We start from the raw sequence: 72089 nt of genomic DNA, 5'->3' as shown, positions 1-72089 counted from the left end.
ATTGCGTATCTCCTGTTTCTTCTAAGTGCTGGCGTGCTTCGGGAGGCCTAGAGTCCCACTTAGACACAGCAGGCGATGCACTGACTATGGCGTCGGCGACTTCGGTGTTCCCTGCGATAAAGATGTTGTTGATGTTAAGTGCAGGTGGTGGGCTCAATGATAACTTTCCTGCAATTTTGTGTACCCTCTTCCACAGGCATTTGCGTCTGTGAGTTAATTGATGATACATAACTGGCAAACGAGGACCGCCGTGCTTCTTTTAGTGTCCGCCATTCTTTTGCTCGTGCTTTCGTACTATCTTGTAGGCGATGTGGTTGAACTATGTCTTATGCCTCTTGTAACGGTTGAAGGCCCGGCGCCGGCAAGTCACTGCCTGCTTGCACTCGTCCGACCTCCACGGCACAGGCAGACGTGATGCATTTCCCGTTAACTGTGGGATTGTGAGTTCTCCCGCCCTGTGAATGTGGGCCGTAAAATAAGTTAACTGCATCCTCGGTTGTCTCAAATCCATCAGTTGATGTCTCGGTGTGAGTCATGGTCCGGAAGAGCTCCCAGTCCGTTCAATCTAATTTCCAACGCGGTAATCAAGGTGACGGTTGGAAAGTGGAATGGGAGATGGAGATGGGGTAGTGGTCGCTGTCAAGTAGATCCTCTGATATTTCCCACCTGAAATCCAGGGAACTGAGGGAGAGGTCATTAATTGACCGTGTGTCGGTTTGCATATGATAGTGTGTTGGATGACCGGTGTTAAATATGCAGATGTCTAGATCTTCAATTACAGATGCCACAGTGGCTCTTCTTGGGTTGCTGGTGGTATCTTCCCATAGTGTATGGCGACTGTTGAAGTCGTTAAGTAGTAAGAAGGGTGAGGGCAGTTGGCTTACTAGTGTCAGGAGACCTTTTTTTTTTTTTTTTTTTACAGCAAAGGAGACAGTTCAAGGGCACACAAAAATCAAACATTAATAAAAAAAAAGCCCGCTACTCACTGCTCCTAAAAAGAATCCAAAGAGGTGGCCGAAAGATAGGTCAGTTTCGGGAGGAGAGGTGTCCTGATACCCTCCTCTTGAAAGAGTTTAAGTCGTAGGCAGGAGGAAATACAGATGAAGGAAGAGTGTTCCAGAGTTTACCAGCGTGAGGGATGAAAGAGTGAAGATGCTGGTTAACTCTTGCATAAGGGGTTTGGACAGTATAGGGATGAGCATGAGTAGAAAGTCGAGTGCAGCGGGGCCGCGGGAGGGGGGGAGGCATGCATTTAGCAAGTTCAGAAGAGCAGTCAGCGTGGAAATATCGATAGAAGATAGAAAGAGAGGCAACATTGCGGCGGAATTTAAGAGGTAGAAGACTATCAGTATGAGGAGAAGAGCTGATGAGACGAAGAGCCTTAGCCTCCACTCTGTCCAGAAGAGCTGTGTGAGTGGAGCCCCCCCACACATGAGATGCATACTCCATACGAGGGCGGACAAGGCCCCTGTATATGGACAGCAACTGTGCAGGGGAGAAGAACTGGCGGAGACGGTACAGAACGCCCAGCCTCGAGGAAGCTGATTTAGTAAGAGATGAGATATGAAGTTTCCAGTTGAGATTTTGAGTTAAGGATAGACCGAGAATGTTTAGTGTTGAGGAAGGTGATAGCTGGGTGTTGTCAAAGAATAGGGGATAGTTGTTTGGAAGATTGTGTCGAGTGGATAGGTGGAGAAACTGTGTTTTTGAGGCGTTGAAGGACACCAGGTTCTTCTTGCCCCAATCGGAAATATTAGTAAGGGCTGAGGCTAAGCGTTCTGCAGTCTCCAGCCTTGAGTCGTTAAGTTCCTGAAGGGTGGGTCTTCTATTAAAAGAAGTTGAGTAATGCAGAGTGGAATCATCGGCATAGGAATGGATAGGACAGTTCGTTTTGGAAAGAATGAACAACGGAAAAAGAGTGGGAGATAGGACAGAACCCTGTGGGACACCACTGTTAATAGATTTAGGAGAAGAACAGTGACCGTCTACCACGGCAGAAATAGAACGGTCAGAAAGGAAACTGGAGATAAAGGTACAGAGAGAAGGATATAAACCGTAGGAGGGTACTTTAGAAAGCAAAGATTTGTGCCAGACCCTATCAAAAGCTTTTGATATGTCCAGCGCAATAGCAAAAGTTTCACCGAAACGGCTAAGAGAGGATGACCAAGAGTCAGTTAAGAAGGCTAGGAGATCACCAGTAAACACCCCTTGCGGAACCCATACTGGCGATCAGATAGAAGGTCAGAAGTGGAAAGGTGCTTTTGAATCTTCCGGTTAAGGATTGATTCAAAAGCTTTAGATAGACAAGAAAGTAAAGCAATAGGACGGTAGTTTGAGGGATTGGAGCGGTCACCCTTCTTAGGTACAGGCTGTATGAAGGCATACTTCCAGCAAGAAGGAAAGGTAGATGTTGACAGGCAGAGGCGAAAGAGTTTGACCAGGCAGGGTGACAGCACGGAGGCACAGTTTTTAAGGACAATAGGAGGCACTCCATCAGGTCCATAAGCCATCTGAGGATTGAGGCCAGAGGGCATAGAAAACATCATTTTGAAGAATCTTTATAACAGGCATAAAGGAGTCAGAGGGGGGATGAGTAGGAGGAATATGCCCATAATCGTCCAGAGTGGAGTTTTTAGAAAAAGTTTGAGAGAAGAGTTCAGCCTTAGAGATAGATGAGACGGCAGTGTTGCCTTGATGGTTGAATGGTGTTCTGGGTGAAAGATAAGAACATAAGAACATAAGAACGTAGGAGTCTTCAAGAGGCCGGTAGGTCTGCACAAGGCAGCTCCTTTGAACCTAAGCTCCCGTGTATCGAACCCCACCTAATATCGCTGTCCATGAATTTATCTAATCTATTTTTGAATGTGACAGTTGTATTGGCACTCACCACATGACTGCTAAGCCTATTCCACTCATCCACCACCCTGTTAGTAAACCAATTTTTGCCTATGTCCCTGTTGAATCTGAATTTATCCTGTTTAAACCCGTTACTTCGTGTCCTACCCGGTCTCGTACCAACATAACCTTACGAATATCCCCCTTATTAAAGCCCTTCATCCATTTATAAATCTCGATCATGTCTCCACGCACCCTTCGCCTTTCTAGAGAATGCAAGTTTAACTGTTTGAGTCTTTCCTCGTATGGCAAGTTTCTCAACCCCTGAATCATCTTAGTCATCCAGGGAGCATATAGTGTAGGTACGTGTTATGTAGATATGAGCAGCAGCAGCTGCAATAGAGTGTTAAAGTAAGAGCGGACTGTGTGCTATGTCGTTGGATATGAAGAGACACGTACCTCCCAAAGGAGCTTGTGTGGGATCATCTGGCGCAAATATGGCACTGTAATTGCGCGGGGGAGGATGAACGTATGATCCTAACAGTGTCTCCTGTAGGCATATACACTGTGGCTGGGAGTCTTTGATTAGGACCTGGAGTTTTTCCAAGCTTCCTCTCAACCCACGGCAGTTCCACTGTATTAGAGTGAATTTTATTTTTGTTTCTTCAGGACGCCACCGGAGTGGGACATTCATGGTTTCACACCGGGCTTTCGCTGGAGGGTTAGCCCCAGCGCCAGTGTGCTCCCTTTCGGCCCAGTGGCCGATGAGACAGACCGGGGAAGATCCAATTTTCCCCGGCCTCCCGTGCCTACCGGTGACTTACTCACCTTGCCCCCCCCAACCTTCCGCCACTCAGAGGAAGCAGCAGGGGATGATGGCACGGGTGGAGCCTCCTGCACAGACTGTGTGAAGGCGGGGGTCACGGGTGCCGGCAGGGCCGCACCGTTGCCTTGAGCAGCAACAGTCACCGGCTGACGGTCACCCGGAGCCACTGGTGCAGGAGTGGCGTCCGCAGCCGACACCAGGGATTATCCAAGCGACCCAGTGGCGGGATTCACAAGCTGTTTCCTTTGCTGTAAAAAAAAAAAAAAAAAAACATTCAATTCCCACTCTATATGGACATATAAAATCTACAGCCTCACTTCTCACAAACCATCACTTTACTTTTGTTGACATTTACTTTCAGCTTTCTCCTGTTACAGACATTATCAAAAACACTGACCAAATTTTGTAGGTCACTTTCATTTTCTGCAATAAGCACTGTGCCATCAGCAAACAGTATCGAATTCAGTACCCAATTCCTTCCCTCAATAAGTCAGCCTGTGAAATGATGAAGGCTGAGCACCAGGCAGGGAAGAGAACATTCCAGCAAACTATAATGTAAAAAATGTAAAGCCAATAAAATATTCCTGTGGAATGATGAACAACTCATGATTGTATAGAGCCTGTGGCAGCCAGCAACATAACAAACATTTTCTTGTCATGAAAATGAGCATAAATACTCACTTTAAGGCAGTTCACACAGCTACAAAGAACAAAATACAAAATGAACAACATACATCACAAGACAAAGCCCCTGTTTAGAGTGTTGGCCACACAGTGTTAGGCCTTGGCACAAGTATGAGCGAGTATTAACATGCACAAGGTGTCTTTACCATCCTCTTCCTGTGAGGAGAGAAACCAAGCATGAGTCTTGGCAGGGAATTATTCAGTGCTATTTGTCATGCCATACATTCCTCATGGGAATATTTACAAGTTCATCACATGCAGCAAAACCATTCTTTCTTGCAAGGCAAACAGCTGAGGTTTTGCTTTATTGTAATGCCTTGAAAACTAAGGACACCTTCCCTGTACAAGATACTACGGAGATACTTAGTAGCATAACTGCTTTTTAATGTATATGAAACTAGTCCAGAATTCTCCATTTCCTGCCTCTTGAGCCACGAGGCTGGGGGAGTAAGGCTCAGCACTGCCCACAGACTGGCTGACCAACTCCAGGGCTCTCTCCAGGGCCGAGTCCTGGCCAGAGAGGGGACCATGGGCAGCCTCCTCTAACCTGAGTCACCTCTACACCCACCACTGAATGGGTATCAGGTATTAACAGGGGCTGTGCCCTTCCTCCCCAGGGGGCGGGGGTCTAAACTGTATGCGGAGATCCGTCACTCATGAGTTTCATGCCCTCTCAGGGAAGATAGTGACGGACAATCTTGAGTCTATTGTGTGATGAGACCATGGTGAATTACACACACACACACACACACACACACACACACACACACACACACACACACACACACACACACGCACACATACACACACGGCCCGGTCACTCAGTGGATAGAGCGTCTGCCTCACAACCAGAAGGACCGGGGCTCGATTCCCTGGCCGGGTGAAGATAAGTTGGGTTTATCTTCTTTCACGTGTAGCCCCTGTTCACCCAGCAGTGAGTAGGTACGCGACGTCAGGCAAGGAGTTGTGACCTCGTTGTGGCGGTGTGTTGTGTGTGAGTTGTCTCAGTCCTGCCCAAAGATCAGTACTACGAGCTCTGTGCTCTTCCGCAGGGGAACGGCTGGCTGTCTCGAGAGAAACGCGCAGCAGTATGGAGTATGCATCTCATGTGTGGGGGGGCTCCACTCACACAGCTCTTCTGGACAGAGTGGAGGCTAAGGCTCTTCGTCTCATCAGCTCTCCTCCTCATACTGATAGTCTTCTACCTCTTAAACTCCGCCGCAATGTTGCCTCTCTTTCTATCTTCTATCGATATTTCCACGCTGACTGTTCTTCTGAACTTGCTAACTGCATGCCTCCCCCCCTCCCGCGGCCCCGCTGCACTCGACTTTCTACTCATGCTCATCCCTATACTGTCCAAACCCCTTATGCAAGAGTTAACCAGCATCTTCACTCTTTCTTCCCTCACGCTGGTAAACTCTGGAACACTCTTCCTTCATCTGTATTTCCTCCTGCCTACGACTTGAACTCTTTCAAGAGGAGGGTATCAGGACACCTCTCCTCCTGAATTTGATCTTCTTTTCGGCCACCTCTTTTGTTTTACTTTAGGAGCAGCGAGTAGCGGGCTTTTTTTTTATTATTGTTTTCTTTTTGTGTGTGCCCTTGAGCTGCCTCCTTTGTTGTAAAAAAAAAAAAAAAAAGACCAAGAGGTGAATTACACACACACACACACACACACACACACACACACACACACACACACACACACACACGCACACACGCACACACACACACCCCAGTAGGTAGGTAATATTTTGTTAGTGTGTTCATGTCACAGCTGCAGACCTTCCCAGGAATCAGGACAAGGTGGAAGGAGGTGGTTTTCTCTCCTTGCTCTACAGAGTATGAACCAACATGTGCATCCTCAGAAAGTCACTGAGCCAAAGACAGTCTTACCAAATCCTACACAAGACTGCCTGACTACTGCCCGTCAAGAGGCACTGCGAGGGATGACAGCCGTGGCACTCACCAACAATGCTGAGCCTGGCGCGGGTGGTGATGAAGGTGCCCACACCCAGGGAGGTACTGGTGGATGCCCTCGTCAGTCTGCTCCGGGCATTGACCCAGGTGAGGTGCAGCGCCCCGTTGGGCACCATGCACCTGCAGGGAGGGACGAGGTGCAGGCCAAGGTGTGCTGTAAGTGCAGGGAGAGGTGAGCTGTGGAGGTTCTGTGGTAATAATAAAAGGAACAGAGGAAGGATGCAAAAATAAATAGGCAAGAAAGAAACCAAAGAGAGAATGACAAGACAGAATAATAATAAAACACAAGGCAAGAGAGTGAGGGAGGCAGGAGAGGAGGAGGCTCTGGGTTCATTCTTTGATGTTCTTGGCCAACACACTAAGACAAGGTGGCTGAGCTGCATGAAGGTGGACAAGATGGGTGACCACACGTCCTCTGTGTGTACTTGAGGCCACTTCCAACACAATAACATTGAATTTAATTCAGTTTAAATACTTATTGTTGATTAAAAGATAATACAGTAAAATTCTAAGGACATATAAACATGTTTCATTTTGCTTGAGGATCAAAATAGGTTTAGAAAATATTATAGGAAAATGTCTTCAGTACATTATACTGACATTGGTACCCATATAAATGAAGACTGTGCAACCTTATACATTAGGATATTAAATAAAGATAGATTTATAGCCCAACCTAGAGGAGTTTCTCGCTGAAGACTATCACATGACCAAATAGTAACCTATCACCGCTGAAATAGTAATATTTCCCAGCATTTTAAAATTTCAGAAATGAGTAATAATAATGAAGAGTTATCAGAGTGATGCTTAGCAAATACAATTAAAAAAAATAGTGTTAGTCATTAGAGTGGGTTGGGTGTGATTCTAGAGTTTTACCAATGCAGGTAAGGCACACCCAAAGTTACCTTCTGTTCATCTAAAATTTTGTAACACGTCCAGCCAATGAGACTGAAGTATCCATTGTGAGTGTTATAACAGCTAGAGCCCTGAGGGGGAGATCAAATCCAATAATTTTGGTCATAAGGGCGACGTACAGCTCCTCTCATCAGCTTGGATGTCTGGGCCTGAGGCGAAGGGTTGCTCCAGTCCTTGTAGCTGTGTCTCTCTCACAATGAATTCCATATCAGGACAACAGGAGGGCATTTATGACAGCAAGACACACACACTGCATGTCTGGCACAAACCTGACCAACGAGAGGGTTTCCTCCTAAGACGAAAAAAAAAGGTAGCACAACTCTATCTTCTCAGCGGGCTTGCAGGAAATTCATAAATTTTGTATCCCCTCTGTGGCCTGTTGCTACAGCCAAAGGCAAGGCTGCAAGGAGTTGCCACATTAAAAAGCAGCCAAATCCGCTTCCAAAATAGGTAAAATTATGTTTTTAATACCTCGCAGTGTTCGATGGGCCACTAAAAGCGACCAGCAGCTTTATACACAGGGCCGCCAATGTTGGTTCTCTCTCTATCAAGGGACTCTACCCTGGCCTGGCACTCCTCCAGGGCTTTAAGGTCATCACAGGTGCCAGCTGGTCCATGCCACGCCGCCGTCACCTCACCGCTGCCAGCCTTATCCCCACAGGCCATTACTCCTTCCTCCACCCTGACGGCCAGACACACCCACACCCACCCCAGGCCATTACTCCTTCCTTCACCGTAACAGGCCTCTATGTACCGTTGGCTGCTATGTACCACCAGCTGCTATGTACCATCCATGGCTGCTATGTACCATCCATGGCTGCTATGTACCATGATTATAGCTATGTAACATTATTATTAATATAATTAATAATAATGTTTATTTGTTTGCCACGCAAATAGAGAATAGAGCAAATAGAGCTCTGCTCATTATTTGCTTCGAAAAGGGCAACTTAGGAACTCCAGTGGATCTGCTCACTATTTGCTTCGAAACTCCAGTGAACTTGCTAAGTATTTACTTCCTAACTCCAGTTACCCTTTTTATACTACCATGGCATCAGCACTGTTCCTTTGCTCAGGATGTGGATTGTGTGTTCGCCCTAGACAGGAAGCCCCTATCTGTGACGGATGCAACAAGTGGCGCCACTGCTTATGTGGTACAGCACTATCACAATCTGAGTACCGGAATATAGACAGACGATTGAAAGCTTGTCAAGTTTTCATGTGGTGGTGCCCAGACTGTCCTGACTGGATGGAAGTTTCAGGTACAATTATCTTTCTGTTTGTTAGGGGCCTTAGCTTTCTATTGCATGAGCATTTAGATAAGGATGGGTGGGAGAGGAGGGGTACTAATTTATCCCCATAGACTCTCTCTCTCTCTCTTCTACACAAACAGCCGTAGTGAGGACTCATAGGTCTGTTGTTGTTTGCCTTCCTTTGTATCTCTCTCTCTCTCTCTCTCTCTCTCTCTCTCTCTCTCTCTCTCTCTCTCTCTCTCTCTCTCTCTCTCTCTCTCTCTCTCTCTCTCTCCTCTGTATTCCTTTATGTATTTTGAAGTCATTTGTAGTCATTTAGGTTTAGTTGTAGCCCTTTGCATTACTATGTATGTACCTTGTTACTTACTTTCCTGTCCCACTCATGTTTTCCCTTATCCCTCTTATTTTCATTTTCCCCACTCACTGTACATTTGCTCATATTTTTTTACCCTGGTTTCAGGTGATGCCGATGATCCTTTTAATGCCTTCCCAGTCGAAGAGCAGCCTGCAACAATCAACAACACACCCAATGGCTTCAGCATCACACTTCCTATTGATGACATCACGCCAGCTGCAGAAACATCATTAGATGATGAAGCGTTACCAACAACGATCCTTGCAGACACTCCTGTGACCTACAAAATTGTTTCCGGTGGAACAAGAAAAGGCAGCTCTCTCCTCGCTGATTCTTTGGGTTTTACGTACACCAGGAAGCGAGAGTCATCTGTCTCAGTCACATGGATATGCAGCTACCGTGGTAAAAAGTGCTATGCAGCAATTTCACAGCAAATAGGAACAATGAACTTCAAACGTGGACACCACCAACACACACATCCTGAGGATCCTGGTGCTGAGCTCAAAGCATCGACACGAGCTTTCCTTAAAAAGTCTGCTTTGGAATTTCCATTTGCATCATCTGGGGAAATAGTAAAAAAAACACTCTCAAGCTGGGAAAATTCAGATGTTCCCTTACCAAATATAAACACTCTAGTCAGATGCACCAATCGCGCCAGGGAAGGACAACGTCCAAAATACCCTGAAGATATTAGTTTTGAATTAAACACAGATCATGTTCCACAGGACTTTCTTCAAGCTGATCTATTTGGAAATGGACAACAGCATCTCATATTTGCAAAACCAATTCAGTTGCAACACCTGTCCAAATCTAAAGTTTGGTACATGGACGGAACTTTTAAAATTGTTCGTACCCCTTTTGTTCAATTTTTAGTGTGCACAGTTTTATAAAGAAGGATGGAATTATGAAACAGGTTTCACTGTGCTTTGTCCTAATGTCAAGAAGAAAGAAAAAGGACTATGTAGCTGTCATAAGAAAAATTACTGATTTAACGTCAACATCTGTTTGTGAAGTTGTTTTGGATTTTGAAAGAGCACTATGGTCAGCAGTGCGAGTGTGCATTCCCGAGGCTTCCCTTCATGGCTGCTGGTTTCACTGGGCCCAAGCAGTGTACCGCAGAGTGAAGAGACTAGGTCTAGGCATTCTCCTTCACCCTGACGGCCAGACTCACCCACCCACCCCAGGCCATTACTCCTTCCTTCACCCTGACGGCCAGACACACCCACCCCAGGCCATTACTCCTTCCTTCACCCTGACGGCCAGAGACACACACACACCCCAGGCCATTACTCCTTCCTTCACCCTGACGGCCAGACACACCCACCCACCCCAGGTCATTACTCCTTCCTTCACCCTGACGGCCAGAGACACACACACCCCAGGCCATTACTCCTTCCTTCACCCTGACGGCCAGACACACCCACCCACCCCAGCCCATTTCTCCTTCCTTCACCCTGATGGCCAGACACACACACACACCCCAGGCCATTACTCCTTCCTTCACCCTGACGGCCAGACACACCCACCCACCCCAGGTCATTACTCCTTCCTTCACCCTGACGGCCAGAGACACACACACCCCAGGCCATTACTCCTTCCTTCACCCTGACGGCCAGAGACACACACACACCCCAGGCCATTACTCCTTCCTTCACCCTGACGGCCAGACACACCCACACCCCAGGCCATTACTCCTTCCTTCACCCTGACGGCCACACACACACACCCACCCCAGGCCATTACTCCTTCCTTCACCCTGACGGCCAGACACAGCCTCCCAGCCAAGGCCCTTACTCCTTCCTTCACCCTGACGGCCAGACACACCCACACACCCCAGGCCATTACTCCTTCCTTCACCCTGACGGCCAGACACACCCACCCACCCCAGGCCATTACTCCTTCCTTCACCCTGATGGCCAGACACACCCACCCACCCCAGGCCATTACTCCTTCCTTCACCCTGACGGCCAGACACACCCACCCACCCCAGGCCATTACTCCTTCCTTCACCCTGACGGCCAGACACACCCACCCACCCCAGGCCATTACTCCTTCCTTCCCCCTGACGGCCAGACACACCCACCCACCCCAGGCCATTACTCCTTCCTTCACCCTGATGGCCAGACACACCCACCCACCCCAGGCCATTACTCCTTCCTTCACCCTGATGGCCAGACACACACACCCCAGGCCAGTTCTCCTTCCTTCACCCTGACGGCCAGACACACTCGTCACACACCCCTCACAGTGCATCCTCCTCTCTGCCTGCACAGCCCCGTGTTGGCAGCAGCAGCAGGTCATCATCGGCACTGAGGAAGATGTGAGGGTCAGGAGGGCAGGAGAAGGTCGAGGGAAGAGGCTTTACAGGGGCGGGTAGCCACACACACACACACACACACACACACACACACACACACATGTTCTGTTGTTGTTGTTGTTGTTGTTGTTGTTGTTTAGGGCCGCGGTGATCTAGTCGCTCACATGAGCCCTGGTGTCGTCCTGTGAGGTCTTCACAGGCGCGTCAGCTGCCCCGTCTTCCTGAGGAAGGCGCAGGTGAGGCGGATGACAGCTTCCTGTCGTGATGGGTGGACGCCTGCCGCCGGCAGCAGCGTGGGCAGGTCAAAGGTGGTCACGTCCAGGGCGCGGAGTTGGTGTCTGAACACCACTCGCTGGGAGTGGTGGCGGGGGCAGTGCAGCAGAAGGTGCTGAATGGTGTCCTCGACGGTCCTGCACCACGGGCAGTGAGGGTCGGGGACGAGGCGCAGGCGGTGGAGGTGAGCGCCGAGGCGTGTGTAGCCCAGGCGGAGGCGTGTCAAGGCCACGTCTGGGACGCGGGACGTTTTTCTCACCCACGGCTGTGGGGAGGAGTCAGTGCGGTATTGGCCCATGGAGGTGATGCAGAGGGTGTCATGGGTGTGTCGTCCCATGTAGAGTGGCAGGTGCGGAAGATGAGGCGTTTGGCCGTGGAGAGTGGCAAGGGGAGCGGCGTGATGTTTACTTCCGCCAGGGCCATCTTGGCGGCGGCGTCTGCTATGACATTGCCCCTTATGCTTGAGTGTGAGGGCACCCACTGCAGGGTGATCTCCCACCCCTCAGATGTTAGGATGAGAAGAGCTCGCTGGATGGTGTGGGCTAGGGCCGTTGAGGATGTTGGGTGGCGGGAGAGGATGAGGTGGAGTGATGAGAGGGAGTCTGTGAAAACGACAGCCTTGCCCCTGCTGTGGGTGGTGTGGAGGTGTGTGAGGGCCTGGTGCAGGGCGTACAGCTCAGCCGTCAGTACATCCGTCTCGGGGGGGAGTCGCCACGTCCTGCAGATGGTAGTACCGGGGTCATAAATAGCTGATGCCGTGAAGGGTGGCGATGGGGAGTGGGAGCCATCCGTGTAGATCTTGAGGTGGTGGTGATAGAGGGACTTATCCATTTGGAGAAAATGTGAGGCTGCCACAATGCTGGAGGATGGTTTAGGGGGGAGGCCAGGCATGTGTAGGGACACCATGTGGGAGATGTCCACACACAAATCCTAAGTTAGTCGAGCTGACTAACTTTCCCTACTAGAGCCGAGGTGCCTAGAATGAGTGGCAAAGTTAGTCAGGCTGAGTAATATACTTAAGTCAAATTCTGACAAACCAACTAGTAAAGCTGAGTACGTCATTAGTAAAAAAAATCTGACTAACTAATTCATAATATTCACTGTTTTGACTAACTGCATTGATCAAGCTAAACATGTCCTTCATCAATATTATGACTAATTACTTCATACTAACCACACTGATCAGGCCTAGTATGACCTTTGTCAGTAATATGACTAATTAGTTCATAATATTCACTGTATTGACTAACCACATTGGTCAAGCTAAGTATGGCTTCCGTCAATAGTTTGACTAATTACTTCATTATTTTCACTGCTTTGAGTAACCCCTCTAATCAAGCCAAGTATGGCTTTCGTCAAAAGAATTTGACTAACTAGTTCATAATGTTCACTATATTGGCTAACCACATCATTCACACTGAGTATGGCCGTCATCAAAACAGCATGTTTGACCAGTTCCAAATGTGTTGTGAATATTGTTGATATGCAGAGCTGATCACCTTTGAGGAATACGTACCTGAATGTCTGGTCAAATACAGTACATGGTCCACTAACGATTGAACAAAAACAGTGTACCTATATGCAAGTCGTAAATCATAGAATACTGTATGGCCTTCAGCTAAAGGTCACAAAAAGAATGTACTAAGAAACCCGATATATTAAAGTGAAAAAATAAATTGTACATCTATTTTTGTACAATTAGAAAATAACATATACAGTACACATTTTCTAGAACTACATTTCATCAATATTAGAAATAGAATGACTAAAAGTAGTCAATAAACTAAATCCGTATTCATTTCACCACAATGTATATAAACTTCATACACATAGTACCACTCCATTATAACACTACACTTCATAAATATGTAATATGACAGTAGAAAAATACATACATGTAGCCATCTAGCTACACAAGTAGTGACCCAGATTTATATACACATCTGGACACCAGTCCACACTATGCAACTTTTTCTGTCAACTCGATTTTCGTGTTGCCGCAAAAATTTGCAGGCGACAGTGGCCATTAAAACAATTCATATAAAGTACAAACTAATTAGAACCTAAGTAATCATTATATTAAGAAATTTAAGCATAATAATGATAATAATAATAATAATAATAATAATAATAATAATAATAATAATAATAATAATAATAATAATATGAAAATGAAAGATAATCCTGATCGGTGATGATGTGAAGAAAAATAAGGTAAACATGGTTAGAAAAAATAAATATTGGTGTAAAAGCGAAAAAACAAAACCGAAAAATAATAATAAAATCAGCATGAACAACAAAACCAGAGCAGGGACAATCATGGTTTAATTCAGATCCAGACTTTTCAAAGTCATGCTGACATCATCCTCTGTGGCTACACAAAGTAATAAAACATTAAAATAAAATAAAACAATAAAACTTTAAAAACATTTAACAAACCATAAATTGACTAAGCAATATATAAGGGTCTTGATGACTCGAGATTATTTAGCATAGATTTGTTGTATTTAATGTATAGTGACTCTAGGATTCTAAAATCTGTCCTGCTGCAGGAACGTAAAATCTTGATATGTGAAAACTTTAAAGACGTATCACAAGACTTGGAGTTTTCCCTCACGGCAGAGGAAGGAGGGTTGAGATTGAGACTGTGAGTTGTGCTGGACTGACCTATACGTGCTCATCTACCTAGATCTTTGAACGCTCGTAAAGTGCTTCCAATATACCCTGCTTGGCAATCGGGACAAGTGTATTTATAAACGAGAGACGAGCACAGGGGAATCGGCAGGTCTCTTGCTCATAAATACACTTGTCCCGACTGTCAAGCAGGGTATGTTGGAAGCACTTAACGAGCTTTCAAGATCCAGGTAGATGAGCACGTAGTTCAGTCCAGCACAACTCACAGTCCCAACATCAACCCTCCTTCCTCTGTCGTGAGGGAACATTCTAAGGGCCGATTACACAGTCGCTGTTATGGTTTAGGATCAATCCGAGCCAAGGCTACACACGACTTGTCGGGGTCTTTTCGGCCATTTTTGGTAAGGGTTGTCCCCACTGAATTGGGACATTAGCTGAAAAGACGTCTGTGAAACCCGACAAGTTGTGTGTAGCCTTGGTTCAGATTGATCCTAAACCATAACAGTTACAGTGAAATCAGCCCTAAGTCTTGTGGTATATCTTCAAGGAAAGTTTTTTTTTTAACTTTGTGTAGCCAGTGAGGATGATGTCGGCATGACCTTGAAATGTCTGGATCTGAATTAAACCATGATTGTCCCTACGCTGGTTTTGTTGTTCATGTTGAGGCTGAGGTTTCCCCGCGACCAACCTTTCTCTATAAGAAAATTAATAACGGAAAAATATACAAAATAAAAGTAGGGAAAACAAAAAACAAATATGGTGTCCCATCCAGTCAGTTGCTCAACACATCAGGGTGTAGTGTAGACAGTCGACCGTTGCCAACTAAAGTTGCATAGTGTGGACGAGCCTTTAAAATCATTAACAGTTAATAATGCATGAAACCTTATCAAGACTAGAAAAAAAACATACAATTTATTATTTACCAAACAAAACTATAGAAAGTGAGAAATAATTTTTGTAAGTTACATAAAAAAAATCATGGAAAATTGGCTGAAAACAACAAACAAAATTCTTCTGATGCATCCATACATACTTCTAATACTGCTGTGTGTGTGTGTGTATTTACCTAGTTGTGATATACGGGAAAGGAGCTATGCTCGTGTTGTCCCATCTCCATATTGACTTTTGTCCAACTTACACTAGCTTTAAATTCATGAATCGGATTTGCACGAACCACTTCGTGCTCCAGATCATTCCAAAAGTCTACTAGTTGCTTGGATTGATCTGGAGCTCGAAGTGGTAGATGCAAAGACGATTCATGAATTTAAAGAGTGTGTGTGTGTGTGTGTGTGTGTGTGTGTGTGTGTGTGTGTGTGTGTGTGTAATTGACCAAATTCATGCACTCTTGTACCCCATTGCCATTTTTACTTCATTTAATTTGACCATTAGGGATTTAGATTTCTGAGTTTCTCCTTTTTCATACTTGATACCTAAAACATATGAGGATATAAAACTGGGGAAGTGTTTACAGTCTTTAGGATGTTCAATATTGTATACATACAATCCTGCTACTAATCCAGCTACAGCCATAGTAATGGATGTAGTTTCAGCTATGGGTGTACCATCTAGTAAAACACACTATTGAGTTGATGCATTAATGTCACCAACATGTTGAATGACGATGCTACGCTGCCCTGTTTGCAAATCTTCTTCTGGTACCTAAAGAAGGAAATAGCACGAGTTAGGGACATTTTGATATTTATTAACCCCTGCATTACTGGTGCCACATTACATTTGTTCCTGCGCATATCTAAAACAAAGAAATATAAACAAACAAACAATGTAAAGGGATTATTAAAATCAATCAAATTTCAAGCTCTAGAACGATATGTCAAATTAGATTATGTTAAGCAAAACTGAGGCGTGTGTTCAGAGAATGCTGTATGCGCCACATTGGGTGAAATTGAGTTAGGGATAGCCCCCACATCTCTGAGTTGTGAGGAATCCAGCAGTGTATATATATATGACTTAATCTGATAGCGATGTAGAAACATTAAATGCGATTTTCTCAAAATTAGCCAAGTAGCACATACGACCTTCTCTGAAAACACGCCTCAATCATGTTAAGATTAAATAGTTAGATGGTTTGTTTAGTTTGGATATAATATCGCAGATTTCCGGCCATGCGCAGTAACCAATGTAATATGACACTAAAGACTGATTATTTTGCATGCCCATAAACCAAATAATATGACACCAGGAGGGGCGTTAATCTTGATAACGCTAGGACTGGTGACTAGTGCTTCAACATTAAACTATGAAAATAGCCTGTATATATTGTTATAACAACCGCAGGTCATCGTCCCACAAAATGGTTATAGCCGCTCCCAGTCCCTTACGGGTTACAGGGTTAGTAATCTACTATACATTATGACAACGTTAAAAAAAAAAAAATATTAATATATTTGCCACAAAACTAAAAATATTAAAATTTAACCTGAGTAAAGAGAGAATCTTTCCTTTCGCCAAGCAGATGAACAATTCCCAGCAGGACTAAGCAAGCATCTGGTGATAAAGAAGTACATAGGGTGCATAATAATAACCAAACCCAATATTAATAAAATTAAAGAAATGAAGATATTAACAAGACAAAGTATATTCATGTAGTCCATCCACTTTAATGATCAATATACAATTTGAAATTACATAACTTCTCATATTCATGCAATAAACACTTTACACTTTCTTCCCTTAGTCAATAGTGAGATGAGCTACACGAAGACGAGATTAACATTCGGTGGGAGTGCAGGTACAAGGTGTGTGTGTGTGTGTGTGTGTGTGTTTGTGTATATATATATATATATATATATATATATATATATATATATATATATATATATATATATATATATATATATATATATATATATATATATATATATATATATAAACATGCAACTCAGAACTTAAAAACAAAAATAACCCAAATAAATTATAACCTTTTCATTGGAGAGCATATTGAGTTTTATTATGCGTACTGTAAAAAAAAAAAACATATGAATAAAAAAATAATAATAATGCAGATGCCAATTTGCTTTTATAGTATGCAGTGCTGGGCATCTCTAACGAAGCTCAATTGTTTGTGCCTACGTGATTAATTTTAAGAGTGTAAATTTTTGTGGGAAATGCAAAGGACATTTGTTTTTACTCAGCTATTATTTGTAAGAGCTATCCAGGTGAAGTCTGCATCGTCTGGATTAACACCATTGAAAAATTTAAATGTCGTACATATTTGTTAAACAGAGTGATCACAATACTAGATATCCCAGGCTTAGTGTGATATGTCGGGACGTACAGTTAATATAAAGGAACTTACTTCCAGTGTATCACTCTTAAAATTTCTATTAGCGGATGCGACTGTTAAAGGGAAACTGTGGGGAGAGAGAGTAATACAGAGATTGACTGCTGTACATTTATATCATATGCTTGCATCACCTACGTTGACAACATATTTTTCCACGATACCAGTTTAAAATATTACTTGACTTCAGCATACTCACATTTACTTTCATCATGATGATAAAGTTCCAATAATGTCCTCAGGTATAGTGGAACAGACTTCCGCTTCTTCAAGAGGGCAATTACTGGAAGTTTGTACTTCTCTAATCCTCTCAGAATAGATACTCTTGGGTCTGGTTCTTCTGCTCTAGGCTTAAGTCTCAAAAACTCCTTCATTACCTTAAAAAAAATATCAAAAAAATTATATATATATATATATATATATATATATATATATATATATATATATATATATATATATATATATATATATATATATATATATATATATATATATATATGACGTTCACTGGTAATCATTTCCAACAGAATTAATAAACTAATAATACTCATACATAAATGCCATACTTACACCATCAAAACTTTGAATCCATGGGTACATATCAATGATTCCTGATACCGAAACACCCTCAGAGACTATTTTCCTCCGTCTTTCAGAAAGTGTCAGCTTCATCAGGCGTTCGACCTGAAGGAACAACAACAAATAAATAAATAAATTGAAGAAGTTTTTGCTATTTATTGACATTATTTATGGCCAGTATCCATTCCTCATCTAGTAAAGCTGACAGAGGGAAGGATACGATTAAATATAACATTCACATTATATACTGATATATCAAGTAATATAATATAATATGCAGAAATGACATACCTTCTCTTTATCAGGATCCCTCCTCGACCACTCTAAGGCAAGCCATTGTCCTCATCTGATTCTGGTCTTGGCGGGAGGTAGCATTTTACTCCATACATCAATGGAGTATCAACCTCTGTTCCTACTGAGTGATCTTGTTTTCTCTTTTTTACCATGACTTCAAAAAGTTTTGAGTCCTGTCTTTTCCTGGAGTTTTGAAATTTTCGCTGAATTCGAAGCTTCCATTGCAGCTGTAGCTCGTGTTCCTCCAGCTCTGTGTCTTTTAAGATGGCAGGAAAAGCTATCAAAACAGCATTTGCCATGCTTCCATACTGTTCGGATGTTGGATAACTGTAGGAGAAGATGGTGTTTGAGATGATGTAATTACGATGGCGTAAGTCTTGTTCCCCTGCCACAGGGAAAATAACTTAATAAAAATTAGTCTGGGAAAAAATTTCCATATATTGGAAATTACAATGAACTTACAAGGCATTTTCAAAATGTGTAGTCACATGATTATAGATGCAGGTAACCAGATACCGCACATCTTGTTGCTCCAATGGTATATTTTTTTCTTGTTTAACCTTAAGGTCATGCGGTAAATACTGGATGGGAAGCTTGTACTTCACAGGGAAAGCAGCATGATCGTTTCCATCAGATCTGACAAAACAACAAAGACATGCAATGTCTGTGGTAATTGACTCATCTAATATGTTTTTGTTAGATATTTTTGGCTATTGTACATTTTAATACTCAGCTAGATATTGTTTTTCCTTAAAATTTATTGACAAATTTACTAAACATCAACAGTAACTAATGTAACTAACCTAAACTGTGTAGATCCAGAACATACAGCTGGTACAGTATGTGATGTGCTTGCTCTGTGCTGTACAGCATCATCTGCCTGTGGTTGTTTGGTAAAAGCTCTGGGACTAGAGCTGCTGGAGCTTAGATCTGGCTCATCCACAGAAACTACTTTCAGTTTATGTATTTTATTTTCCTCAAAAGTCTTAATGGTGTCCTCGTCCAGATCTATCCAGTCAGAAAAATTTTCCTCCTCAAACAAGTACTGAATCAAAATTTCCTTTGGCATTGAAGAAAACTTCTCTCTTATTAGACTTCTTACTCCACTAAGAGTGATCGAATCAGAGGGCAAAGACAATAATTTCTTGTGCGGCAAAAATGTTACATGAAGCTTAATCATCTCTGAAATATAGAATCAGTAAAGAAAAGGTGTGGACAACAGTTTGAGACCACACACACACACACACACACACACACACACACACACACACACACACACACAGTTTATAGTATTACATGATATCTAACAGTAACAAAAAACAAATCATCAGAGATCAGATACACTGAGCTTGGATGTGGATCAGGCAGCTGATTGATGTTAACAACAGTTTCCCTGCAAGACTTTTTAGCCTTAAAAGAATGAAAGTGGGCACAGTAATCAATGGTTTCCATTAGGAAACAGTGCAGGAAAGGTTGCCCATTGATTAAAAATGTTTCTTTAATATATCCAAAAGATAAAAGGTCTCCAATTTGTCCAAGAATGACACTTAATCCACTACTATAGGTAATGCCTCTATATGTTAAGGACTTTACTGCAAGTAACTGCTCCACTTCATGTACTGTATGTATAAATTCTCTAACCTCAGATGGCATGTCACTCACATTTAATGAATAAGCTTCTTGATGTTCAATTTTGTTGGCATCTAAATAGCTTGTAAATGGACCCTTTGTTACTTGGTGCATTTGATGTCTGTGTGCCAAAGTTTTGCAAATGTTTACCTTATTTTTGGTAATGCGGTTTATGGCTTTAAAGTAGGAATGCTTTCCTTCAAAGCGCAAAGTCCAGCAATGAACAAGAGGCCCAAACTTAAGTGTTTGTTGAGGATAATGGGTCATGTAATGCAACTTAGGCTTCATTGCTTGATCAGGAAATTCTAGTTGAAATTTGTCTATGAAATCAGTAATACATTCTGCCATTATAGTGACTTCATGACGATAAATTGAAGGAGCACATATGTAGTGTACAGCATCAAGAAGCTTCAAAAGTACTTCCCACTTTGAATCTGAGACTGGTACTTTATGCCCCACTAACAAAGGAAGTAACCTCAACAAGCACCACATTTGTGCTGCTTCTTGCTTAACTGTGACTCTACCACCAGGAGACACATTGAGTGTACTTGGTTTGCTGACTTTATCAGAACCGAGGTAAGGGAAGTGAGCTACTCTCTGGTTTAGATATTTTGCTGTGAAAAAAGCCCTTTGTAACACAGTAGTTGATGACACATTGGAGAACATCACAAAATACTCCCTCAAACAAATCATGTGCTACATCAGAAGGCAATCCAGATGTAACATGGAAGTTCTTTAAGGTGTTTAACATTGAATCACTTTTCACTCCATATATGATTGCTAGACTTTGATCTTCAAAAACAATGTTAACTTGCTCATTGTGTCCAGTTTCAGTTCGACTACTAGCTAATGTCATAGGGTTACTATGTAACTGGGACTTGGTAATCATGCAAAACCGACACACTCGAAAGCTATTAAAACTTTCGATAAAGCCTCCTATGGCATGACTATCAAGATTATCACCAATAACCACAGCAACAGAGCCTCTAAACCAGTGAATGCCATCTGAACGAGAAACTAAAATTCCCTCGTTTTCAAGAATCTTCAGATCAAATAGAAGTGGCTGAAGGATTTCATGAAAGGTATACCTCTTAAGAACAAATGATTTGAATAACAAAACCAAGTTAATATGCTTTAACTGGGTTCTGTACTCCGGTGGTAAATTTCCCAGAGTCATGTAGAATGCACCCACTCTGTATTTTCTTACTTTAGAGCCTAGAGGATTAACCACAGTAAATTCATCATAATATAGCATCAGTTGCAGAGCTGTGGGATCAGTACCAAAAAGAGGATTATCTGCAATCATTATTCCGTCACACAGATCTCTTAGAACATGGTCTTTACTTCTGTGACCATTAATTACCTCATTATAAACATCTTCATATTGGAGGAGATCTTTCAGTGTTTCTAGAATAGGAATATACTGACAAGATGATGCCATGCCAAACTCATCATTTCCTATTATGAATTCTTGGGGCTGAATAAAGTTAAAATGGGTTTTGACATATGTATCAAATTTACGTACTGATCTTAGAGCATGGCATGAGGCTTCTGCGTTTGATGTGGTACTCATTAAATCAGTTAATGTTTTGGGGTCTATTCCATTATCTTGCAATATACCAATTACTTTTGTCATAATTTCACCCTGCTGCAGAGCCAAAAGGTCTTGCAGATGATTAGTGAAATCTTTAACTGCTAAAGAAGGGAGCCGTTGATCCTCTCTCAGTGATAATAGGCGTGTGACTATTTCATGGGTCAAATTTATATTTAGTTTTGGTGAACTACATTCAGTCCTCATATCACTTCCATCAGTAGGTAACATTTTCTCAGTATCATCAAGAACTTCATTCTGGACACCTGTTGTAATTTCTGAATCAAATTTATCTTTAAATCTATTAAGATGGCAGTGATAAAACAATGCATGATGTGAGAGAATGTGCCTACATAAACACCTTACAGCTTTGCATGAAAAACTGCACCCATCAATATCACAAGCAACTCTAAATGTTGGATCTGGTGAGTGGACATACTTGTAATGATGAATTAAGCCCAGAAATTTTCTTGTTTTAAACATACACAATTTGTAAGTAAAATTTTTTGTCTCAACATTCATAATGTCAAATATATTAATAATACATAAGTAGGTGCAGAAAGTAAAATATTAACATTCACACTGTTGTCTGAAGAAGCTAAACTATAAGCATTCACACTGTTGTCCTCCACCTATACTTACTGAAATTTAGGAGTTTTCAATCTTTTTTTTTATCATCAATAATAGTGTTATTAACAGTCTCTTTAGAGGATCACCAAACAAGGCAAGTGAGCTTTCCTGGTGATGATATTTTCTATATTTTCAGCAGGTCATCACGTCCATATTTTCTAGTCCTGGGAAAGAAATACTTTTCATTAGTTCTTTCAATATGGTCTCCTACATATAATACAGATCAGTTTGCTGCAAATTGAGTCCTGTATTCCTCACAACTTGCTTGTTCATATGTCAGTTCTCCATAACTATCAACATTCAGCCAGAGTGATTAAAATGAGAGAAAAAAAGAAGGCAGTGGTGGATCTAGATTTTTTTCTGGGGGGGTCACTACAGGTAGGTACTCTGCTCACAACCAAAATTTCTTGGTTGAATAGATATTTCAGGTTTGATTCCCGAGTTCAGCAGGCAACCCATAACGTCATCACCTACTCTGTAGAAACACAATTCTATATATCAATCTTGGGCTAACTTAAACAAAGACTTTTGATATTTAACATGCATATAATGACGTTATTGATAGCTAGTGTAGTACAACACTGGAATACAGTATAAAGACTATAAGACAGGCCACAAATTCAAGATAACAGGAAAATTGATGCCAGATTCACCAGACAATAGAATTCTCTAAGTCAACTTCTTTTACAACGGCGCTGGCGCAAGTACAAACAATCATTTAAAGTTTTATGCCATGGTTGTGATGGAGTTCAGGCCTTCCCACACCTTGTTTATACTGTTGTGGTGGATACGGTGAGAAGAATTGGGGTTCGGCACATCGGCGCAATATATCGGGGTACATAGATTCAGCCGGGGTTTTCTATGTTTTTACAATCAATAGGGTAAGGTGGGAAAAGTTGCCCCCCTTAAGAGAGATTGCCTGTAGTAGCCACATTTTTTGCAATAGAATTTAAAAAAAAGTTATGTTGAAAGCTTAAGCTAAGGCCTATCTATGGTATATAATATATACCATAGATAGGCCTATCTATGGTATATAATATATACCATAGATAGGCCTTAGCCTAAGCTTTCAACATAACTTTTTTTTTAAATTCTATTGCAAAAAATGTGTCATAATAATAAGGTGTAAATCATAATGAGTGGTTATAATATATACTATATATTATAACCACTCATTATGATTTACACCTTATTATTATGACAATTTAAAAAAAATAATAAAGGGGGCTTCTCACCCCACATGTGGGGTAATACGCCCACTGGGTAGGCCTTTTACCCCACTCCGGCTTATAATAATGAAACTCACAGAAACATTAGAAAAATAGTTTTTTCACATTATAAAAATATAATGTGTTCCCTTTTTGAAAACTATAGCCTATAAATCTCTCTTGATGTGAAATATAGGAGCACAATCAAATTTGTCTCTCCTAATGAACAGAATGTAAAACTAAACAATTAATTAATTTCTAAAGGTATCCTCTTCTTTTAGACTGGTAATATTAGACTAGCTTCCCTTTCTTCTGAATTTTTGTAACAAAAGGAACATCTACTTTCATGAAAAGTATATGGAACTAGATATTCAATTAATTTGATAAAATATGTCCTTTCTGTTGAATATTGATATCTGAAACAGTTAAAAACACCAACTTCCTTTTAATCTCAAACTCAAAAGTGTTCACTTATGGATGCCTCCCAAAAACTTAAACAAGGTATATTTTTAGCAATACTGTAATGCCTAATCAGTCTCGCAGTTTTGACATACGTACAGATCTAGGCCTACTCCAGTTTTGCATTCTGCATGTGGCCAGTTTTCTACAACCCCAACATTGGACCCATTTTTCTGAAGGTCTGCTATTAGCAAATAGTTCCCCACACACCAAAACAAGGCCATTTGCTGATAATGCGGTAAAAGGCCCACATGTGGGGTAAAAGGCCTCCCTGTGGGCATCTTACCCCAAAGGCACAGGGGGCCTCTTACCCTGGCAACTCATATATACACAAAATGTCACCATCTTTCCTACAAGTAAGTAGACAGAGTATAATGACATGCAATATGGTCTAGACATCTTAATTAGAGCAACTATCCATAGCCATCAGGCTAACTCTTAAGTTCTTTGTCGTTAATTAGGTATCATTAAAATCACTGAAAACTTACAAGAAATTAGTCAAAAAGAAGAAATGTTCCCTTGTGGCCAGAGCAACTGTCCATTGTTTACTCCAGTAGTTCCTGTGAGCACAGCGAATTGGCGTTGCCTACTTGATAATGTGACTGCTTGAGAAAAGAAAGACAAAACCATGGGGGGGCCTTTCACCCCAGGGGGGCATCTTACCCCACCTTACCCTACTTATCATATTTTTACAAAGACTTGCCAGACGAAGCATTACTACATTAAAACATTGGCAAAATAATGTCTCAAGTACAATATAATTATAAGTGTACTAGTACAAATCATTTTACTGCTGTGACACTCATGACAATATTTATCAGTATACTGGTCATTTAGAGCATTCAGTCATAATGCATGGCATTCATATAATTAGTAGAACCGTCAAGGAACTTTATTTTTGTTAATTCTTATGTGATAAAGCAATAATTACTACTAGGAGGATTTTACAAGATTACTACTGCCAGCGGATATGACAGAGTAAACTCAGCGGTAAAGACGAACTGGTACCTTTCTTCCTATTTTCTTGAATTAGTGGACTGTCCTATTGTGTATATGCAGTATAATATCAACGGAAAACTTAATATTACCAAACAATTAATTTGAAATTATTATTTTCCAAATGACTTTGCATACTATATGCTCACATTTACAGTTTTTAAAGCTATAAATGTGTACTGTGCAAGCCAATGGTTCATTGTTTATTTTTGTTGATAAACAAACATTCCTAGTTGTGATCTCTCACTTTGTGTCACTTCTTGGTCATCCTTCACATGCTCTCTATGAAACAGATGATATAATTTTCAGGTATATAATGTTCCTTTCCCAGCTATGAGTTAATCATTCATAAAAAGCCATAACTAGTACAGAATAGTACTCATGACAACTCTCACCATTCCTAACCATGCAAGGTATTATGACTTTTTCCTTCCCTAATCTTTCCATGTGTGTGTGTGTGTGTATCCATTACATTCAACACACTGTCCCCTCAGTATCCAAAGTCTATTTTCATTAACCATAGGCTCCATCTCATATTTTCCTGGTATATCTAATAATTCTTCAATTTAGGTTTCCTGTTTCTTTCTTGTGATGAGTATTGCATGATCAAAAACCATCAAGGGTTAAGATTCGTTTTAGGTCCATGCCAGTATCTCATAACTTACCTTATGAAACATCACTATCTCTTCATATAATATCTTTTCTACAAACCTTCAACAGTCATGGAAGCTCTTTGAAAATCCAATTCAGGGACTTTTTTTACTCTTGAAAATAGGTGATAATGTTTACGAAACCGCGTCGCCTCCTCTGGCGACGGCCGCGGCGCTGCAGCCGGTGTTGCGAGAAATACTTCGTCGCTGAAGTAAGTCACATATACATGTGGTGGGGGTGTCGGGGGGGGCGCAGCCCCCCCGTTAGTAGGTCGTAAAGTTCGGTTGGAGTAGTTTAAATATGCTCCCCGACCCTAAACCCTCTGCGAGCTATTTTAAGGCTGCGGCGGCTGCAGCGTCGCCGTGGCTGCCGCCAGAGGAGGCGACGCGTTTTTGTAAACATTATCCCCTATTTTCAGGAGTAAAAAAAAAAGTCCTTGAATTGGATTTTCAAAGCGTTTCCATGACTGTTGAAAAGATATATGAAGAGATAGTGATGTTTCATAAAGTAGATTATGAGATACTGGCACGGACCTAAAACGAATCTTTACCCCATCAAGCAGCTTACAGCCATGAAAAACCTCTCCTTACTGCAATTCCCATGTTAACTGAATTAGGAAAAATAAATATTCTGAATACTACCACCACCATTTACCTGATTTAAATAACAAACCTGCATTCATTCCTCTCGAAATTGACTAAAAAATAATTACATTACTGTCTCAGCAGGGTGGCCAGGCGGCGAGGCGCTGGCCATGTAGGCAGGTCAGGGGCGCAGGCTGGCCCACCTCGCCCGGAGCACCACAGGGTCACTGTGGCACTTCCCGGGGCCCAGAGCGCCCTTGAGGGAACGGCAGAGTAGGGTGGGGGGTGGGGTAGGCAGGTGTCAGCGGGGGGCAGGTGGGCGTGGGGCGACACAGGAGGAGACAGGGGCGCAAGAAGGCGTGGGGCGTGTGGCACTTTGGTTGGTTACGTCGAGTCTTGATCTTGGCCTGGGCGCGCCGGGTTGTTGCGGAGAGTAAAATGTCGACATTATATATTTGCTTATTATGTTACTATATTATATGTTTATTTTATTATTGTACTTGCGTATTTCATTATTTACATATAAAAGAACGAGAGAATGCAGTTTAATGCTGCATACAGGGAGGGCATGCATGCTGTCTAATACTGCATAGAGGGAGGGGACCAATGCTTTTCCATGCTGCACAAAGACATAGAAACATCAATGCAGGTAGAAGTGGACAGGAAAGAAAGAACAATAGACCAGTGGGAAAAGGAAATGAAAGTGAAGATGGTAGAAGAAGCAAGAAAGCATGTGGGCATAAAGAAAATACTTACCTCCAACAGAAAACTAAAAGGATGGTGGGACACAGAAATAAAAAAAAGGTTGTAAACAAAAGAAAAGAAGTTAATAGGGAAGAGAAAAATTAAGAAGGCAGTAGAAAAAGGAGATGCAGAAAATAGCAAATGGGAAAAGAAATGGAAAGAATACTGTAAAGTAAAACAACAAACACAACAGTTGATACAAACAAAGATATCTAAATGGGAAAAGGAAAAGGCAGATGTGATTAACAAACTACCAAGAGGGGAAAGAGAGAGAAAGCTGGAAAAAGTTGAAAGGAGATCTGCAGCCCTTAAATTCAAGAAACATCATATTAAAAGGAAAGAAGGGAGAGACAGAGGATGAAAGAGAGATCAGCAAAATAAGAGAGGACTACTGGAAAAAAAAAATCATACAAAATAAAAATAAGAGTAACAGCAACATACGAATGATTTTCTTAGAAAAATGTGACAAATGATGAAACAATTACCAAAGAAGAAATAATAAATGCAGTCAGGAAATTGAAATATAACAAGGCAGCAGGTGTGATGGAATAGTAGCAGAACTTATAAAAAAAGGAGGCAAGAACCTTATATCGGCTATTTACAATTTATTCCAAACTGTATTTGAAACTGGAGCAATCCCCGATGGCTGGAGAGAAGGTAGGGTAGAATTGGTATATAAGGGAGGTGGAAAAGACAGGAAGGAAATAAGTAACTACAGACCCATCAGCATAATAAATATTCTTTATAAACTATTCGGATTAATAATCAATGAAAAAATACAACGGTGGATAGAAAAAGAAGAAGTCCTGGGAGAAGAACAAAGTGGCTTCAGAAAAGGAAGGAGTAGCTTGGAAAATATATATGTAATTAAGGAAATAATAGACAACAGTAGAAGAAAAAAAAAAAACTATACCTCGGATTCAAAGATATCGAGAAGGCGTACGATGCCATAAGTAGATAAAAATTAATAAAGCTACTTGAACATGTCAGAATGAGCAAGAAAATAACTGCTATAATAAGGGAGATGTATAGAGATAACAGAATTAAATTTAAGATTGGAGAAATGGAAACCAGGTGGATTAAAAATAACCTAGGAGTAGGTCAAGGATGCATGATGTCACCGACACTTTTTAATATATACATAGAGGAGTTATTTGCAATAATAAGAAAATCTGAAATTGGAATAAGAATGGGTAGTAAGAAACTTGGATGGCTGGGATATGCTGATGATGTGGTATTGATGGCAGAAAATTCAGAAGACATGGACAGACTGCTGAAGATTGTCACAGAATATGGAATGGAGTGGGAAGTGAATTTCAGTAACAGAAAATGTAAGATGATGGAGTTCAACACGGCAGAAAATGGACAGTGGATAATTGGAAACAACGTTGTTGAAGTAATAGAAAAATTCACATATTTAGGACTGGAAATAAACAAAGAGGGGGTGGGAGGAGATGTCCAGAGGAAAAGCCATGAAGCCAAGGCAAGAAAGATGATGGGAATGATAATGATGGCTGGCAGCAGAGAAATCAACAAGTATGAACATGGAAGATGCCTATGGAAAGGTATGGCAGTACCGCAGTGCCTCTATGGAGCGGAAGTGACCAAATACAGAAAGGAGGACATTAGAAAATTATAAACCATCCAGAATTCTATGGCAAGATGGTGTTTAGAAGCGCCCAAGAGTACAGCAGCGGAAGCATTACGAGGAGAGATGGGATGGAGCTCATTCAGAGGGAGAATAAGTACAGGAAAACTGTGCTTTATGAGGAAAGTTGAAATGATGAGTGAAGAAAGATGGGCAAAGCAAGTATACAAAGCTTTTAGAGATAAATCCCAATGGAACAGAGAAATAGTAAAACTCAAAAATAAAGAAGCAATGAAGGTACAGTGGCAAGAGCTGAGTATGAAGGATATTAAAAGTAAAATAAAAGAAAATGGTCACATAGAATGGAGAAATGACATAGAAACCAAAAGCACATTGACATGGTACAAAGGTAAAATTAAAATAAGAAGAGAAGATATATATAGCGGTGACTGGGCAGGAAAGTTGTTCTTTAAGGCCAGAAGTGGTACACTAGAAGTGAATGGAAGAAAATGGGATATAAATGAACAAGGATGTAAACTATGTGGAGAAGAAAGAGCAACTATTGGCCTTTTAACTGTTGAGTGCTGTGCTTTTAGGAAAGATAGAGAAGACAGGTAGCTGAGAGCATAGGAAGAGATGAGTGGGAGAGAAGGAAGGAGAATGACGACATGGGTATTAGAACAGTGCTAGGACTGACAGGAGACATGAACATAGACAGATCGACAGTGAGACACATGAAAACTTATCTGGTCAAGTGCTGAATTTAAAGAAAGACTCACACAAGAATAGAAGACAGAGAGACCCGAGCAGCGATCCAAAGCTGAAAGGGAACCAACAAAGAAGAGAAGAAGGAGAAGAGATGAATTCTGTTTCTAATGCGACGAGAGAATGCTGTTTAATGCTATGGGATGTGCTGCTCTGATTCTGCATGGGAAATGAGGCGAGTCCTGTCTTAAATGCTGCATACAGGAAGGAGAGGAATGCTGTCTAATGCTGCACAGAAGGGCTGGGTATAGTTGCCAGCTAAGGCATTTCTATTTATTCTTGAGGATAAATAAAGCACTGTACACGTATACCACGAAAAATACCCGTCTCTGTTTCACATACCGGTCAAGGTCACCACCACCACACAACGCAATGTGTTAAGAGCCTTAATTCACAGTCCCATGTGCCTCAAGTGCTTCACAGGTGGGCAGTACAACTCCTTGTCTCAAGTATCACTTCATTACGGAGATAAGCAGAGGAATAGGTGGGGAATATACCAGGAGGAGGAGATTTCCACCCGGCTGACTCACCTCAGGCCCACTTTTAATTTTGAAAATGCACTGAAATGGGCAGCACCCCTACAATTCCATGTACCGTTTATACACACAAACTTCAGCCATAACTACAGAACATAAATCACTACTGGAACAAAATGACTTACCAGCAATGAAGTGGTCGATGAAGCTGCAGCCTGCGCCTTGTTTCACCTCTGCTGCGGCTCACGTGGCTAGCCCGCCAGGCCCCGGATGCCTCGGGCGATAGTGGTGTACCCTCGCGGCGACAAAACCACAACTGATTTACTGAGGCGGTAGATTAAAATTCTTCCATTCTGGGCTTGATTCACAATAATATGTATATCCAGATCAATTTATTTCATACTATGCTACAAACATCAGACGAGGAGTGATTTCCTGTGTAAAGCAAGTGTTTAAACGCTTTTAACCGTGACTACAAGAAATTGGAGATCGAATTATATGACTAATACATTAGTCATGTTTTTTTTGACGAAGGATTTGACTAAGTTAGGTTTTGTGTGCAGCCAGGGCGGGATGGGAGAGTGAGGGCTGATAGGTTGTGGTGGTGGTGGAGTGAGGTGGAGAATGTGATGCACCAGTAGTGCCCTTACTATCAGGGGTTGGCGGGCTCCAGGGAGCCAGACTGGGGCGTGCTGATCCACCCCTGAGGTGCTGTACATCTTGGAGAGAGGGTGGGATGGTGGTAAGCTCCTGATGCGATGGTAGTGGTGGCATAGTACTTCCCTTCTGTGGGTGGCTAGAGGGGCGATGCCGCTTTCTGCATGGAGGGAGATGACTGGGGAGGACCGCATGGCCCCCATTGCTGTCCTCAGGGCGGCATTTTGGGTGGTGTCGAGTTTGGCAAGGGTGGAGGGGGCTGCTGCCCCATAGATGCTGCTGCCGTACATTAACTTGGCTCTGATGGTGGTGCAGTAGTAACGCAGGAGCAGCTCCCGGTCAGCCCCCCAGCGGATGCCAGCAATCCTCTTCATGATGTGGAGTTGTTTGGTGCAGGAGGTGATTAGGTAATTGATGTGGGTTGCCCAGGTTATGCGAGGCCCCTCCAGGCGCAGCCCTAAGAGGGTGTGTGTTCTGGTGTAGGGGACAGCTATTCCACTCAGAGATACTGTGGGTGGTAGTGGCAGCCTCTTTAGGGTGAAGCTCATGAGGGCACTTTTCTGAGGACTGATGGTGAGGCCCCAGGTGGCCACCCAGCCTTCGAGTGCTGCTGCAGCCTCTTGAAGGCGCTGCTGTGACTCTGCAGGTGTTGTTGCCCTGCTGACGATGGTAATGTCATCGGCGTAAATGAGGAGGTGAGAGTGGTAAGGGATCCGGAGGTCTGCTATGAGGATGTTGAAGAGCAGGGGGCTGAGTATAGAGCCTTGTGGTACTCCTCTTCGTATGGGGAGTGATGTTGACTTTGTGGCTCCTACCGCCACTTGGAATGAGCGCCCCGAGAGAAAGTCCCTGACCCAGGCGAGGGTGGTGCCAGTGACCCCCATGCTGGCCAGCTTGTAGGTGATCCCCTCGTGTGGTGCTGAGTCAAAGGCCCCCTCCAGGTCTACGAAGAGGGCTGTCATGACCTGGCGCTGGCGGTAGGTGTCACAGATGTGGTAGTCCATCTGTGCCAAGATGTCAAGGGTGCTTCGGTGGGGACGAAAGCCGCACTGCTCCTCCCTCAGCAGGCACTTTTCCTCCACCCACCACGACAGTCGGGTAGCTACTAGGCGCTCCATCAGCTTGCCGATGCAGGAGAGGAGTGCTATCGGCCTGTAAGCTGACGGAAGCGTTGGGTCTTTGCCGGGTTTTGGGATGGGGATGAGGATGGATGGCTTCCAGCAGGATGGAAATTCCCCTGTCCGCCAGCTGGTGTTGATGACCCTCAGGAGGTTGTCTTGGAAGCTTGGAGTGAGGTGTTGAAGGACCTCATAGGGGATGAGGTCATGGCCTACTGCTTTCCCTGCCCGTAGAGAGTCCTTCGCTCTGGTTGTCTCTCCCATGGTGAAGGGTTGTGTGAGCTCTGGGACACCCGGAGCTGTGATGGCATTGGTTATGGAGGTATGTAGATCTTGGGGTGGTTGGAGTGTGGGTGTTGATCCTATCTTAGTCAAGAAGTGGTTGGCCAGGACTTCAGCTTTTTGTCGGTCATCCAGCTGGGTTTGGTTGATGTCACATAGGGGGAGTGGTTGGCGGACCTTCCTCCCTTCCATAGCATGTAGGAACTCCCACGTCCTCTTGGTGGAAGAGGAAAAGGAGAGGGAGGAACAGTGGGAGCTCCATGCCCTCCTCTTGGCCTGGAGGATGGTCTTGGCACAGATGGCATCGAGGCGGCGGTACTCCTGGCCTGCCTGTGGTGTTGGTGTCCTGCGCCATATGCTCCAGGCTCGACGACGGGCCTGTACTGCCTGGTGGCAGTCACCGTTCCACCAAGCCTTCCCTGGGCGGCGGGGATTGCGGCGAGTGGAAGGCTGAATGCCCCGCTTCCTCCAGCGCCTCTTGGAGGGCTTGTGTTGCCTCCACTAGTGGTCGGGTGGATAGATTCGGGGGGCTCTTCAAGGCTGCCTGGAACGTCGGCCATTCAGTGTTTGTTAAGTTCCACCGCGGTAAGCATCCTGGGTGAGGTCTGGGTGTAGTCTGAGGGAATGAGGCTAAGATGGGGAGATGATCGCTTCCCATGTATGGGCCTGTAGTGAAGACAGGGGTGTGGAGGGCCGGGTCTCCGATAAACAAGTCTAGGACTGAGCCTACTCCAGTGTGGGGGTTGTATCTGGAAGCCAGACCTGGTGGGCTGAGGAGGCACAGGTGTGGTGAGCTTTGGATGATTTGAAAAAGGGTATTACCTGGGGGGTGTCTGTGGTGTGGAGGCAGATTAGGGTCCCAGAGGTGATGGTGTGAGTTGAAATCCCCCATGATTAACACTGGAGGTGGGAGGGAGGAGAAGAAGTGGTCCAACTCCTGGTGGGTGGCCACCCCACCAGGGTTGTAGCACACTGCCACAGTGAGCCAGCCCCTCTGAAGCCCAACCCTGGCTGCGGCCACCTCCAGGCTACCATCGGGCCACCTGGGAAGCCTGAGCTGTGTGTGGACTAGCTCTTCTCTGAGGGCAAGAAGGACCCCACCGCCTCTACCCTGTTGGCGATCCTCCCTAATAATGGCATACCCAGGTAAGGTGAGAGTAAGATGAGGGGGAAGCCAGGTCTCACACACCCCGACCACCGAGGGTAGTGTGTCCTTCAGGAAGGTTTGGAGTTCTTGGGTCTTCCTTAGGAGAGACCGGGCATTCCATAGGAGAACAGTGAGGGCCATTACTGGAGGAGCAATGACATGAGGTTGGAGACGGAGGGCCACAGGGTACGTATGATGTCCAGTGTAGGAGTACCCTGCTGGTATAGCTGGTAGCCCCTCATGAGGAGGGAAAATAAACTGGGAATGAATTCCTCCTGGCCCATGGGCGTGGGGGGGTATGTTGGCTGCGTGGCTGGCCTGGACTGGCCGGTGGAGTATGGTAGGGGGGGGGCGGCTTGATGAGGGCTGCTGGCCGTGTCTTGTGGTCCTGGGGTGTGACGGGGCTGAGGGGCTGTCGCCTCTGCCGTGGGGTGCACGGGTACTGAGTGGTGGTGGGGGGTGTGGGGTGGCTGGCGGACTTCCACCTCTGTTGTTGAATGGATGAGCTCTCTGATGGGCTCAGTTACTATCTGTGGTCTGCGGTGCTGAAAATGCTGCCTGCGCTGTTTGGGGGAAACCGGATCAATTGGTGAAGGGTTGTCGCCAAGGTCCGATTCCATTGGACCTTCATCCTCTAGGGTCTGGAGGGAGGCATACCTGTTGTTGGTGGTGATGCCAGCATAGGAAAGACCCTCCTGGACGTGTCTTGCTGGGAGGCGTGGAGGTGGTGGTGTTGGTTTAGGAGTAGGATGGAGCCTGGGTAGCTGTAGCTCCCGCAGCTGTTTGTTGGCGTCATGTAGTAGCATCCCCTCGTTCATCAGCCTGGTGTAGACCTGCTGGGCCTGGATGTTGAAGGGGCACCTGATGGACCTGGGCCCATGCGGGCCTCCACACTGGAAGCAGCGGTATGGTCGGGAGCAGGGGGTGTCCTGCTTGGAAGAGTGGGGGCCACTGCACCGACCACACCGCTCAGTCATGCTGCATGTGTTGATGCTGTGCCCTATCTTCAGGCACACAGGACATCGCAGGAGGGGGAGGAGGAAGGGTCGCGGGAAGAACACCAGCCCGGAGATGGATATCCTCACAGGGAGTGGCCCTCTCACCTTGAGGCGTACCCACTTCCCGGTGGTGGTCCTCGTCATTATGCGCGGTGGAATCCAGGTGAGCTCCACGCACTCACCTCTTCCTTCCAGGATCCGGAACGTATCCAGGACGTCATCTATTTTGGTGTCCTCCGCCAGCGGCCCCACCCTGGCGTACTGGTATTGGTCATCGTCCTTCTCAGCCCTCCTGCAGGTGACTTCCCAATCCCCCAGTTTGAAGGAAGGCTGGGAGAGTTCCGGCACCTTGAGGAGGTTATGCTCGTAAACTACTTTGATGAGGGCCGATCCGTTCCCCAGGGAACGGGTTTCCCCGTCCAGGATGTACTTCCCTATGGAGGAGGAGTTGAGGGCGTGCGACACCTTCCGGGGGTTGTTGAATAACTGCCTCTCCCCAGTCTTGATCCGGAGCAGGAAGGAGGCTCTGATGTACGGCGGAGGGGTTGGGAGGTTGGTTGGTGTGGGAGTCAGGTCCTCCTGGTTCTTTTCCGATGATGACGTCCTCTGGCGCTTGGGCTGGCGTGAGTCCTCAGCTTGAGATGGATCGGTTTGAGATAAATCCTCCATTTCTGCGGCAATGTTTTCTGCTTCGTTGTGGCTGGGTTGGTCGGCCTGCCCACCGGACTGGCTAGCCATGACGGATGCCGTACCTCCACAGGTCGACGAGGGACTCTGGGTGGTTATGGTTGCTCCTGAGTATTCGTGTGGCCTGCACAAAGGAGAAAAAGTTCCGGCCGTCCACACCTGGCGGCTGTCAGCGCGAAACTTCACACATGTTCTGTTGTTGTGCTGATGTTCTTGGGGTCAGCCTTTGCAACGGCCCCCCCTGATTTTCTTTATTTCGTGGCTTTCTTTTCTTGTCTTCTTTTCTATTCTTGGTGCTTGTTCCTTTTTTCCAGAGTTCACTCAGAGCTTTTTTCAATAAATTTTTATCAATGGTGTCACTGAAGAGGGGTTCTCCCAGCCAATTTTCTTTATAAGGCTGATCAAATATCTTATATTTCTGTCTTATTTCTTTTAGGTTTTCACAATACAATAAAAAGTGATGAAGATTTTCCTTCTCAGCACCACAGCCATCACACCTTACTGTTTCTCCTATAAATCTTCTTCTATCATTTAAATTTAAAGTGTTTGTTCTGCATTTAAAAAGTATTATGGAGGCAAATGTGTTATCATAGAAATCTTCTTGCTTTATGTCTGTTTTGAACTCTTTGCATAGACTCAGGCTGCTCTTTTGCTTAATTTCCTCTTTCCGTTTAGTGGCGTCAATTTCTCTTAATGTATTTTTTATGAAGTCCTTCTTAACAGTTTTTAGGTTGACCTGACCTAGGCCCGCTTCTTGTGTGATGTTGTGTATGTTCTTCAGCCAGTACTCCTTCTTGTGCTCCTCTCTTAGTCTGCTAAATATCTCTCCCACAAGTGTGTCGTCTTTGTGTAATAAACATTTAATATAACTGAGCTTATTTGTGTTCAACCTGGTGGTCTCCATGCTAGATGCTCCTATTTCACCTCTTAAAGTACTTGAAGGAGTGCCGGCCTTTTGTCCCCCCCCCCCCCCAGAATAGTTCGCCAGACTTTATTCTCAATGGTTTGGAGTTTTTGAATATCATTTTTTGAAAAAGTTACTAAGTCGGTGCCATACAGGACAGCTGGGATTGCCACATTTTTCCAAAAGGTTTTCCCAATGATCAATTTGTTGGTGCTTCTTGCAATCAAGGACGCTGTTTGATCACTTAGGCGCTGTGCTTTTTGTATTATGTCTTATTTGTATGTTTTAAAGCCGTTCCTTTTATTATCTCTAGTAACTCCTAAGTATTTTATCTTATTTACTACATTTATACCTCCTATTTCCTCTGGTTCGTCTTCCATGTTAAATATCATTATGTTACTCTTCTCTATATTTACTTGTAAGCCAGTGTCTGCCACAATTGTTTTTAGTCTGTCAATGTTCTCCCTTGCATCTGCTAATGACTGTGCCAGACTAAGGCCGTCATCAGCATAGAAGAGTGTGTTAATGAATAGATTGTCATGTTTAAATCCTATATTGGTATCATTTAATTTCAGTATGATCATATATGTTACTAATTTAAACAGTGTAGTGGATCCCGTACATCCCTGTCTAATGCCACTTGTTATGTTTACTTCCCCATAGTCTTCATTGTTTAATTAGTTTTGTTTTATCTTCTGAATAGATTTTTGCCACAAAGTCAATAATTTTTGGGTGGATTTTAAAAACATCATTGCCTCTATCAGCTCTTCTCTTTTTAATGAATCAAAGGCTTTACTGAAATCGATGGCAGCGACTATAAGCGGTAGTTTGTTTTTGTAACTTTGTGCGATGCAGTATTTCAATATCAATATGTTGTCTTATATTCTGTTTCCTCTGGTAAATCCTGCTTGAGTGTCTAGTGTCAAGTTATTTATCTCTAGATGATCTTCAATCTTATATCTTATAATGCCCATTAATAATTTGTACGAGACACTTGTTAAGGCTATTGGTCTTAATTTGTCTACTGTTGGTCTTGTTATTTTAGGGATTAGTTTAGTCATGGATATGATGGATAGAATCGGTGCAGAGGAGGATGACTAAGATGATTCAGGGGTTGAGAAACTTGCCATACGAGGAAAGACTCAAACAGTTAAACTTGCATTCTCTAGAAAGGCGAAGGGTGCGTGGAGACATGATCGAGGTTTATAAATCGATGAAGGGCTTTAATAAGGGAGACATTCATAAGGTTTTGTTGGTAAGAGAACCGGGTAGGACACGAAGTAACGGGTTTAAACTGGATAAATTCAGATTCAACAGGGACATAGGCAAAAATTGGTTTATTAATAGGGTGGTGGATGAGTGGAATAGGCTTAGCAGTCATGTGGTGAGTGCCAATACAATTGTCACATTCAAAAATAGACTAGATAAATTCATGGACAGCGATATTAGGTGGGGTTAGATACACGGGAGCTTAGGGTCAAAGGAGCTGCCTCGTACAGGCCTACCGGCCTCTTGCAGACTCCTGCGTTCTTATGTTCTTATGTTCTTATATCTTCCAACTCTCCGGAATGTCTGTTGTGCCTTCTATTAACCCATATATGCCCGTAAAAAATCAAGGTTCTTTGAATAAGTTCTATGTCTGAGATGTAGTAGAATATGACTCTACTGAATCATAACAAATGTTATTTTGCCCTTTTACTGCATAGTTTAGTACTTATTTGCAATATGACTTTGTTGCGATAACGCAACGATGGGCACAATACCACATGCGCGTGTTGCGAAAACGCAACGATGATCAATGCGGTCCTTAGCTTCCTTATACAGTTTTGTGTATTATACCGAATCGTAAGCAATGTCATTGCTTGATTATGAAAGGGTATAATTAAAGAATACTGTTTTGCGTTATTGTTTATTGAAAATATCTTTACAATAAGAAATTCAACATAAAACATGAATAAATCAATACTATACATAAAGTTTATATTTGCAATATTCTAACCATATATTGCGCTTTCCCTGTAATTAGGAAACAGCTATGGCCCCCATTATCTAGTACTCAACCTGTGTAAATTAATGGATTCTTTTACATTCAAAGTTATTAAAAATCAATTCAGAATTTTGTAAAATGAAAGAAGAATTCCTTGTCCTTCATGTTCACATTGCTAACCTACTCAGGCAGTACTTTTGTGGTAATCTAATGAGCACTTAACATGCAAGGGAACATTGCATTTGTTGCAAACATAGACAGTTTGACTTTTACCATGCCTACATCGGCGTCGACTTTCAGGAATACTCTTTGAAATATCATGCCCCTTATTGTCATATCTCTCCTCATCTGCATGTGCATTTTGAGCAGTAAGCATTCTCTGTCTGCCTGGATTACATGCCGGTACTCCATACTTCTTCAGCTGGTGTTGCACAACATGGCGCGTAAAAGCTAAAATATCTTCTTTATACCCGCCTTCCCGAGCAAATAACCATGCATTGTTCATACATACATTCAGCAAATATGATAGAATAGGGATGTTCCATTTTTTTCCTCGAATTGCGATACGGTACTTGGCTACGTTCTGGTCTAGTCTGTCTACACCACCCATGTTTGAGTTGTACATTCCAATTACTGAAGGCATGGGTATCACCACTCTTTTACGTTCAGCTGCTGACCAACGCTGAACTTGCTTGACGGGGTGCACGCCATAATGAGTAGATGCGATGGTAACCACACCATTATCATTCCACATTACCACTGAAATGCCCGAGTCTTTCTCAAGAAAATGCTCCTCACTTCCTCGTGAGAGTTTCTCAAACTGTTTGGCATTGCTCAGGGGACATTTTTCTGTTATGTTGCTACGAATGGTTCCAGTCGCAGAGTGTCCCCTTTCCTTGATTGCTTCCAAGAGTCTGATGGACGTGAAGAAGTTGTCAAAGACTAGAGAGAACTTTCTTCCGGGGTACTGAGACTCAAGTCTATCAAGCATGTTTAGAACTACCTCTCCACCTAGGCCATACATGTCTTTGTAGCAGCTGTCACCCTTCGTTGCATATTTTCCTTGATACATGTCAATGAAGTAAGAATATCCTAATGGAGAAGCTGCTACCCATCCTTTATAGCTCCAACGAATAAGTTTGTCACGGATGAACTGTTTAGTGGGATGGCCTCCGTAGTAAGGGATCATTGACTCATCAATAGACACTGAGGTTGGACCAAAGACTTCACCATACTTCAGGAAACGTTCATTTAGAATGTCTAGAATAGGACGCACTTTTGCAAACTTGTCCTCTTTATCAAGATTAGTGTTGTCGGCTGCATGAAAATGTTTCATTATTTCATCAAAACGGTTTCTCCGCACTGAACTTGCTATGAGCTCATTTCGAACATCAGGTTCCGTTGCCCAGTAAAGACGACGGCGTGGCAAAGTGTTGTAGCCAGAGAGCAATAAAATGCTAATAAACACTTTCATCTCATTGCATGACAACTGAAATGTGTGGTTTCCCTTTTGCACTGCATACATCACAGTATCTTTGGTCAGTCTCTCTATTGCAAGAGTGTCTAGGAACAGCTCAAATATTTCATGTGGTTGACGAGGTAGATCAGCTGTTGAAGGCCTGTAAGGGTAACTTGTAATTTTTTCCATGAAAGGAACATCATCCTCATGCCACTGTCTGATCTTGAGGTATTTTCTCCCAGACTTCCTCGAAATCGACTTTGAAGAACTAGGCTGTGGGGCATTATCCTCTTGCATGTCAACTTGCGGAGTTGAATCTTCTTGGAGACAAGGTGATTCATTGGTTCGGAGTTCAGCTTCACTCAGAAGCTGGGATCCAGGAAGATTTCTAATCTCGACATGATCTTCTTCACCAGAATCTTCATCAGTCTCATTCCCATCATCTGGAGGTGTTATGTAGATTGTTATTTGGTTTTCTGATTCTTTCATTGCACCTTTATCTTCTCCATCTGTGTCGTCCTCGATAGGCTTTTCAACTTCTTCTAAAATTTCATGCAACCTCAAAGGTCTGTGGGATAAAATGAACACTGAGTCAGTAAAAGTCGGACATAAAAGAAAAGTAATTGTTTTTATTATAAAGAGCAATTTTACTGTCTCTTCTCTGAATTTAGCTCTTGTTTCTATTGTATTGTCACTAAAGTTGTATGCCCACCGATGCGATAACGCAACACCCACAAGGGGCAGAGTGCCCATGGTTGCGTTTTCGCATCAGAAAAAAAATGCAAATTTTACGGATTCATACGAAGTACACAACACCACCAAAGTTTTACATACTATCAGTATTGGGTACTAGAATCCATAATCTTACGAATTACTAGTGAAGGGAGCTTAAGCCTAACAAAATACACGATACTTACTTCTTTTTGTGAGAAGTGATCGCGAGTCAAATTTTAATGACACTTCTAGGAATTCCTGATACTAGGCAGCTCTCTCAGGGGGAGAAAAATAAAACTGGACCAGTAGCTATGAGTGTCAGCTACACACTGGCGAGTTCAAATCCTCTGTCGCATTCTTTCCTGCGAGTACAAGTGGAAACATGTATAGGTATCTTTTGTGTTGCGAAAACGCAACCATGGGCTTATATGGGTTAATTTACTGTAACATGTTGTTAGAATTGCTGTCAGGTCATTATCCTTTGAGATAAGTTTATATACATCTGGCTTGATTTCACCTGGGCCTGCAGCTTTCTTGTCTTTCATCTTTTTTAATGAATTTTCCACTTCTTCATATATTATTATTGGGGCTTTCATTTTAGTTATTGCTTCATGTATTCTATATTCCATATCCAAATGTTCTCTCAAAACTCTGTGTGTTGTGTATGTGTGTGTATCCGTACTAATGTTTAGTTCAGGAGTGAGTGTATTAAACTGATCTTCATATATTTGTGAGTTTTCTGTGTTCCATACTACATTTATATTATTTGGGTGTTTATTGTATATATTTGGCCAGTAGTTTAATAGTTCTATTTTTATCTCACATTTATCTAGTTTTGTGTTATGTTCATGGTACAGACTTGTGTCTTTTGTCATTTCCTCCTTTCCCTTCAGCTTGTTAATTTTGTGTCACAATTTCTTATTACTTCTGTCATTTTTTATTTCATTAGTTTCTTTTATTTCGTCTTCTTGTTTGGCTTCCCTTACCATCATTTGAACTATTGTTCTTTGTTCATCATACTTTTTCTCTAGTTCAACTTTTTTTGTTGGGTCATTCCTTCTGTCTCTATTTATTTGTTTTCTTTTCTTTATCTTCTGTCTGATGTTTTCATTTATCCATACTGCTTCTATTATTTTCGCACTGTTATCCCTCTTCAATTTAAGTGTTCTTTTCATTGTTGTATCTGAGGTTAGTTTTATTTTCTTATCAAAGTCTGTTACGTCGTCCATGTTTAGGGAGCCGCTGTTTTTCAACTCTTGTATAAAGTTTCTTGTAGTTTCTTGTAGTTGTAATTTTCAAATAAGTTGTTATATCCCAAAACCCTTTATTATGGTTTATGTTGGTATTTCTTTTAAAGTTAAAAAAGGTTTTTAGTAGGCTGTGATCAGAAAGATCGAATTCTTCTCTGTTTTCATCAATTTCCAAGCCTACATAATGCTGTATCATTGTTTGCTTTACCATTGCAAAATCTATCACACTTCTTTGGTTTCTACTCTGCCATGTGCACAGTCCTTTACACTCTGGTGTGTCATTTAATAGTGTTCCATTCAGTAAGTCAAGAGTTTGTAATATCTTTTTTCCATTCCAGTCAATCTTCTGTTCCCCCAGAAAACCAACGTGTCCATTCCAGTCCCCTAAAATTATTATGCCCTCTTCCCTATGTTTGTTTACTAAGTTTTCCACTTCAGTTAGGATGTCAATATTTCTTGGTTTGTCATTTACTGATGAATACAATAATATTATATAAAAATGTGTACTATATTTCTTGAGATTGATGCAGAGTAAATCTGTGTGTTTAGTGGCTATGACCTCAATATGTTGTTTATTTTCCTCCCTGCTTAGTATCATTAATCCTCCCCCCTTTCTGTCCTCCAAGTTTCTAAATTTTTCAACTTTAAAAAGTCCCTTTGAAGTATCAAACCTATTGAATTTGCACTGTGTTTCGGTAATACATATAAAATCTTCTGCGCTATCCACAAGTTTCTCTATTTCTATCAGTTTACTCGTAGTTAGTCCTTGAGTGTTAATTAGTTTTATATTTAGATTTATATCTAGTTTATCCTTATCCTATTCCCTGTTTCTAGTGTCGATGAATCTCAATAGTTTGCCATCTCTTACATACCATCCTTGTTCTCCATTACTTCTCTTAACTTTAAGTTGTTCTACTGCTTTTCTCGTGTCTGCTCTTTCCTGTTCTGTCATGTCTTTTGCAATTATCACTCTTTTAGCCCACATTTTTCTGGTATTCTCAGATTTTTTGCATTTCTGAGTATTTCCTGTCTGCTTTGTTCTTTGTCTAGTTTCAATAGAAGTGGCCTTACTCTACCATCTACTGTTTTCCCTAGTCTTATTGTCTCATTAATTTTTATTTCTTTGCAGTTAATTTCCTCAAGCATATTTTTTGACATTTCTTCATCAAACTCCTTTCTCTCAGTTGTATTTTCAGTGCCAGTACATTCCTCTGCATTGTATAGGATAATGTTATTTTTCTTCTTTGCTTTTTCCTCTCTCTCCTTAATCTCTATCTCCACTCTATTCTTAACCTCATCTATCAGCCTCTCATTTACTGCTTCCACAACTTTTGTGCTTACTTCTTCTATTATCTCCCCCTTCATTGCCTGAAACTTTTCCTTCCATTCCTGCAACTCATTTAATAATATTTGATTTTCCTGTTTGTATTGTATGTTTTCTTGCTCTAGTCTATTGATTTTCCTTAATTTCCCTTTAAGGTTGGCTTTACATGCTTTACAGAACCAGTCCTGATCATCTTTTGCTAGAAGTTTGTACATCTGCAGTGACACTCCCTCACAGCCTGCATGGTACCAACTATCACATAAGTCACAAAAAAGTCCATTATCACTTTCCCTTACTCGATACTTGCACTCCTTACAAGTACTACTTATCTCATCTTGATTTTTTTCCTCCTTTCTGCTGCGGCGGCCAGTGGTGTCCTGACAAGGTGGATTCATTCTTTCCTCTGTATCTCCTCCATTGGATGCTCCTCTAGCTCCCAAGTTTTCTCCTCCTCTCCCCGCCATGATCACTATCTCCTCGATGTTTTAGGACGGTTATTTTATCGATGTTTGTAGGAAAATATTGGGCTTATTCACAGAGGCACATCGGTACGTGTTTCTTCCTCGACCTCTTTCTTCCTGTTTACCCTTCCCCCTTCCTCTTTTCTGTTTTCTGTTTTCTGTTCACTCTCTCCAACGATCTCTCTCTCTCTCTCTCTCTCTCTCTCTCTCTCTCTCTCTCTCTCTCTCTCTCTCTCTCTCTCTCTCTCTCTCTCTCTCAATCAGGTAATGAATTATAATGATGTAAAAAAATCTGCTTTACACCATGGAACAAGCAACACACACACACACACACACACGCCTGTGTGCAAAGAGGCTTACTGTTACATATTATATCCAAGTTATAATGAATTACACATGACATAATTCCTTCCTCCAGGTTTCAGCTTTATGTAAATATTAAAAATTTGTAATCTAGTCTGCTTTGACAACCTCCATTTTCTCTTCCACTAGCACGTTTTCTATTATGTTAGGGTAGACTACTACCCGAAATTTAGTGAAAGAAAATGTAAGGTTATGGAGTTTGGTAGTGGAGGCAGTAACCAATGGGTACTAGGAAACAACGTGCTGGAGGTAGTCGATAAATATATGTACCTAGGAATGGAGGTTAGCAAGGAAGGCATAGGAGGGGAGAAACAGAGGAAAGTGAATGAAGGGAAGGCAAGGAGGACGTCAGGGATGATAATAAATGGAGGCAATAGAGTACTAAACAAATATGATGTAGGGCGAAGTCTGTGGAAAGGAGTAGGTGTACCATATTGCCTCTATGGATCAGAGATAACATACTACAGAGAAGGGGACATTGCACAGCTATAAAAGGTTCAGAACACAGTAGGCCGGTGGGGATTAGGAGCCCCTAGGAGCACAGCGGGGAGATATGGGATGGAGTACGTTCAAGGAAAGAATTGTAAAGGGCAAGTTAATTGGGCTTCCTTAAGACAATTGAAAAGAGTAGTGAGGAGAGATGGGCAAAGAAAATACTGCAAGAAAGTGGAAACAAGTCCACCTGGGGGAAAGAGTTAGAGAGGTGGAAAAGGAGAGAACACCTGAGGGAAGAGTGGAATGAAATGGAGATCAGGGATGTGAAGAAGGCAGTGGAAAGGAACGGACAAGTCAAATGGCAGGAAGGAATGAGTGGCAAGTCAACGCTATAATGGTACAGCAGGAAACAGAAACCAGAGGGAGTACATTGGCATGTAGGAGACTGGGGCAGCATACTATTGTTTAAAGCAAGAACAGGAACCCTGGAGGTAAACGGCAGGAACAGGGACGGGGGAACTGTAGCTGTAGGACAGGGCAGATAGAAACAGTAGAACACCTAATAGTGGAATGCAGCAACTATGAGAGGCAGAGAGGGGAGTTGGTGGCAGGAGTAGTGATGGTAATAGGCGGAGAGGAGTGGGCTGGGAGGCTGGAGGAGGAAAACGGGGCGATCTGCACGGTGTTGGGGCTGTATGGAGACAAAAAGGAAACGGAAAGAAGAATGGTAAAGTTGGCAAAAGTGCTCCTCGCGGCGCAGTGCTGGAAAAAAGGGCACAAATGTCTGAATATGTGAATATAAGTGGCTTTATTTCAGGCTAGAAAATAACATAACGCTGAAAAGAAAGTTGTGTGAATAAGAAGGGAGCAACGAGAGGAGCGATACAAAGCGTTACAGCTCAAAAGAAGAAGAAGAAGAAGATCTGTTTCAACCGACATACACCACCACCCGCCCACGGTCTCCCATAGAGGCTCCCTCTCCTGTTCTATAGTCTCCTTGTCGCATAGAGTGTGTGTCCGCCTTTACACGCAGATGGTAGTGTGGGAGTGTAGGAAAGAGAAAATAATTCTGGCATTTCATATACACGCAGGATATTGTCTATTTAGCGTTAGTTAGGCCACACTTAGATTATACTGTCCAGTTTTGGTGCCCACACTACAGAATGGACATCAACTTGCTAGAATCAGTTCAGAGGAGGATGACCAAGATGATTCAGGGGCTGAGGAACCTCCCATATCAAAATAGGCTGAAACATCTAAACTTACATTCACTAGAGAGACGAAGAGTGCGGGGAGATCTGATAGAAGTATTCAAATGGGTCAAGGGTTACAACAAAGGCGATATAAATAAAGTACTGAGAATTAGCCAGCAGCAGGATAGAACTCGCAGTAATGGATTTAAATTAGAAAAGTATAGATTTAGGAGAGATATAGGCAAGCATTGGTTTAGTAATAGGGTGGTGGGGGAATGGAATAGACTCAGCAATCACATAGTTGGTGCAGGGACGATAGCTTGTTTTAAGAGTAGACTGGATAGCTACATGGACGAGGACGACAGGTGGCAGTGAGGTGTGGGTGCAGTAAGGTGACGGGGTGCTGGATGCGTGCCTGGGTACCGCCGGTATAACGAGGATCAAGCCTCTACCTGTAACCCCTGTAACTACACCTCACCCACCGTGAGTAGTGGGGGGATTCTGGAGCTGCCCTGTGTAGGCCACCCGGCCTCTTGCAGTCTCCCTATGTTCTTATGTTCTTATGTTCTTATGTGTGTTCTGATTTTTCTTTTTCTTTCTCAGCAGCTGCCCCCGTTACAAAGGCAAGGAATCCCAAGTCACCTGTGACGTCAATATCAAGTTCAAGGCCGCCTCTAATTGTCTTGAATCCAGCTTCCTCATTATTGCAGGTATTTTACGCTATATCCGAGTATTACTACAGTGCTCCAGCCTACAACAGCTGCGTACGAGACTTCACAGACAATAGCAGCCCTTAAGTAAGCCGCTAAAGGTGTTGAGGAGGGAAAAAGGTGTTTGTTTACCTCTCGGCCGCCGCGCCAGGGCGGCCAGCCACCGGGGCGGTGTCGCGTTCCGCCGCATCCTCCTATTATTACTGGTGACAGGTGACTCATAGGCACTGTGGCAGGTGTTGGGGGCTGTGTGAGTGTTGGGGCAGGTGTTGGGGGCTGTGTGAGTGTTGGGGCAGGTGTTGGGGGCTGTGTGAGTGTTGGGGCAGGTGTTGGGGGCTGTGTGAGTGTTGGGGCAGGTGTTGGGGACTGTGTGAGTGTTGGGGCAGGTGTTGGGGGCTGTGTGAGTGTTGAGGCAGGTGTTGGGGGCTGTGTGAGTGTTGGGGCAGGTGTTGGGTGTACAGGTGTGTGGTGAGAGTCAAGGTGGGGCGTGTGTTCTACTAGGGAGTTGTTTCTTTAATGTTTTAGGTGGCTGGTTATATAAATCCCGGCCAGCAATACAGGTTGTTTCGCATGGTATGTGTTGTGTGTTTGGGGTAAATAATTTATAAGCTATACAATGCCAATTCCATTTCAAGCATGCTTGGTGGCAAAACATGAGACACACATGTATGGGTTTCCCTCACACACCTAACAGCAAGTGGACACCTTTTATGCTATCTTTGAAGCCACCTTGCTGCCTTCATTACTGATATCATTTCTGTCCTGGAGGTTTAGTCAGATGAATCATCCAAACTTTCATCATCATCGGGGTCATTGTCATTCTCTGCAGATGACGCTGAGTGGCCGTAGAACATCCGTCTATCCATATTTTATACCCTGGAATATGTGAAGGGTGAAGGGTAGTCAGCCGCGCTGCACTAAACGTGTTAAACTAATCTAATTTAACAACCTACCTAACGCCCCCCCCCCCCCGTGTTTTCATGTTTTGCATTGTTATATCAAAATTTCTTCTTATAACTGAAAGTCATTCTTTACTGCATTGCATTCAGGGACCAAAAAAGCATCCATAATGTATTTTAACACAGCAAGAAGTAGCTGACCCTTTTTCAACAACAGCCAATATTTCCTTTATTGCCGCTCCTTAGTGTTAGTGTAATTTTTCTGCTAATATGGCACTAAAGGCAACCCTCTCGTAAAATATGATGATGACCGTCGCTTCCTCTTCTGCCATGGTCAGCAATGGTGTATCACAAATTTATTGTAAACAATTGAACTTAACAAATTTGATAAACCAGAATCTAATATAATCTAACCTGACCCTCCGCTGCCAAAATACGATGAGCTAGGTTGCGGTCATTAACTTTATACATCATTATTTTGGTATTCAATTTTCCAAAAGTCATTAGTTAGTAGTTACTGCACTGCATTGAGAGTAATGATATAACACATAATGTCAGAGTTAACCTCATGTAGGATGGAGGCTGATATGGAAATAAGGGCAGCCATCTCGCATGAGGCTAATTCTTGCATTATATTATGTGTTGTACGGTATTATATTACTCTAGTGCAGTGCAGTAATTAATCCTTTCACGCACCATGGTGCCATTCCCGTCAAAATGGAATCGTCTACATCTGAGCTTTTGACTCGAAACGCGTCAAAAAACTTTTTAAAAAATCGCCAAAAATAAAGTATCGTTCAAAATTGCATCAATTTTTTTTTAATCAAAGATCCAAGCTAGACCTATAAAATAAACTAATGGTCAACTCTCTCGTGCCGTTGGATTTGATGTGATAATTGCCCGTGGCTGAGTTGCCTCTCAGCAGGCAGCCTGTGAGCACGGACTGTTGCCCCTTTAAATTGTCTCTGGAGCCTGGTAAGCCTGGATTACAGTTTGGTGAAATTTATTCTTACTTCCGATGTAAAGTGATCGTGCCGTGATACGATATTTTGTTTTATTTTCGTAGGGACAAGTAACTCTTACTATTAGAAAATCTGGCTAAGAAACTATCAAGTAAAGAGAATGAGACACACTTGTACAGAGCATGATGATGATTATGATGGTGATGGTGGAAACAGTGAAAAAAAACTCCAGCAGAGAGTGTCAGGGAGAGACTTAGTGTTATTTATTATGATTATTATTGCGTCTGGCGAAGTTGTTCCAGACAGCAAATAAGTGCGGTGCGCTAATAGTTATGTCTGTTATTATTATCAAAACTCCATTCCAGACAAAATTGACTTCTATTTTGACCGCCTTGACCTGCCCGTTGTGTTGTGTTTGCTGCCCTTGAGCTGTTTCTTCTACTGGAGAGAACAGAAGAGATAGAAAAATAAAGTTTTCCTCCATTTTCTCAAGAATTACTGGTCATATGAAAATTCCAATAATAACGCTGGAATCCTCATAAAAATAATCCTCTTTTATTGGCATGTAAGTCATAAAAAGTCGTCTCCGGAAGTTTTGAGCTACGAGATGATGAACGTAAGCATTTCTTATTTTTCTTTAATCAATTTTTTTTTCGAAGTTGGTAAACTTTGCTATTTATTTGCATTTCTTGATATTTTTTCCTTCATAAGGCAGAATAATCTCTTCCAAAATGAACGATGTATAATAATGCCAGGAAAAAAGAATACCCGAGGCTGAAATTGATAACATGAATTTTTTTTTCGCCGCACAGTCAGGCCATTCCGCAACGCCCCCTGGGGAGCCCCAGACGGATGTCGCAGTGGAAAGAGAAACTTATTAATCTTTTGGTGCGTGAAAGGGTTAATACCTTACAGAAAACTAAAGAAACTGCAAAATATTGATGTATAACAGTATAAAGTATAAGAGTGCGGCCTAGCACACGGCAGCTTGGGGGGCTAGGTTATATTAGGTTATAGTTCTGTTAGATATGCTTTAGTTAGGTTGGGTCAAGTTAGGTTATATTAGGTAGGAGTTTGTTTTGATTAGGTTAGGTAATCGGAGCCCTTTCATGAATCTCAGTAATAATGATGATAATAATGATAATAATAATAATAATAATGATAATAATAATAATAATAATAATAATAATAATAATAATAATCATAATCATAATAATAATAATCTAATTAGACCTAACGCCACATAACAGGAGCATTCCTCCACTTGACTCCCGTTTAGCCATTTCCATGGACAATGGTAGGAGAAGAAGTTGAAGAGTACGCTTTGTCCGAGCAAAAAGTGTCAAGCTCTGATGTGTTGTTGAAATAAGAGAAGCCAAGTATGTAAATCTAGTAAGGTATCACGGTGGGGCCAAGGAGAGAGGGATGGGGTATTACTCTGGGTTTGTCATTCAGTGCAATGCTTGTCCCCAGGTGTGCAGTGTTGGGGAGCGTGAGCACCTGCCAGGCCGCTCACAGTGATAGAGCCCTCAAGAAGACTCAGAAGCTGTGTTGCCGAGGACCACGTCTGGCTCCAGCAGCTCAGATGAGGAGGCGTCACGGTTCAGGGAGGCGTGTGACCCCACCCTGTGGAGGACGGCCGCGCAGGGAGCCGCCAAGAATGAAATCTGCAGAGCGGAGGCATCTGATGAGAAGCCCCAGCCAAGGCGACCAGAGGCAGGCCTTCATGCTGCTGGAGAAGATGCGCACAACCCTTGCCGGGGCGCAGGGCAAGGCAGGTAAGCAAGCAGTATTCTTAAGCACTCTGACCTCTCCTTTGGCCTCTTTTTACTAGGGATGTGCCGATGTATTGGTATCGGTGGTATCGGCACATTTTATGAGTATTGGTATCGGCACATTATATGAATATTGGTATCGGCTGATTTTCTGCTGATACCGATACCTGAAGTAGTTTTGTACGTCGCATGTCACTCGTTGCAAATATAATTTTGTTCAATAGAAATTTGATTTTCTAAATTACTGAAAAAATATTAGAAAAGTGTAATTATCTAGTATCATGATACTACATAGTTTGGAATTTTCCGTGATTTAATTTTCATCACTTTAAACGATATGATTCATATTACTTTCAATACAAGCACAGTACCCTCTCGAGTTTCGCGCTATCCGAGTTTCGCGATCCTCTAGTTTAGTGTTTAGTCCTAAATTCTTACATCACGAGTTTCACGCATTACCGCCAGGAGTTTCGCGTTGCTCTGAAATATACGGGTCACGTCTACCTACCGCCGGCGTCATGTGTGCTGCCTTAAAAGGCGGTGTCCAGCCATTGGTGCTATGGGCAACCGCGGTTGCCTGTATGCCCAACCGGGAGCAAGTTGTTGGTTGTCCTTATGAATGGAAAACGGTTGTGAATATGAGCGTGGGTACCTCACGGATGCATGTAAACAAACAGACGACGGCAGTGGCTGAGGAGCAGTGGAAGATGGCCCACCAAGAGACTCGTAAATTGGACTGGCAGAGCTGCTTTGCTCACTACTTGATTAACAAGATAAGAGAACACCCCGTGCTGGGGAACCACAGTCCAGAAAACTTTTTCTCCAGTCAGTGAACATTGTAGATCTCCCGGCGTTGTTTCCGCTTCTTCTTCTTCTTCTTCTTCTTCTTTTGACCTGTAATGCATGGCAGCGATGGTGAAAAGTAATAGTGAAAAGTAGCAAAAGGGCATAGATCAGCAAAATCAGCGAGAGAAAAGGATAGAAAACACCTAAGCTCAGGGTGAAGTGTATAAGTGCGCACTGTTAGGTAACTTAGGGCTGCTTCCACAGTCACTTGTTTGTTTTGATCGTTACCAATGGCGGCGATCGCCGCTCACCGTTGCCAGACTGTTGTACTCAAGCATAGTATTTATCGGTTTCTGACGCCTAACTATTGCCAGGAAACATCAAGTTCTAACTCTTAATGATAACTATAAATGAGTTTCGTTATTGGAGCCCAGAAGACAGTTTAGGGGTAAGATGTCGGGAAATATAATCGGCTGAGTACGACAATCTGGTAATGTTGTGACGTCGCTTAGTATTTCACGTGAAATTGGCCGACGGGGTAGTGGCGGCTGCACACGCAGCGAGAGATGTTGAAAGTGTTTGGTTAGTGCGGGGCTGGGCTAACCCTAGAGCCACCACTACCCATTGACCAGTTTCACGTGGAAATACCATAGCGGCGATCGCCACCATTGTTAACGACCAAAGCAAACAAAATGACTGTGAAAGCGGCCCCAAGTGCATGTTGTGGAGAAGGAGGACCTAGGAAGCGATACAAAGCATTACAGGTCAAAAGAAGAAGAAGAACGTCCACTACACTGGCCGGTGTTGCGAGAAATATCTCCCCGATGAAATTAGTCATTCTGCTGTCCACCACACATGCGCGCTGTGGGAATACACAGCATTAAAAGTATTAATTTGCCTGGTTTTGTTCTAGTCTGTCTGCTTGTGATCTTTGTGAGCGGTGAGGGAAATATGGAAACAGTAAGCAAGTTGAGCCTCTCTGGGAGCTATTTTGCGGCAGCGGCAGCGGTTTACATTCAATAGGCATTGAAAAGTCAATCATGATATGAGTGATTTAATGATTTTTAACATAAAGAGTTAGCAGATTATTTCATAACACAGAAAACTACCAGAAAAATATAGGTTTGTCCAACTGTCCCACGGGTGACCGCGAGCGACCACCCTTACTTTAGCAGACGACACCACGTGGATCACAAGCGTGTATTCAGAATTTCAGAACTGCCAGCCAATTGTGAGACAGCCGCCTTCAACTGCGGCTTAAAACAACCTGTTCTCACTTCCAATTTTCTGCCTATTACCAAGGTACGTATTTTGAGATAACAAGGGAGTAAAGTCGAAAAAATTGTGATAACAAGGGAGTAAAGTAAAAAAAAAAAAAAAAAAGTCATTAGTTTCCACAGGTCGTAACCAATGAGCGCTCTTACATGGATTTCAATACCTCGAGTTTCGCGATCCTCGAGTTTAGCGCCATACCTTCGGAATGAAGCAAGCACGAAACTCAAGAGGGTACTGTGTATAATACTTAGTATACACTATACAGTGTAGCCTTTGGCACCGCGGACGCGTACAATACAGGTTTAGTAGCTTCGGCGCGGGATTGGCGGAGCCCCTCCACTCGCCTCACTTGCCTCAATTGGCTGCCTCAGTCGGTCAGACGGTCGCTCCGCAGCGGAGCACGCTGCCAGGGTCTGGGGATCTCTTCACAGTCTTCTGCCTAAATGTGTGGCAATTAATAAAGCTAACCTAGTTGAGTCAAGTAGACCTCATGAGGCGCCTCCTCTCTCGCCCCTTGTCGAAACTCATGGGGGTGTGTGTTAACACTTCCCTTCTATGGTGGAGCAACGAGTAGTGGGTCTTTTTTTTTAACATTTGATGTTGCCCTTTAGCGGCTGGAGTTGTTGTATAAAAATTTAATCAGTGCACAGGTATCGGTATCGGTCAAATATTGGGGTATCAGTATCGGTCAAAATTTTGGTGTCGGTACATCCCTATAGTCCAACCAAATTGTCGGGTCCGTTTGGACGGAGGCTCCCGCGGATCCATTTCTCCCCTCCGCTCTGCCACACAGTCCCAACACCTGTCCCTTCCTCTCCTATGTTACCTTTACCTTACATGTGAGAGCATGAGACAGGTGTTGGCCTGTGTGGCAGAGCAGAGGGAGGAAAGGACCCGCGGGAGCCTGCGCCCAAATGGACTCCACAATTTGGTTGGACTTTTTTTTTTTTTTTTTTTTTTACAGCTAAGGAGACAGCTCAAGGGCGCAAAGAAAAAAAAAGAAAAAAGGCCTGCTAATCACTGCTCCCGAACAGAGGTTAAAGAAGTGTCCAAAATCAGAGGTTAATTTCGGGAGGAGAGGTGTCCTGATACCCTCCTCTTGAAAGAGTTCAAGTCGTAGGCAGGAGGAAATACAGATGAAGGAAGATTGTTCCAGAGTTTACCAGCGTGAGGGATGAAAGAGTGAAGATGCTGGTTAACTCTTGCATAAGGGGTTTGGACAGTATAGGGATGAGCATGAGTAGAAAGTAGAGTGCAGCGGGGCCGCGGGAGGGGGGGAGGCATGCAGTTAGCAAGTTCAGAAGAGCAGTCAGCGTGGAAATATCGATAGAAGATAGAAAGAGAGGCAACATTGCGGCGGAATTTAAGAGATAGAAGAATATCAGTATGAGGAGGAGAGCTGATGCGACGAAGAGCCTTAGCCTCCACTCTGTCCAGAAGAGCTGTGTGAGTGGAGTGGAGTGAGATGCATACTCCATACGAGGGCGGACAAGGCCCCTGTATATGGACAGCAACTGTGCAGGGGAGAAGAACTGGCAGAGACGGTACAGAACGCCCAGCCTCGAGGAAGCTGATTTAGTAAGAGATGAGATATGAAGTTTCCAGTTAAAATTTTGAGTTAAGGATAGACCGAGGATGTTTAGTGTTGAGGAAGGTGATAGCTGGGTGTTGTCAAAGAATAGGGGATAGTTGTTTGGAAGATTGTGTCGAGTGGATAGGTGGAGAAACTGTGTTTTTGAGGCGTTGAAGGACACCAGGTTCTTCTTGCCCCAATCGGAAATATTAGTAAGGGCTGAGGCTAAGCGTTCTGCAGCCTCCAGCCTTGAGTCGTTAAGTTCCTGAAGGGTGGGTCTTCTATTAAAAGAAGTTGAATAATGCAGAGTGGAATCATCGGCGTAGGAATGGATAGGACAGTTCGTTTTGGAAAGAAGATCATCAATGAACAACAGAAAAAGAGTGGGAGATAGGACAGAACCCTGTGGGACACCACTGTTAATAGATTTAGGGGAAGAACAGTGACCGTCTACCACGGCAGAAATAGAACGGTCAGAAAGGAAACTGGAGATAAAGGTACAGAGAGAAGGATAGAAACCGTAGGAGGGTAGTTTAGAAAGCAAAGATTTGTGCCAGACCCTATCAAAAGCTTTTGATATGTTCAGCGCAATAGCAAAAGTTTCACCGAAACGGGTAAGAGAGGATGCCCAAGAGTCAGTTAAGAAGGCTAGGAGATCACCAGTAGAACGCCCCTTGCGGAACCCATACTGGCGATCAGATAGAAGGTCAGAAGTAGAAAGGTGCTTTTGAATCTTCCGGTTAAGGATTGATTCAAAAGCTTTAGATACACAAGAAAGTAAAGCAATAGGACGGTAGTTTGAGGGATTGGAGCGGTCACCCTTCTTAGGTACAGGCTGTATGAAGGCATACTTCCAGCAAGAAGGAAAGGTAGATGTTGACAGGCAGAGGCGAAAGAGTTTGACCAGGCAGGGTGATAGCACGGAGGCACAGTTTTTAAGGACAATAGGAGGCACTCCATCAGGTCCATAAGCCTTCTGAGGATTGAGGCCAGAGAGGGCATAAAAAACATCATTTTGAAGAATCTTTATAACAGGCATAAAGGAGTCAGAGGGGGGATGAGTAGGAGGAATATGCCCAGAATCGTCCAGAGTGGAGTTTTTAGAAAAAGTCTGAGAGAAGAGTTCAGCCTTAGAGATAGATGAGACGGCAGTGTTGCCGTCAGGACTGAGGAGTGGAGGGAAAGATGAAGAAGTGAAGTTGGAGGAGATGTTTTTGGCTAGATGCCAGAAGTCACGGGAAGAGTTAGAGAAAGCAAGGTTTTGACATTTTCTATTAATGAAAGAATTTTTGGTTAGTCGGAGAATAGATTTGGCACGATTTCGGGCAGAAATGTAAAGTTCATAATTAGCATTAGTTTGAAGGCTCTGGTACCTTTTGTGAGCTACCTCTCTATCATTGACAGCACGAGAACAAGCATGATTAAACCAAGGCTTTTTAGCGTGAGGAGTAGAGAAAGAACGAGGAATGTATGCCTCCATTCCAGAGACAATCACCTCTGTGATGCGCTGAGCACACACAGAGGGGTCTCTATCCTGGAAGCAATAATCATTCCACGGGAAATCGGAAAAGTACATCCTCAGGTCGTTCCACCGAGCTGAAGCAAAATGCCAGAAGCATCGCCTCTTCGGTGGGTCCAGAGGGTGTACAGGAGCGATAGGACAGGATGCAGAAATAAGATTGTGATCGGAGGAGCCCAACGGAGAGAACAGTTTGACAGAATAAGCAGAAGGGTTTGAGGTAAGGAAGAGGTCTAGAATGTTGGGCCGATCTCCAAGACGGTCGGGAATACGTGTAGGGTGCTGGACCAACTGCTCTAGGTCGTTGATGATAGCAAAGTTGTAGGCTTGTTCACCAGGATGGTCAGTGAAAGAGGATGAAAGCCAAAGCTGGTGGTGAACATTGAAATATCCTAGGATGGAGATTTCAGCGAAGGGAGAGTGGGTCAAGATGTGCTCCACTTTAGAATTCAAATAGTCAAAGAATTTTACATAGTTGGTAGAGTTAGGTGAGAGATAAACAGCACAGATGTATTTAGTAATAGAATGACAGTGAAGTCTTAACCAGATGGTGGAAAATTCAGAAGAGTCAAGGTCGTGGGCACGAGAGCAAGTGATGTCGTTGCGCACGTAGGCGCAACATCCAGCTTTGGATTGAAATTTAGGATAGAGATAGTAGGAGGGAACAGAGTAGAGATTGCTGTCAGTAGCCTCAGAAACCTGTGTCTGTACTTCTCTCTTTTATAGGAACAGCGATTAGTGGGCTTTTTATACACTTTCTTTTTGTTGTCGTTGATCTCCTTCCTTTATTGTTAAAACAAACAAAAAAATTACATTGTCAACTCTCTCTCTCTCTCTCTCTCTCTCTCTCTCTCTCTCTCTCTCTCTCTCTCTCTCTCTCTCTCGCTCTCTCTCTCTCTCTCTCCCTCCCCACCTCTCTCCCTAACTCCCTCCCTCTCCTCCTGCCTGTACCCTTCACACAGCCAAGAGTCAGGCCCGGTCCACTCCCCCAGCAGTCTCTTTGTGAGCAACTCCCCCTCACACACTGCCCTCCTCTCCTCAGGGTGTGTGGGGCTGAGGCACAAGGATGGCCATGGTCCCAGCATACAGGGCAGGCCATCGTCAGGCAGGGCAGAGGCCAGCACAGCGAGGGTGGCCACGGCTGCCCCATCCACACACTCCCTTCCTGGCCAAGCAGCTCACCTCAAGACTGGACGGGTGAGTGCTGTGTATTATTATTAGTAGTAGTAGTAGTAGTAGTAGTAGTAATAGTAAATTGATTTATTTTGGCCACTCCTCAACTTTTTTATAGGAGCAGTGATTGGTTGGCTTTTTTTTCATTATTGTTTTCTTTCTTTTGCCCCTAAGCTGTTTCCTTTATTGTAAAAAAAAAAGTAGTAGTAGTAGATGGGATGGCTGAGAGAGAGGGAGAGGAAGGGAAGTAGATTTGGACAAGCTATGGGATGGAAGTGATAACATTGCTGGAGTGATGTCGCTCTACAATAAGATTTAGAATATGTCATGATGCCTTACCTTCAATACAACCCTCTATACTTCACCACTAGAGTTCAGTCCAGCACAAGCCGCCCGTGTTCCATCACTAAGGCTGTGTGTGTGTGTGTGTGAGTGTGTGTGTGTGTGTGTGTGTGTGTAGTAGAGGCATGCTAACTTCTGAGGACTTCCTAGACCACAACGAAATCATAACTTTAGTGGTGTGGTGCACAGAGTTTTGGTGGCTTGGCTTGTTGTTCTGGAGGCAGTGGATTGTGACATGCTGTAGAGTTGTTATTTAAAACCCAACCCCTTCCTATGTCATCCCCTTTCCTGCTCCTGCTGCCCCCCACACTCCCTACCCAACCTCCACTCTTCGATACTACTTTCTACTACTATAGTCAATCCAGGAGGAACTGGCAGATGGGGGGTGAGAGGTGTGGGTCAGCCCCGCCCCGCACCTTGCCACACACTCTCAACACTTCTCGCTTCCTCTCATATGCCAGCTATTTACTACCTTTAAATGAATTTAATTGAATAATTGGATAATCCAATAAGGTCATATAGCGTTGATTGTTTCGTTTTTAAGATAATAACAAATATTTTGTATAAATACCACGACGCTTGACAGGGTTGTATTCCAACGTTGTCATTCTACACATCCAGAGCCCAGGTCACTTCTCTCAAGGTCATGGAAGGGTCAGCTGGTGGGCCCATGGGTGGCCCGCTCCCGCCTCTCCCCTCCCTCCCTCTCCCTGCCTCTCCACGTCCTTGGCTGCACAGCCGCGAGAAAGAACTCATTTACAATGTAAACAAGTACTTTTTAGACGAAAAAACAACAGGATTTATCATACCACTCACAAGAGTAACTGCAAGAACAGCAAGAGCCACTAATATTAGTGAAAGAACTGTTGAAAGAGTCTGCGCCAAACTGGATCATGAGTGCACGACAAACAGCCTGTATTCTCGTCCCCGAAGAAGAGAGAGAGAGAGAGAGAGAGAGAGAGAGAGAGAGAGAGAGAGAGAGAAGAGAAGAGAAGAGAAGAGAAGAGAAGAGAAGAGAAGAGAAGAGAAGAGAAGAGAAGAGAAGAAAAGAAAAGAAAAGAAAAGAAAAGAAAAGAAAAGAAAAGAAAAGAAAAGAAAAGAAAAGAAAAGAAAAGAAAAGAAAAGAAAAGAGGAGAGGAGAGAGAGAGAAGAGAAGAGAAGAGGAGAGGAGAGAGAGAGAGAGAGAGAGGAGGAGGAGGAGGAGGAAATGAAGGGAGGGTAATGGTGGTCCACTTAACACCTTGACTCTAATCCCACAATTGGAGACAAGAGATGTGGCAGCGTGGTACGGGAGGAGAGACCCCCGCAGAAACCCCCCAATCCACCAGTTCCTCATGGATTCACTATACTACTACTACTACTACTACTACTACTGCCCAAGCTCTCTCTCTCACACTCCCTGCCCAGTTCCCTCTCTCTCCCTCCCCTCTTCCCTCTCTCCCTGCCCAGTTCCCTCTCTCCCTCCCCACTTCCCTCTCTCTCCCTCCCTTCCTCCCTCTCTCCCTCCCCACTTCACTCCCTCCCTCCCTACTTTCCATTTTATCTCCCCACTTCCTTCTTTCCTTCCCCATCTCCCTCTCTCCCTCCCCACTTCCTCTCTCCTCCCTCTCTCCCTCCCCACTTCCCTCTCTCTCCCCACTTTCTTTTCTCTCCCTCACCTCTCTCCCTCTCCACTTCCCTCTCTCCCTCTCCACTTCCCTCTCTCCCTCTCCGCTGGATTATGTTTATCCATTAACTTTTTCCTCAACAGTGACTCATCGATGATTACCAGAAAGTTAGAGGTGTAAATGCTCACTTATTCTGCCGCGAGAAACACTCACAAAAGAAAAGAATGATGTCGCCGGGCTCAGGTGTTCTCTGCTCTGTGGTTTTAAATGGTGTACATACCTAGTTGTATTTACTTAGTTGTGATATACATGATACACATGGGGTCCTGTCTCCAAATCTCAGTTTATCAAGTTTAGCTTAACCCGTCCGCTGTGATGGTCATGGATTTGGCCTTCACTGGTAGCCTGGTAACATATAGTCCCAGGTCTTTCTCTGCCTCTGTGGTGGATAGTGGAGTGTTTCTCATGTGGTATTGGTGTGCTGGATATCCCTTCACTGGTAGCCTGGTAACATATAGTCCCAGGTCTTTCTCTGCCTCTGTGGTGGATAGTGGAGTGTTTCTCATGTGGTATTGGTGTGCTGGATATCCCTTCACTGGTAGCCTGGTAACATATAGTCCCAGGTCTTTCTCTGCCTCTGTGGTGGATAGTGGAGTGTTTCCCATGTGGTATTGATGTGCTGGATATCCCTTCACTGGTAGCCTGGTAACATATAGTCCCAGGTCTTTCTCTGCCTCTGTGGTGGATAGTGGAGTGTTTCCCATGTGGTATTGGTGTGCTGGATATCCCCTCCCAAGGTGCAGGACTTTACATTTTCTTCATATTGAATTGTAGCAGCCACTTTTTGTCCCATTCCCGTAGCTTGGTGATGTCTTCTGGTAGGAAATCCATAGTCAAGGGGCTAAGGTGTTTTATATTACTCATGACAAATCAGTCAAAAGTCTATTATTTCAGCAAAACAAATCTGGTGCTAGGAAAGTTGTAAATGGGAAAACTGGGTGAAGTTTCTGGGATGGAGGCAGCAATCAGCCCCTTATATGGGTATGTATTTCAAGATCACTTAAATAATGCCATTTTTCAGACACCAATTAAATGCTATTGGTGAGACACACTACTTTTTTTCAGTTACATTTGCTCTCATGAGTGGTCAAGCCTACAAACAGTGATGTGTTCTGTTGAAGGATTACATATTTTTTTTATGACTGAAGTGGTGCTTGCAGAAACACAAGACTTAACAAACACCCACAAATGTAATCCATCCGCTGAGATTGGCACGGATTTTGCCTTAATAAACACCCACAAATGTAACCCGTCCGCTGAGATTGGCACGGATTTTGCCTTAACAAACACCCACAAATGTAACCCGTCCGCTGAGATTGGCACGGATTTTGCCTTAACAAACACCCACAAATGTATCCCGTCCACTGAGATTGGCACGGATTTTGCCTTAACAAACACCCACAAATGTAGCCTGTCCACTGAGATTGGCACGGATTTTGCCTTAACAAACACCCACAAATGTAGCCCGTCCACTGAGATTGGCACGGATTTTGCCTAAACAAACACCCATAAATGTAGCCTGTCCACTGAGATTGGCACAGATGTCGCCTTCACTGGTAGCCTGGTAACATATACTCCCAAGACTTTCTTTGCCTCTGTGGTGGATAGTGGAGTGTCTCCCATGTGGTATATTGGTGTGCTGGATATCCCCTCCCAAGGTGCAGGACTTTACATTTTTCTTCATTGCATTGTAGCAGCCACATTTTGCTCCACTCCTGTAGCTTGGTGATGTCTTCTTGTAGGAATTCGCAGTCAAGGAGTTAAGGATAAATTGGAGCAGAGGAGACATGTAGACAGGACAGTATGAGCACCACTATTCCTGCACAGTGTAGCTTGATCAGCAGAACAAGGCCAGTCAGTACAGTGTTGATTTCAGTCCACCTTTTCAACAGGAGTGTGGAGTACCAGGGTGACCAGGAGCACAGACTGACCAAGGATGGCAGTGGTGGTGGTGGTGGTGGTGGTGGTGGCCAGCCCCTCCATCATCCCCTCCGCCTCCTGACTAACCTGCCGCTCGCCCCTCAAGGCATCACTGACCCCACACACGCAGCAGCCAAAAGGAGCAGGCCGGACAGAATCCCCGAGACTCTCCTACTTTGAGTCTTTGACGGCTGTGATGCGGTGAGAGTCCTGGGTTGTGTCTGTGGGTATTTCCATGGGTGGTGTTATGAGCCCAGTAATAGCTTTGGCTCTGGTAGAGGTTGTTGTGTTTGTACTTCCATGGGTAGTGTTATGAGCCCAGTAATAGTGTGACAAGGCTTTGGTAGAGGTTGTTGTGTTTGTACTTCCATGGGTAGTGTTATGAGCCTTGTGATAGACTGACAAGACTATCATAGAGGTTGTTGTGGGTACTTCCATGGGTAGTGTTATGAGCCTAGTGATAGTTTGACAAGGCTTCTTCTGTACCATGAACATGAAAAACACCCACAAGGATCAGGTACAGGAGGCCGTGCCCCTAACACATGATGCCTCCCAAAGGAACTGGCGGTGGCTGAGTGCTTAGCGTGGACGATGCGGGCTCGAATCCGCTTCTACCACCTGGGATTTTCCAGTCACCGCCGAGTGGCCTACGCCTACCCACATGTTGTCCTGAAGACCACCCATCAACCCGGACTCTAGAGGAACTGTCCAAGTGAGTCAAGTATGAGCTCCGGGGGGCAGCATGAGCCAAGAACAGATGGCGCCACTATAAACACTTGCCTGCACCACGCCCCCCCAAAAAAGCCCACCGGTGTTATAGGTCAAGACGTAAAAAAAGGGAAAAATGGGTTGTGTGCTAAATCAAAATGAACAACTGTCAAGGTAGAGGAGATGAGGAGCAGAAAACCCACTCCTAAGAATTAAATTGTGGTGTGAAAATGAACGGCTGTCGAGATGGAGAGAACAGAAAAGCCTCCTTGTTGGTTAGTCAGTCAGTGGCTGGAGCAGGCCAGCACCAAAGCCGCAGAGTAGGAGTGTGTGACCACCCTCATCACAGGCTGTTACCTAAAGAGCAACGCAAGATTTAAGTTCAACATTATAAGGAGGTTTTTAAAATGATATACACAAAATGGAGGCTACAGTACAGGGGAGAGAGTGAGGGTCAGGGAAAAAGGGACAGAGGGAGGGAGGACGGGAAGAATTTGTGTGGGGGGTGAGGGAGAGTGAAGCCCAGTCTCAAGACCATCTAATTGTACAGCTGTTGGGGAATTGCTGTGTTCCAATCTGGCAGACCAGTTTTAACCCCTTGACTATGAACTTCCTACCAGAAGACCTCACCAAGCTACAGGAATGGAACAAAAAGTGGCTGCTACAATTCAGTGATGAAAAATGTTGTAAAGTCCTGCACCTTGGGAAGGGATATGCAGCACACCAATACCGCATGGGAAATACCCCACTATCCACCACAGAGCCAGAGAAAGACCTGGGACTATATGTTACCAGGCTACCGGGGAAGGCCAAATCCGTGTCAATCGCAGCGGACGGGTTAAGGACAACATCTTGCACCCAGAGCCACAGAATAAGAGAGCACATACCAAAGGAATTGATGCTAAATGGATATCATGGTAAATCAAGGCTATTTTAATGTTATTTCAATGGTATTTACTGGGTGTGAACTGTTGGGAGGGAAGAGAAGCACTGATTACTAGATATACATTTACTGACATGCAGAAACAAGGAAAATTGAGCATATAGTGCTATGGTCAAAGTAATGTGGGAATGTTGAAGCAAGGGATTGATGAGGACAAGAACCTGACCCATAGTGCATGCTGCTCACCCCACTCTGGCCCTATCCCACCCTGGCCCCTCCCCACACTGGCCCTGCCCCAAACTGGCCTCGCCCCATGTTGCCCCTTCCCCACTCTGGCTCCGCCCCACACTTTTTCTCACCCACACTTCTGCTCCTAACTGTTTCCATGTTCTCCAGTGACCAAGTGGTGTGTTGGTGCCTACCTCTGGCTGGCCGGCTGTTATGATAGAATTATGAAGAGCAAGCAGACAGCGCTGAAAGAACGGGGACTTCTTCTTCTTCCACAAACAACTGCCGATGAGAGAGTGAAGCGATGAATAACAGGGCACTGAATAACAGGTAGCCACGCCCTGTAGATTTTGTGTGACATTTATAAGAAGAACATAAGAGCATAAGAACATAGGGAGACTGCAAGAGGCTGAATGGCCTACACAGGGCAGCTCCAGATTCCCCCCACTGCCACCTGTCATCCTCGTCCATGTAGCTATCAAGTCTACTCATAAAACAAGCTGTCATCCCTGCACTCACTAGTATGTGATTGCTGAGTCTATTCCATTCCTCCATCACCCTATTACTAAACCAAGGCCTGCCTATTTCCCTCCTAATTCTATACTTTTCTAATTTAAATCCATTACTGTGTGTTCTATCCTGGTGGCAGTGTGGGTTGCCTGCTGCCAGCACGTCATCTGGGAGACACACTCGGGTGACAGTGTAAGCAGCAAGCCTTCCATTTAGTGAGCCTGTGTTACAAAATCAGCTTAACCTTCAGACGGCTACAGGAACAAAGAAGATGCCATAAAAATTGCATTGGTGTGAAGATCACATTAGACTTTCTGTTCAGTATTCAGCCAGTCAGTTTTGTGAGGCAGAAATAAAACAACACTTCCAGATTGCGATTGAATCTATATATAAACAATAGTTAAAACACCCCTTATGTGGTGTAACTATACTTGTGCTGCGGTCCTAAGGTCGGCAGTGACTATATATAGACCATTCATTTTGGGGAGCTTTTCTTCTAATACTGCCGCCATCTGAGTTAATCTGCATGATAAACCCACGGATCATTTTTTATAGTACAAACATTCCTATCATTTCTAAAAACAACTTCCAGTGCAGTAAACAATACCTTTTGCCTCTACAGTCATGCCTTGGTTTATGAGTCTAATTCGTTCTGGAATTTTGCTCGCAAATCAAAACACTTGTAAGCCAAAACAAATTTCCCATTGAAACTAATGTGAATCCCATTAAGGTGTCCCATATCCCAAAAAATATTAACATGAAAATCATTTTACATGTTATTTTACACAGAATGAAGATAATTCTACAAACAACTAGGAATGATAATCAATATTTTTTTTATAATATAGTATAATAATATAGCATAATATATAAATAATACAGTGCTGAAAACACAAAGATCGCACACTGGAGCACAAACGTACGCGGACAGGAGCGCGGTGCTACCCTTGAGAGTGTGCAAAGTGGACTAAGGCGGTGTCACACTGGGCGTTTTCCTCCAGCCCTTGGAGCAAGAAGCAACCGTGGTTGCCTGTACGGTCAACCGGGAGTGAGTTGTTGGTTTGGGTAAATACTCCTGTCCTCCCGTCTCTGAAGCCATGATCGTACCCACAACGGCTTCTTCCTTCCAATAAACTATAGCGACAAGCTTATAGTTTGAGTGGCAGCAGCACAAGCCACAACAGCTCTTACTTTTGCAAACGATGCCGTGAAGAGTGGACCGAGAGGAGGAGGACCTAAGAAGCGATACAAAATGTTACAGGTCCAAAGAAGAAGATGTGAATACAGGGCGACTGGTTTGTTTACGTTGTGGATATGGGCAGCCGATCTTGGTCGTGTGTGACGCACGTCATCTGGTAATCAAGAACTACCCCCCTTCCTTGAGACTGTTTTCCATCCCCCCTGTGATCCACCAGAGCGCTCCTTCTTGTCCATATAACTAGATGAACCAACACATTTTCTCATTTTGTCACTCATCAAGGACAACACGCATTGGTTTAGTCACAGTTATGAGATCTCCAGTTCATTAGGAACCTTTCTCTAGCTACTTTGCGTCACTGCACGAGACGGACTTTTTCAAGACGTCCTTTTCTCAACAAAATACCGACCGATGGCATCGCTTCACTTTCTTGTTTCTAATGATGACAATGATGTTTTCATACCTACAGTGGTGCTTTCAAATGGTCTGTGGTGCAGCAGTAACACAACAGTAACATCGTGAATCTGTATGCACCCCCACCTGGCAGGGTTACCCGTAAGAATCTCAGGAAATGGTCATCGCCTTTGGCCTAAGGAGGTGCGGCGCGGTGTGTTTACCTGTGTCGCCAGCCCCGCCGCAGCTTGTGCCACACCCCCGATTCTTGCCAAGAATTGGGGGGACTTCTTGAAAATCTGACACACGAGAACAAGAAACGCAAGGATTTCTCAAGATTTGGGTAAGTCTTGCTCGTGTTGGGGTATTTCTTGAACGCCAGATAACGGCTTAAAGCTGTAGCTGCCTGTTGCGCCTACCACCAACACTGCTGGAGGAAAAAGGCCAAGTGTGATACCAGCTTGAGACCCTATTCCCATTGTTTTCCGCTCTGAGCGCTATTGTCTTGCTGCGAACAACAGGAACCCACGCTCACGTCTCGACTTGTACGAACAGGATGCTCGTACGCCAAGTCACCGCTCGTAAACCAAGACATTTATTGTGATTTTCTTTTGCTCATAAATCAAAACGCTCATAAAGTAAGGCACTCGTAAACCAAGGTGTGACTGTATTTGGTAGTTCCTCGCTCCTCTTGTCATCATTATCTTAGAGATGAATCATATTTGCCGGCACTGAAGATGTCCTTTCTTTCTTAAAATAAGACTTGAAAAATTAGCATGCTGTGCACCATTACAAGCTTGTCATGCTGGTGGTGAGGCTGAGCCTGATTGTGCACCCCACAGGAGAGGGGCGCAGCAGTGCAGGGGTGTGTGGCAGTGCCCTCAGTGGATTCTCTCCGGGCTGGCGGTGCACCACTGGCCACACCCCAAGAACGTGAGGTGTGTTGCAGTGAGACACACACACACACACACACACACACACACACACACACACACACACACACACACACACACAGGCATGTTGGGAGGTTGGACATCAGAGGAAGGTGAAACTCTTTACACACACACACACACACACACACACACACACACACACACACACACACACACACAGACACACACACACACACACACACACACACACACACACACACACACACACACACACACACACACACACACACACACAGACACACACACACACACACACACACACACACACACACACACACACACACACACACACACACACAGACACACACACACACACACACACACACACACACACACACACACACACACACACACACACACACACACACACACACACACACACACACACACACACACACACACACACACACACACACACACACACACACACACACACACAGACACACACACACACACACACACACACACACACACACACACACACACAGACACACACACACACACACACACACACACACACACACACACACACACACACACACACACACACACACACACTCCTCCTCCTCCTCCTCCTAAGACAAACAAGCAAAAATCTTCAGTTTCCTCCCAAGTGGATGTACCGTCAGGTGTGATCCAACAGGACGAATTGGGTGTGGCAATGAAGAAAATACTATACGTTATTGAGCATCAAGATGTTGGATTTCTCAAATTTGACATGTCTAGGAAAGTGACTATATCAGATGCATTGCAGACAGAAATTTTAATGAGAGGCTCAAGTTTTTTCCAGTATATGTCCGGGGCGTTTGCAGTTAAAAACAAGCGGTCAGTGACTACAGCATGGTTCAAAAACACCTTGGCAAAGGAAAAGGAGAAGTGCTTTGGTCTTGGTTAGTCTATTCAGCTGTCAAAAGTGCAGTGTTTTGCTTCTCGTGTTTCTGTTTCCCTCGACAGAGACTGCCAGCCACTGTTCTTCCCTAGAGCTAGAGGGAGGTTTTAGCAGCTGGAAAAAGCCAGAAAAAATCATTGCACATGAAAATAGTCAGAGACATCGTGACTCTTTCACAAGATAGAAAGAAATGGAAAGGCGCCTTGTTGAAAAGGAAGGACTAATTGACAAACAGCTTCAAGGGCACATTGCCACAGAGAAGGAATAGTGGCGACAAACCCTCAAGAGAATTCTGCACTGTATTAGATATCTGTCCAAACAAAATTTAGCACTGAGAGGTCACAGAGAGAATATAACCTGCACTGAAACAGATGAAAATAATATTGGAAATTTCAGAGGCCTTTTAAAACTAATTGCAGAGTTTGATCCTGTCATGAAAAACCATCTGGACTATGTCTGTCAAAATCCAAGGTCCCCTTCATATTTGTCTGCTGAAGTCCAAAATGAATTCATCCAGATTATTGCATCTACTGCTGGAAGCACTTTACTGGGTGACATCCGAAGAGCTGAGCACTACGGTATAATGCTTGATTCAACTCCAGATGCTGCACACAGGGAACAAATGTCAGAGATCATAAGATATGTAGAGATAAACTATGAAGAAAAAACAGTTTGTGTGAAAGAAAGTTTCCTTGGATTTATTCAAGTACACCAAAAGGATGCAGCAAGTACTGTAAATGTAACAATGCAGCAGCTGGAGAAAGATCACTTGCCTTTTGAAGACTCTCGTTCTCAGTGTCATGACTATGCTGCTGTCATGTCTGGACACAAATAAGGAGTACAACAAAGACTTGTTACAGTGAACCCTAAAGCAATATATGTGAACTGTGACAACCACTCATTAAATTTGGCTGGGGTTCATTCCGCTAGTCATGAGGTGGTGATGGTCACATTTTCTGGAACTGTGCAGGCAGTGTATGTTTTCTTTTCAAGGTCGACCTATCGATGGGAGACACTGAAGAAGAATTTGCCTATATCTGTGAAAGCTGAATCTGAAACACGCTGGATGGAGTGCTAGAGCTGATGCAGTTCGACCCATACATGAAAATGTGGGGGATTTGGTCCAACTTTTAGAGACCATCGGAAGTGATTTGAAGGAGACAACAGATACCAGAAGTGAAGCAACACAGCTGTTGAGCAGCAGAATTTTGACATTTGATTTCTTTGCTGCACTAAGTTTCTGGAACATTTTACTTACCAAGATTGACAGAGTCCAGAAGCGACTGCAGGATCCAAAAATGAATTTCCATGAGGCAGCACAAGATATCCAGGCGTTGCAAGTTTATTTCCTTGCTAATCGGCAGGAAATCTGCCAGACATCTATCAAAAAAGCAAAGGAGCTCTGTCATGCTTGGGATGTAAGAATTGACAGACGACGTGGAGTGAAGAAAAAATTGCCTGGTGAAACTGGTGATGATGCAGACCTCTCAGCAGAAAATGAGATGCAACGTCTGCTAAAAGGTACTATTGACAGAATGCATAATGAAATGGGCGAACGGTTCATCAGATTGCTTAGCTTGGATTCAAAGTTTGGCTTTCTTTTGGATATTAAGGAGTTGCTATCTACAACCAATGAAGCATACATCACAGAAAGGTGCGTTGATGTGGCAAGTTTCTGTGACACTGACTTAGATGACTTGGAACTGTTCAGTGAAATTGTAGATTGCAGAATGCTGCTTAAGACACGAGATGATGTTCTGATCACTAACACACAGGAATTACTTTGTTTCATTGTACAATATGGGGATGAAAGTGTTTTCCCAAACCCTCGGGTTGGCCTTAGATACTGCTGACCATTGCAGTATTAATTGCTAGTTGTGAGCGATCATTTAGTAAATTGAAACTTATCTTGTCGTACCTTTGAACGTCTATGGGGCAAGAAAGGTTGTCGGCCTTAGGTCTACTAAGTGTAGAGCAAGAGATCGCAGACAAAATAAACTTTGATGACGTGGTAGATAAATTTTCAGCTGTAAAAGCTAGAAAGATAAATACATTGTGTCGTGCATCAGTACTTGATATCCTTCAATTCATTGTCAACCCTTTTCTTTGGTTTGGTTTTCTGTTATCAATATCTGTCTAATTACCTTTTCCCTTTAAAGCTTTATACCGTTTTATTTCCTTGCATATTGTTGACCCTAAGCATCCAGCACTTTAATCTTTTTGTGTTCATTAATTTGCCACATGCTAAAACATTCTCTAAAGAAAAGTAAGGTTTATAATTAGTGAACTAATTCATCTTTGTTCTTATCAGATTTCTTTCCAGGCATTATAACTATTCAGTCTTTACCACAAAATACATTTTTTTCTAATATTAACTTCTATACTGGCAACAATTTGTACATTTTCATGATTTTCTTAGCCCCTGTTTTTACTAAAGTTTATCTCCTATTTTAGTCATATCTGTTTAATTTGCCATTTGTCTTTGGTTATTAAGAGTTACTGGTTGCTGTGATGCCTTACTATAGTCTACATCTTATTTATCTTATCAACATTTTGGAATTTATTTATGAGGGCTAATAATTAATTAATTATATCTATTATTAATAAAATAAACTATTTTAGTTTGCGAATTCGGTTTGTGTTCTATCATTCCAGAATATTATTATGCAAATTAGAATGCTTTGTTTTCAACACAATATATCTGAAATAATAAAGGCAAACATTTCCTGCCAAGATTAGTACACTCAAATGAAAAGAGCCCTTCACCCCTTTGGGGGCGCCATAATAGACTTTGCCCCCGGGCGCCAACAACCCCACGACGCCACTGACAGAGCCACAGGGATAGGAGACTTTGGCCACCTCCATTCCCCCCCATTCCTTCCCTCCCTCCCAAGAGTATATAAAGGAAAGGGAGTAAGGGGAGAGTAAGGAAGAAAGGGAAGGGAGGAAGGGGACGAGAGAGAGAGAGAGGGTGATTGAAAGGGAAGGGAAGGAAAGGAAGGAAGAGGAAGGGGAAGAGAGAGAAGGAAAAGGAGAGAGAGAGAGAGAGAGAGAGAGAGAGAGAGAGAGAGAGAGAGAGAGAGAGAGAGAGAGAGAGAGAGAGAGAGAGAGAGAGAAGGGATGGAAGGGAGAGAAGGAAGGAAGGAGGAAGGAAAGAGAGAAGTGGATGAAAAGTGATGGAAAGGAAAGCGAAGGAAAAGGAAGAGTAGAAAATAAAGGAGGAAGGAAGAGGAAATGGAAAGAGAGATAAGAGGGGACAAAAAGTGTTGGAATGGGAAGAGGGGGAGGCGTAATCTTTTCCCTCACTAAACCACATTCTCACACCTCGGCACTTTCCAGGTATTTGGAGGAGTACAAGTTGAAGGAATGGTGCGCTGACGGAACCATTGTAGCCGTGCCGTGCTCCCTGCCAGACAACACCAACACCAACACTACTGCAGGGAAAAAGAAGAAAAAGAAATGTGTGGTGTGTGTGTCTCAGGCTGGGAAGGTAGACCCCACATTACCACACCAGGAGGAAACACACACTGGCCTTCAGATGGTGGTGTCAGTGAAGGTTCAAGCACAAAGAGGAGAGGTGTGGTGTGTGTCTCAGGCTGGGAAGGTAGACCCCACATTACCACACCAGGAGGAAACACACACTAGCCTTCAGAACGGTGGTGTTAGGGAAGGTTCAAGGACAAAGAGGAGAGGTGAGGTGTGTGTCTCAGACTGGGAAGGTAGACCCTACATTACCATACCAGGAGGAAACACACACTGGCCTTCAGATGGTGGTGTCAGTGAAGGTTCAAGGACAAAGAGGAGAGGTGTGGTGTGTGTGTCTCAGGCTGGGGAGGAAGAGGAAGGAAGTTCACTGGAGAAGCAGGAGGAAGCACTTAATGGCCTCACGAATGGCGGTTCTGGCTCAAATACCGATGTGATTAAACATAGGAAACAAACCCGAAGGAGAGGGAAGAAGTTGAAGGGAGGCGATGAAGTGGCCGTACCTTAGAGGAAGAACAAGGATGGATAGAATATGAAAAAGCACTAGTTACCCCTCACAATGGCAGCGTTGGCTCAAGTACCGATGTGAGGAAGCAGGAAGCAAACCCAAAGGAGAGGGAAGAAGTTGAAGGGAGGCGATGAACTTGCTGTGCCTTAGAGGAAGAACAGGGATGAGTAGAACATGAAAAAAACACTAGTTACCCCTCACAATGGCAGCGTTGGCTCAAGTACTGACGTGATTAAACATAGGAAGCAAACACGAAGGAGAGGGAAAAAGAAGAAGTTGCAGGGAGGTTATGAAGTTGCCGTGCCTTAGAGGAGTAACAGGGATGGATAGAATATGAAAAAAACACTAGTTACCCCTCACAATGGCAGTTTTGGCTCAAGTACTGATGTGATGAAGCACAGGAAGCAAACCCAAAAGAGAGGGAAGAAGAAGAAGTTGAAGGGAGGCGATGAAGTGGCCGTACCTTAGAGGAAGAACAGCGACAGATGGAACATGAAGGAAGAAGAAAACACTAGTTACCCCTCACAGTGACAGCACTACTGAAAGGAAGAGAAAGAAGGTGGAACAGAGGGAGTGTAGTGTGGCTTGTGTGTTGAACTTAAGAAGGGACACACTGCAGGGTTTGAACAGGAAGAAATGCTTACCTCACAATGACAGCACTAGTGAAAGGAAGAGAAAGAAGACAAAATGGAGTTGTGTGGCTTGTGTGTGTTGAACTTAAGAAGGGACACACTGCAGGGTTTGAACAGGAAGAAATGCTTACCTCACAATGACAGCACTAGTGAAAGGAAGAGAAAGAAGACAAAACAGAGGGAGTGTGGTGTGGCTTGTGTGTGTTGAACTTAGAAGGAAGACACTGCAGGTTTGAGCAAAGAAAACACTTACTGACGATGGCTGAGTGGTCGGTGCCTGGATGCCATGACCCCAAGGACCCAGGCTCAAGTCCCTCTGCAAGACACTGACAATTCTTAACCATCGGCCAGTGGTGGAATATTACCCACATGCTGCCCAGGTCTTCAATCAACCTTGACTTCAGCGACTTCGGTCAAGAGGAGCACCGGGGGGCAGCATGGGCCAAGCAGAGTCATACATCACAGCAGCCACTATAAATTAAATTCGCCTGTGCCACGAACGGACTGGGGTCTTCCAAGTGGTCCCTCGAGAGAGCCTACTGGTGCTATAGGCAGAGGAGAAGGAGGAGGAAAAATGAAAAGAGGAAGAATTCTGTGGCACTGGTGAAGGAGTAGAAGGAGGAAGAGGATAAAAAGGAAAGAGAAAGAAATCTGCAGCTACAATGGAAGAGAGGAAACACAGAAAAAGAGACACATGAAGAGACTGAAGGAAAGGGAATGGACAGTTACGACAAGAAGAAGCATTTAATAGTCCTTATAATGGTGGCACTGCTGAAGAATAAGAAGGAAGAGGAAGAAAGGAAAAATATGTACCTTGTGATTTTGGGCTGTGAAGAAGCTGAAGGAAGGCAAAGTAATGGAGGGAAGAGAACAGTCAGTCAATTACAACAAGAAGAAGCACTTACTAATCTACAGAATGGTGGCACTGCTGAAGAATAAGAAGGAAGAGGAAAAATAAAAGAGAAAGAAATCTGTGCCTTGTGATTTTGGGCTGTGAAGAAGCTGAAGGAAGGCAAAGTAATGGCAGGACCTTGAGGGAAGAGAACAAACAGTCAATTACAACAAGAAGAAGCACTTACTAATCTACAGAATGGTGGCACTGCTGAAGGAGAACACAAAGGAAGAACAAACAACACCAGACCTGCTGGTCCTTATGAGGCTGTTTGTGACAAGCTACACTAACTATCTAATCAAAGGTGGAAGATGAAGGACAGCAAAGGCGAAGGCTCCTTCCCACCCCCCATCCCTCCAGCCAAAGCTGGCAAGAAAGGAAAAAGAACCATGCAGCTTGGAAAAACTGCATGGAAATTTTGTAGGAAAGAGGAAAGAACTACCATTACTGCTACCACTAACCGGGCGATAAAAGCGGACAAGGACAAGAGGAAAGAAGGAAGAAGAGGAAAAAGGAAAGAGAAAGAAATCTGTGCCTTGTGAATTTTATGCTGTGACAGTTACAATAGGAATTACACTTACTCTCCTTCACAGTGCTGGCATGTGCTCAAATTATGACACACAAAGGAAACAGTCGCCTTCACCATTACTCTTTCCTTCCTCTCCACTCTTACAAACACTTCTCCCTCCCTCTCCCTCCCTCTCAGCCAAACACTGTCATGGAGCCATCTGGTCCCATAAAGCACTAGTGGAAACAATCGCCTTCACCATTACTTTTTCCTGTCTCTCCACTCTTACAAACACTTCTCCCTCCCTCTCCCTCCCTCCCAGCCAAACACTGTCATGGAGCCATCTGGTCCCATAAAGCACTAGTATTTTTAGAATGGCAAAAACATGTATAATGAGCTCACAGCGAAACAGTGCGCGACCTTTTGTATACTCGGACTTTTGTCACGGCGGAAAACATACATGATATACAGACAAACAGACAGCATTGAGGGGAGGCGATGAAAAGGCAGTCCCTTCAACTTGACGGGGGTGGAAGGAAGTGTGAGAGATGAAGAAGGAAGGAGAAAAAGAACATCCCATCACAACACTGGTGCTAAGAAAAGACAAAGAAGAAAAGTAAAATAAGAAAGAAAGGTGTAGCTTGTGGCTCTCAGGAATGTTAGTTAGGCTGTAACACTTGCAATAGAGAAAACACTTTAGTGGTGGCGTGGACTCAAGTTCTGACTCACACGAAGAACAGCTGAAACAAATGTGAAATAAAGTATGTGTGTGCCTATTTGCAGTATACAGGGCCTCAGCTCAAGCATGGTCAGTCCTGTCTCCCAATCTATATTTGTCTAGCTTTTTCTTCATTTTCTGGTCACTGCCCGCTTCAACAAGGTCTTTGCTTCGTCCATTCCATGTATCCACACTCCTGTATGGAAAACTGCATGTCTTTCAAACAAGTCCCCTTTCTCAATTTCTTACTGTGTCCTCTTAGCTGCCTCCTCCCTTCCGTTGTGATTAAATAATTTCTATCCAACACTTCCATGCCACTCGTATTCTCTCATAAAAATTACATATCATCCCTTCTCCATTTTCATACAAGACTAACCATCATATTCTTTTAACATTTCGGCGCCCAAGCACACAGATTCAACAAGGCTTTCGTATGAGT

General features: G+C 43.6%; 1 protein-coding gene across 1 annotated transcript; it reads left to right on the top strand.

Annotated features, from left to right (window-relative positions):
• The first annotated feature begins 34505 nt into the window (after positions 1-34505).
• LOC126990526 (uncharacterized) lies at positions 34506-63862 on the top strand. The gene is made up of 4 exons (XM_050849120.1): positions 34506-34573; positions 48591-48895; positions 55088-55242; positions 61135-63862. Exons 1-4 carry the CDS (start codon positions 34506-34508, stop codon positions 61135-61137), a joined length of 531 nt encoding a protein of 176 aa, XP_050705077.1. The 3' UTR covers positions 61138-63862.
• The last annotated feature ends 8227 nt before the right edge of the window (positions 63863-72089 follow it).

The sequence above is a fragment of the Eriocheir sinensis genome, unplaced genomic scaffold (genome assembly GCF_024679095.1).
Source record: "Eriocheir sinensis breed Jianghai 21 unplaced genomic scaffold, ASM2467909v1 Scaffold171, whole genome shotgun sequence".
NCBI classification, from domain to species: domain Eukaryota; kingdom Metazoa; phylum Arthropoda; class Malacostraca; order Decapoda; family Varunidae; genus Eriocheir; species Eriocheir sinensis.
The sequence above is the reverse complement of the archived record's forward strand: the minus strand, read 5'-3'. Positions and strand labels throughout refer to the sequence as shown.

Coding starts and splice junctions, on each gene's coding strand:
- LOC126990526 (XM_050849120.1), top strand. CDS start 34,506: ATGACGGATGCCGTACCTCCACAGGTCGACGAGGGACTCTGGGTGGTT. Junction 34,574..48,590: donor ATGGTTGCTCCTGAGTATTC/GTGTGGCCTGCA, acceptor GCTTGTCCCCAG/GTGTGCAGTGTTGGGGAGCG. Junction 48,896..55,087: donor CGGGGCGCAGGGCAAGGCAG/GTAAGCAAGCAG, acceptor TCCTCTCCTCAG/GGTGTGTGGGGCTGAGGCAC.